The 72,089-nt window shown below is 37.3% G+C and overlaps 1 long non-coding RNA gene and 1 pseudogene across 7 annotated transcripts; one reads left to right on the top strand and one right to left on the bottom strand.

The window, feature by feature from the left end:
* Window positions 1-8,315: 8,315 nt before the first annotated feature.
* Window positions 8,316-45,278, top strand: LOC148869666 (uncharacterized). 6 transcript variants are annotated; one of them, XR_016107647.1, is made up of 7 exons: window positions 8,816-9,508; window positions 9,602-9,913; window positions 9,996-10,205; window positions 10,374-10,669; window positions 28,192-28,347; window positions 43,094-43,745; window positions 43,969-45,278. It is a non-coding gene; the product is annotated as an uncharacterized LOC148869666 (long non-coding RNA). The 6 variants fall into 6 exon arrangements; XR_016107645.1 differs by lacking the exons at window positions 8,816-9,508; window positions 28,192-28,347 and adding an exon at window positions 8,316-8,655; XR_016107644.1 differs by lacking the exons at window positions 8,816-9,508; window positions 28,192-28,347 and adding an exon at window positions 8,322-8,655 and having other exon boundaries at window positions 9,602-9,677; window positions 9,918-10,205.
* An 18,188-nt stretch (window positions 45,279-63,466) lies between these two features.
* On the bottom strand, window positions 63,467-65,352 carry LOC148869667 (CBL-interacting serine/threonine-protein kinase 6 pseudogene; annotated as a pseudogene). The gene has a single exon (XR_016107071.1). The product of XR_016107071.1 is annotated as a CBL-interacting serine/threonine-protein kinase 6 pseudogene (transcript).
* Between the last annotated feature and the right edge of the window lie 6,737 nt (window positions 65,353-72,089).

Raw genomic sequence — 72,089 nt, forward strand, 5'->3', positions numbered from 1 at the left:
ACTCACTGTTGGGATATCATTCAGATGGATGTGGTTGAAGCGGTTCAATATTTCTTTCAGGGAGGCAACTTCCCTCTTAGCTTCACTTCGGCGCACATCTCTCTCATCTCTAAGGTTCCAACACCTTCCTCCTTTTCAGACTTCAGGCCAATCAGTGTTTGCAAATTTTCATATAAAACAATTGTGAAGATTATGGAGGAGAGACTTGTAACTTTACTGCATAAGGTTGTTTCCCCCAACAGCAGCCTTTGTGAAGAATAGAAATATCCTTGATAATGTTGATTTGGTGCATATGATAAGCTCAATTGGCATTTCCTATTCTTTGGCATATGGGGGTGTCAATTGGACTTGATTTGGTCCAATCCGATCAAATCCAATGTGAGTCCGTTATAAATGGACCAGGTGCAGTTCAACCTAATGAATGTTTTGTACCAATTTAGACTAGTCCAATTTAATGTCCGGACCATCCAATCTGTTCAAATTCATTTTGATTTAGATTGGTTTCAATCCAAACCTGATCCATTGACACATATGTTCTTATTTTATATCAATGGACTAGATATTGACTTAATCCAATCCAATCCAATATAAATTTGTTATGGATGGATGGGGTTCAATCTAATCTAATAAATATTTTAGACCGGATTGGTCCAATCCAATTTGTCTTGTTGGTCTATCCAATCCGTCCAAATTGATTTTGGACTGGACGGGGTCCAATCCAAAACCGGTCCATTGACACCCTTACTGGCATAGATCCCTCCGATTTCTCTCCAGATTGGATCACTCTGATTAAGAAAGTGGTATGTAGCTGTTGGCTTTCCTTGAAGATGTATGACTTTTTCAAATCTAATAGGGGGGTAAGACAAGGGGATCCTCTCTTGCCCTACCTCTTTATTATAGTTGAAGAAGTTTTAAGCAGAGGGTTGTCTCAATTGTTCTTACATATCCGCATATCACTCACTATTTATATGCAAGACGACACCATTATTTTTATAAATGGCATTAAGCGTTCTTTGGTGAAGCTCATGGGTTTCCTCAAAAAATATGAATAATGTTCTGGACAGAAAATTATGAGGAAGACTGGAAGAGTGCTTTTTATATATCCACCAAAGCTTCGACTGTTCGTTGTAATGTGGTAAAGGCTGCGTTGGTTTTGAGAAACATCCTCTCCTTTGTAAGTACCTTAGATTGCCAATTCATAAAGGTAAGGCTAGACATTAAGGCTCCGTTTGGAAATAATGTAAATGGAGTGTAAATTCCGGTTTAGGGTAAATTTGCATTCTGATTCACTTTTGCTTGTGTTTGGCAACATTACATTTATGCGTTAACAAATGACAGGCCAATGCATATTTACATTGATAATAGGATATAAAAGTACATCAATAAAAAAGAAGTAAATTTGCATTCAAGTGAGCTTTTGATAAAAAAAAAAGTATATGTTTTATTGAAATTTATGTTTGCATCCATTGCAGTTAAAAGTCTGTTTGGTAAGAAGGTAAATTTGTCAGTGGAAAATTAACCCAACTTTACAATTTATGTGAATCATTTTGCACTCTACATATTTGCATTCACACTTATTTGCATTGTTTCCAAACGCAACTTATATGTTTAAGGAATGTTTTTTTGTTCTTCTAAATTTTAGAACAAAATTACTTCTTGGAAAGACCGACTTCTCTCTTTAAGGGGTAATCTTATTTTGTTTAAACATGTTCTAGCTTCTATGAATGTTTACATGATGATGGCTCTAGGCTTGTCGAAACATACTATCTCTCTAATTGTTAGACTTCTAAAAAATTTCTTATGGTCAGGTCCGGGTAAGGATAACAAGTATAGTTGGATTTCTTGGAAAGATGTTTGCAGGAATGTTGAGGAGGTGGCCTAGGCTTAAGGTGGCTACATGATGCCAATTAAGTCTTTAGGCTTAAAGCTTTGTGGTGAACCTTGAATATAGAAGGGGTCTGGTCCAGTTTCTTCCAATCCAAGTTGATTACCGCCCTTACCAAGAATCAGCATTACAAAGGTCCTCTACATGGAGGAAAATTTTGTTCTTTACTAGATGAGTTTTATTCTTTATCAACTTGGCACATTAGAGAGGGTAAAATAAATTTTTGGCTTGAGAACTGGTTCTCCAAAACACCATTATTGCAGCATGCCCAAAATCCTGCCGAGGTGGATACCTCACTCAGAGAAGAGATTGCTACCTTTGGCTTATAGTTGAAGCTAGGTCGAGATGTAGTTCGAATTGGGTATTGTAAGCATATTAATGAGCACTTAGAAATTTTTTTGACACCTGTCTCTTAAAGTATCTTCAATTTACCCTTAAAAAAGATTAATACCCACTTTTGATAGTTATCACAATATTTATCAAGTGCTTATTTAACGTGCTTACTATGTTATGCCTATTAGATTTGTCATGTTCAATTGTCATTCGGCTATGAAAGATTTTAGACTAGCGGCCAATCAGGTCTCGTGGAGCAAACTTTTATGAGTTGAATTGCCTAATCCCGAACCAGTCTGCAATAGAGAGAGAAAACATTTTTTAAAGGCGGGCTAAGTCCTCCCCTGTATTATCTTTTATTTTGATTTCTTTTATTAATAAAATTTTAAATGGCCGCCCCTCTACCTATAGTAAAGTTTGGGGTTAAAACAAAAAGATTTTCTGCAAAGTATTTTAGTAAATATAGAGGATGAATGGTTATTTTTTAGTCAAATCTTTGGCCTCCAAGCTCAACAAGACAAATATTACTGGATTTCCAGTAAGCAGGTGTGGAATCCAATCAGCCTTTCCAAGGCAAACTTTCTTGTTTGGGTATTGACTAAATAAGTGCCTATCAAAAGTCAAATTGGATAGAAGATGAGTGCAGATTTCTGATCTGAACAGTGGGATATGTGGGCTTCTACCAAAGACAATTGATCACCTTAGTATTCAATGCACTGTGTTTGCCAAGATTTAGGAGCATTTCCTCAAAGCTGCAGTTCATGCCCACATCTGTCAAAGAGTTATTATGCTGCTGGAAGCTGCCTGGCCTAAAGAAAAGGGGAAACTGATTTGGGAGACCATTCTTGCGGTTGTTTTACTGTCTATATTACTATATGTGGTCTGTGAGAGAAATAGTCGAGTTTTTTGTAACAAAGTGGAAATTAAGCACAAAAGACCTAGTCCATATTAACTGTGAACAAGTTCGTGTGGAATTTGTAACATGTTTATATTGTAATCTTTCCCTTATATCACTAATAAAATGCTTATCTTACCTTTCAAAAAATGAAAGACCTATCTGCAGCCCTAGCCCTTTATAGAAAGACTTGGTCTAAAACTTTCGACTTGTAAACATTTTTTTGAAGATAAATAATTTCCTTTTATTAGCAAGAGAAGGATAATTACATGGCTGCCCACCATAACCTAGGCGGCGAAGGAAATCAACCACAAGACAATACCTCCTAAAAAACCAAAACCCATAAAAACACAACCAAGAAACTATCCTCAAAGAAGGAAGGTAGAGGTGTAAATCGGACTGTGTCACATGTCCAGATCGTGCTGGGCCTAGGGCTTTAGGTCTGTGGGCCAGGCCGGGCCAACACGACATGACCAAGCGGGTCATGCTGCTCGTTGCCCGCGTGCTGGCACGACCTAGTATGGCCCATATATGTTATTTATATATAATCTATTTATATATATATATATATATATATATATATATATATATAATATAATATATAAATTATAATTATATAATAATATATTAATAAAATAAACAATTGTTTTCGATTTTATTATACTAATTTATTTAATTATTGTATACATCAAAATTCATATAAAATTAAAATTTTAAGTTTTTCTTTTAATAAATAGTTTTGGCCCAGTCCACGACTTGGCCCACAAACCAGCCCGGCCCGCGGTATGGCATGAACCCACACAGGCTTGGGCCATGGGCCAAGCTGGGCCTAGGGTTTTAGGTCCATGGACTGGGTCGGCACGACATGACCAAGTAGGCCATGCCGCCCGCTGCCTGTAGCACGGCACGACATGACCCATATATATATAAATCTATTTATATATTTTATATATATATATATATATAATATGATATATAATATATTGTATAATTTATAATTATATAATATATTAACAAAATAAAACAATTGTTTTCAATTTTATTGTACTAATTTATTTAATTGTTGTATATATAAGCAATTGTAACATCAAAATTATATAAAATTAAAATTTTTAAGTTTTTTTTTTCAATTTTTTTAAAATAAATAGCTTTGGCCCGGCCACAGCTTGGCCAACATACCAGCCCTGCCCGTGGCATGGCATGGGCCGTGCCAAGCCGACCCCCAAGTTATCACAGGAGAGGGCGGCACGACTTGCACTTTGCGTGACCCATGGGCAGCCATAACACAAACAACACAATCCGTTTTACACCTCTAAACAAAGGACCAAACAACACACTCCCAGAACCAATAACAAAACTTCCCCACCTGACCAACCAAGAAACAAACTGACACTCGGGCATCTGCATCCTAGGAATTACTTCCCTCTTCCTCTCCCTTTAGTTCACCTTGATTGAGCAATCTACAAAGTATTCAACTAAATTTCTGATCAATTTGCGACTACCAATTATAAACCTCCCAAATTGAAGCCCCCATCTTCTTTTTCAAGTGAGATGTTCCCCTCTTATTCTTCTAGACAAGTACATTGATCTAAATCCTTCCTCCCCTCCCCCTCTTCCACCTCTACGTTCTAAAACACCTAGCTATCTTGCAAAATTTTCTCCATAAAAAAAACAAACCCAACATTTTTTCAACCTTCATGTCGATGGTCACTCTCTTATCAACCTTTCTTTACCTCAATCGAGGGAGAACTTTCACTCAGCCTAGCATGGCTAAGCCCCAAAGCCTCACCGAATCCGTAAGAATGAATTCTTCCCTCCCTCTTCCAAGTTCCAACCCACCATCATCAGAAGAGAAAATTTAAAGAAGAAGAAGGAAGAGGAAACTTTCTAGCTAGCTAGCTAGGCAAACTCTGATTACCTAGCTTCTCGACCTAGAGAAGCCGACCCAACTGCTCTCGTTTCCTCACCAACAGACGAGCCATGCACCAATATATCTACCTGAGACTGAGAGGCCCACCCTCTTCTCCTGAGGCTTCCACCGTACCACTCACAGCAAATACCAACCACGACTCGGGAAAATCGGAAGGTGCTCAACCCCAACCAACTAAACACACGACCTTAATTTACATCTCTTAATTGAAGATTCTCCAATGCACATCAACAAAACCCCCTAGAGCATGATCACCCAACTCCAAGTGTGGAGGGGGAAGCCGAAGCAACATATTCTCCACCTTTGAATGCCATTGAACACCCAATTCCTCTCTAACTCATGACACCAGTTTCAAAGCATTAACTTTACACCCATCACACCAAATTGGACTTGAACCTAATATTCTAAGTGCCTTTGATTTTGAATGCATCACCACTAAGAATCTTGTACCAAAGAGGGCCCAAAGTCCACCTCTTCCTTGCCCCTTGCCAAGAGTCCAGAGAAACCCAACCACCTTTGGAGGGCCCGGACCAGTTAGCATGGCATGAACCCGAACCAAGCGGGGGTGGTCCGATTTAGGATAACAAACCAAGCCACTTGATGGTTAATGGGAGTGTAGAAGAAAATAATATATAAAGGGGATGGGTTGCCAAACAAGGGCCGGGACCCAATATCCGAATACACCACTGGTTTGCATCAAGAAACTTTAGATACATGATCAACTTAGTTAGGGCTTATTATTATTTTTTAATAAATTGGAAAAAATAATCTTATATTGATGTTCCTTACATTATAACATGCAAGAGAGCAAGGGAATCCATATCAAATCAATTGCCTAGATGACTTATTAGTCCTCCTCCTCTCCTCCTCTCTTCGGCAAGAGCCAAGAGGGGGATGATAAGATGCTCGAATCATATCTGATCAGGTGATATATAATTAATTATATATCAGTCTCTCATGAGGTTCACATGTTTAAGTAAAGGCTCGGTGCAAAGCAATACAAGATATATAGAATAGTGTAGGACAGGACAAAAGGGTACGAAATCACTTTAGCTATGCGAAAATTAATTTGATAGAATAAACGCCAAAACCAGATATTTCCAAAGTTGGTTCAGACCTGATTATGTGCCTACCTGTACATTCTCATGTGTCCCGCCTTACGCAAGTTGGAGCCCATTGGAATAACAAAGATGAGTACTGATTGTTCTTGTGCAGATTACTTGATTTCTTTTCAGACTCCTGTGGCGTACACTATTCTTTTTATACAAGAGCATTGGTAAGAAAAACAAAACAAACAACATCGAAAAGATTTGATTCTAAACAACAACAATAACTTATTCCAGTTGTATCACATTGACTTGATTTTCTTGTCTACTCCCTTTTCATTCTTTTCTCATATCTTTAATGTCTGAATATTTTTGATTAATTTTATCACATACCTTGAATGAAAATCAAAGGCAGAGAGAGAATGCTATACATACTAAACAGTTACTGTTTCTGCTGCTATTACTAATAACGACATAGCTTTTATAATAATAATAAATGTTTATGATGTTTTGTATGGTTGGTTAATTAAAAATGGTGTGCCTATATCATTTTTCTTTAGTTTAAATACATTTGTAATTGACTTGATTCGTTTATGCACATCTCTTTTTTGATTTCTTTATGTTATGAATTTTTAGGGGGCATTTGAACATGAATTCTTGAGAATATCTCCATATTTGTATCGTTTTTTTTTTATAGGGAGATATTTCTAATGCAAGGTTACAAGGGGTTGTGCGAATTGCATAAACACGGTCATGTGAGCACTAAAGTCAATTTCTAATTGGACGTTTGCTATAGATTAATAACTTTTCTATTGATATCAATCGATCATCAATTGAAAAGGAAGAAAGAAACAGCAGAAGTTTGGTTTTCCATCTACAAAATAGCTCTGATAGGTAAGCTTTAGCAAAAGAAAGAATTTATGATAAACTTATGTGTAAAATTAATTTTTGATAAATATATTACCATAAACTTACTAACAAACCAAACGCCACCTTAATATTTATAATATTTCAACCTCACCACTTTCACTACCTCATAGGCTATTCAGGCTAATGAAATCAATGTGTGTACCGTTACACTCGTTATACTTATCTATGATTCCACTGTGAGAACCTACCAAGTGGTTCATGTAGTCTTGATTAATTCAAGCTTACTGACACACTTTTGTACTGTCTCCTTGAATTGACCTTGTGTCAAAGTTGAAAGAGTAATATTGTCAAAATAATAGAAGAGGCAAAAGAATAACAGTTCATTTAATTACTAGCTTCTCCCATTACACCCTAGGTTAAAGTTCTCTCTCTTTCTCTCTCTTAGAGAAGAAGAGCTAGAAGATTGCATAAGGGAAAGGTTCAGTTAACCGTGGCCTTACTTTTCAAACTGAACAGGTATTATTGTTTTTTAAAAAATCATGAATTGAAACTGAATTAGAACCAATTGATTAATCAGGTGATCCATTTGGTTTTTGACTGGTCCGATTCTTCCGATTTTTAGTTTTTGATATTTATAATATGTATTAAAATTAAATATATGAATATATAATATTAATACTATAAATACACATAATATATTATATTATAAATAATGAATAATATATAATATTATAAATACAAATATACAAGTCCGTTCAATTCAATTATTTGATTTTTTTATTATTGATGAACACCCCAGAACACAAATCATGAACATTCTTCACCTCTATCTCTTTCACATCAGAAAAACAAAAACAAAAAAAAAGAAAAATAAAGTGAATCTGCTGTGATAATGGAGAAAGTGGGATAATGTGAGGGTAATTAATGAATTTGTTGGAACGTACAGTCTATTTTATTTACTTCAGTCGTTCTCTCTCCATCTCCTCTCTTCTCTCACTCTCACTCTAGGGAGAGAGAAAGATGGAGAGGTGTGTAGTCGGGCCCCTCCAGCCAGGCTCCCTCCAGTCCAGGAGTCCACGAGTCCACCAGACCACCACCACCACCACCACTGCAAATTTAACAAAGGAGTAATAAATACACGCACCACAAGAATTTAAAAGAGCCCCGTCTTTATCTTGTCTCCCTGTGTGACGCAGTCCAATTCGCACAAACCCAGGAGGGGGCCATCACCACCACCGACAGTGGGCCCCACTCTCCTCTCAATCAATGGCTTAAATCCTCCGTACCAGTCAAATCAAGGGCTCTAAAATAATGAAAAGTCAATCGCCATTATATCAAACACGTAGCCAGACCATCCCAGCCAGCAAGTCGCCGGTCGCCGCTCGACAAACTCGCTTCCTTCTCCGAAGGCCCTCCGCACCTCCATTTATCTTTCGGCTCTCCGCTCCGCAGAATCAAGCCATGACCATGACCATGAAGAGAGACCAAAGCACAGAGCTTGAGCCTCATTAGTCGTCTCGTCTCGTCTCGTCTCGTCACCTGCTCGCTCGCTCGCTCAAGGCTCAACAGCCACCAGTCACCACTCCGCCAGTACCCCCGCCTCTCTCTCTCTCTTTTGTAAACCTGTGTTGACCCTTTCTCTCTCCTCACCACCGGTGCGGCAGTTCTGCCTTCTGCGCTGTTGAAGTACTTGAAGGTACGTGCGACCGACACGTGTGTGATTGCATGGAGAGAAATTGTAACTTCTAACTACTAACTAGAGTTGTAGAAAGTAGAAACAGAGGGGAGGGGGAAAGAGAGAAAAGAAAAAGAAAAAAAAAAACAATATATAAGAATAATAATAAAGAAAAGCAGACAGGAGAGGGAACTCACAAGTCACAAAAGGGTTTCGTGGGTTCGTCTACATAAACCCTAATATCGTCCTCGCTTCTTAAAAGGAGGGAGTGTTTGATTGAGTTCGTGAGTTTCATGGCTTCTGATACCTTTCCGTAAATGGGTGTCTCTTTGGTTTCAGATCTGACTCTTTTGGTGGTTATTTATTTCCATTTTGGGAAAGCCTTACCGGGTTTGTTTTTCTGGGACGTGAGAGACTGACAGAAGAGAGTGAGCACACACAGGCAATTGTATATGGGTATGCCGTCGCCGGTGCGTGCTCACTTCTCTTTCTGTCAGCTTCCGGTGCCGGAATCTGACCTTTCGGGTCGTTTCCTGGCCTGCTGATGCAGTCCCACATGAATTATTTTTGCTGCTCTTTCTCTCTCCTCTCTGTCTTCGTTTCCTTTCTCCATCTGTCGTCTGCCTAGAAAAAAGGGAAATTAGTAAGGCCAAAATAAATGGAAGAAAAGGAAAAGATAATAGTTGGAAACGACACATCAAGCAGCAGTCTTATCTTCCGCTCGCCACTGATCTTATCCTCTCTGTCTCTCCTTCTCTTTCCAATTCTATCCTTATCAAGTTTCTTCGAGTTCCGATGCTGAAGAACGAAGGATGATCTCTTTTTTTATGTATTTATTATTTTTCTGGTAGAGAAATCGAGATCAATTCGACAGGCAGTTTTTTTTTTTTTTGTTTGTTCGTCTTGCTATTAGTTTTATATATATTTGATCAACAGTAAATTTGCTTGTTTTTTAATCATTTTTTAGCTGAGATGAAGGCTTGAAAGCGTGACTTTTAATGACGCTCCAGGAGAGGACGATTGAAGTGGGTGACCGTGGGAAGGTACGCCTGTTCACTGTGCGGATTTAACGAAAAACTGTATGGACCAGTTCATCGATTTCGCTCTGTAACCTCTCTTAGTTCCCATTCTTTATTGATCATTCTTCATTTTTTATTTCATGCGCATGCGACCGATGATTCGCCGGCCATTTGAGCCGTTTTCGATCGGAATATCGCCGGAATCTGGATGCTCGTATTCCAAATTCAAACGGGTCTTCGTCGATCGGCTTATTGTGCCGGTAGTTTCCAAGAAACAGCGGTCTGTTTTGATCAATTTCTTTTTTGTGATGCGGATCCGTTTACTTATTGTGGACTGTTCAGCAAGGTCTAGCAGATAATTTTGGAAGTTGGGTTTCTTTGGATGGTCGTAAGTATGGATAGTTTCCGTGCGTTTTGGTTCATTCTTTCTTTCCTCTCTCGCTCCTTCCTTCTGTATTTTCCGCTCATGGGAAGATGGGTAGGATATTCTGAAGGAGGTCCCAACTCCGAATTCATGAACAAGCAGCCATGGAAGCATAATCTATTCAACAGGTTAGATCTCGTGTTGCACTTTCTTGAGCATCTGTTTCATATTATATCGTCGTTCATCCGTTATGATCTTGATACTGTCAAAGCATAGCGGCCTTATATTTCATGTTTCCTTTCATCGAAAACGCTTTCTCCTTACACTTGCCTTTCTCTCGGTATCTCAATTGGTAGGCAGGTTGTTAATTCAGAGATGCAGATTCGAAGGTGGTCTGAGATATGCCTCACTTCATGAATCACAACTCGTAACACTGATGACGAACTTCGTCTGTCAGTAAAGCAACTAGGTCTACTATGTTCTTTGGATGAAGTTGAAGAAATGGGATTTGCCGGTGGCAAATTGAAGGCAACAACTTGTACCGGAATTAGATGGACATTTTCTTCGATGGCTGGCTGTGGATGGGCTGTGAGGTGATACTTGGTTTTCAACACTCAACTGCAAAAGAGATCTAGCCTTTCTTCTGGATGCGGTACCGATTCCTCACCTTAGTTGAACTATTATCTGAATTGAATCCTGAGCTTGTTTTTGAATCCTTTTGGGTAGTGAATATACAATACAATGGGTTTCGTTCATTTGCTTGACTTGGATTTTTGGTAGTCTATCTAAAACAGTGTAGAGTCTAGACTATGAGGAATTTCGCTTAGTTTTACTTTACCCATTACATAGGGTTTGCTTTATTGTACACTACTGAGCAAGACGAAAAGCTTAGTTTGAAAATCGAGAACAGCTTAATTCCCCAGAATATATAATTAGAACAATTTAAGCTCTACTTATCTGAACTAACCACCACAAGCAGTTGGTGGTTTGAAAGGTGCAACCGAAAAGGGTTGTCCATTACATGCAAAGAGGTTCTGTGCAAGATGAATTGTAACCTGAATGATGGAGAATATGTGGGTTACTATTCAAATGGTTCAGTTTTAGTTATCGTCAAGTAGAGTAGAAGATGAGAACGAATGACATTGGGTAGGATTAATGTCTATCTGCTTATGGTTAATGGCTCAGTTGATCCTTTCTTCTTGAGGGAAAAGTTGGAGGAGGGAATAGAGAATCTTCAGCCGCCTCAAGATGGATGCAGACAGATACCTTTAATGGAAGAAAGACAGGACCAGTTAAAGACCCCAAGGAGTTGTACTTTACTTAGGCTACCCAGATTAGAGCCTGCTCTCTATGAGTGAGACCCACGATTAATAAGAGTGGGGAAGACAGAAGAAAGTTAAGTTGCTTTTTTCCTTGCCGTTTTCTTTTTCACTTACTTTACTATTATAACTAACTTAATGAAAACTACGAGCCCATTTATAGAAGAAGCCTTGACCTGTGGTCTGGCTCATAGATCAAATGGATAGGCCACCCGACTGACCTAGCATGTCTCCTCTTGCACGAAGTAAATGTTTTAGCTAATCCTACAGGCCAGAAAGCAGGTAGACATATGGACCGTATGGTAGTTGTACAAAGGCTGTGCAAATCATTCTGACATTGCTGGATTCTTGATCAAGTTAAGGAGACCTGGAATGGTTGATTGTAGGCTAATATCTTGCTCATGCACGCGGTGTCTTGCTCTTTAATTAATGTCCATATCATCTCATCATTCAGCAACTTATCCAGAGGATTGAATGGTTTAGGTGGTGATTTTTCATAATAATAACCCCCATTCACAACTGAACAAGCTTGGCTTTTGTGCATTAATTAACCCAACTAGGTGACTATGTTCCAAGTGGATTAACAACCATAGAAGGAACACTGCAAAACTTGGAAGGTTCTTAGAGATCCTTTTGACAAGTACATGATACTGTGCTTGCTTTACAATGTCATCAAAGCATTTTTTAATTATGTGGTTGCAGCCGTCTTCTGTACTTGGTTGAATTGTGTTCTATGATGACATCTCCATCTATTTGTGTTCTTAGGGATATTGTAAATTTATGGAGTGTTATGATTACTACAAGAAACTATTGGACCTACAATGAGAGCATGAAAACAACCAACTAGGTTGTCCACCACTACCTACATGCCTACTCCAATGGTCCTGTTCAAAATTATCTTTGTGAAATTGCAAGAGAGGTAGGTAACCAACCACCTATGTCCATTTACAAAAAGGTATCTGTATAGGAACATGTAGGCAGTCCTATGACCAGTAGGTAGTAGCTAAAGCTAAAAGCATGTTGTAATTAAAGATCCATCTTACATCAATCTCAACTACAGTCTTTAGAACTTTGGTCCATGAAAAACCTTTGCTTCATGAAGAATTGATACAGCTAATTATATGGAACTTCAGCAAGCACCAATTAGTCTATTGGCTCCCAATCCTGATGAGAAAAATTGATCAACTACTAGCCAAGGGGACATTTTAGCCCTACATTTCAACAAAAAGCAACATAACAATTTACTCCTCTTTCTTGGTTTTCTCTTTTTCTTTCACAGAACATGTTCATTTTTGTGAACCCACTAACTCAGCCCTTTTACAATTCATGAATTCAATTCTAAAATGGTAGTCGGAAATATTCTAAGGGCAACTTAATATAATCTAAAGAAAAGTAAAAAAAAAGTTATTATGTAAAGAAACCACTAAAAAATGATTTATAATATTAGATTAGAAAGCCTATTGATTCTAATGAATTTCAAGCACAACCATGCAGACTATCTAACAAATAATCATAACTTTTTTCTGGCAGAAATAAATAATCATAACTAATTGTTATAAGGAAGCTACTAGAAATTGTCTTAACATAGGAAGGAAATTAATTGCACCTATCCTGATTGATTAACAACACAATCACGGAGATCATTTAATTCTAAATACTTACTAATAGTTGATCCTTATTGTCTAATTTGTTTTTTTATTTTTTCTTTCTTTTGGACCTGATATAGTGCATCATTATCATGTTTTGGCGGTGAGATATATGGTGAAGTTTACAAATTTTCAATACAATCAATAGGACCATATAGGCACTGTCATAGAAGAAAGTGGGATAAAAAAGTAGAAGAAAGATGAAAGAAAAAGACAATATTGAAAATTAGTAGATATTTGAAGTAAAATTTTTATTTTTAGTAACATTCAAAGTATTTGTGGTAAACTTTGGATGTAATGTATAGTTGATTTTATTTTATGTTACTGATTGGTTACAAAGTTGCTTCTCTTTACTTTTGGAGTATCTCTGATATTGTTTATTCTAATGTTAAGTTTTTTGGCCTTAATTTGTTTGGGATTCCGAATGAATAATGTGTTTTCTATAGATTGAATCACACGTGATTTCAGTAACAATATTCTTACCCTTTTTGTATAAAGAGATTTTTCGTATTTCAATTGCATTATATGATGCACAAGATTAAAACCATTGCATGAAAAGGAGATAAAACACTGGCAAGACCTTTTTTTGAAGCCCAAAGTCCACTTAAAACCACTGCATGAAAAGGAAGGTACAACAAATTCTGAGACCTACTCCCTCTTAGAAGAAGATAGAGTGAGCAAAGAAGGGAAACAATTTTAGAAGAAAATTCCCCTACCCACAAAGCCTCTTAGAAATAAATATTATTAGTAGAACAAACATCATTGTTGATATAAATAAACTAGAAAAATAGGAAAACATTTTGCCGAAGGTAAAACTAAAAGTATTTAAAAGAAAAAAGAACAATACATGAAAGGTGACCAAAAATTTCCTAAGAGGAGAAAAAGAAACAAAACTTCATACCCAGCCATAAGACTCATCCAACCAAACTAACCAAAAAAATGACACACAGAAATCTCCCCTTGAGCCTGAAAACAAAAATAGAAAACACAACTTCTTGCCACACCTTTACAATAAATCCCTAAACTCCAACAGAAAAACAACATAGGCCGAACACCTAGAGAAGACTAACCTTCACATCAAAACTGGGAGAATCTTCTACCCAATTACTTGGCAACACCCAGTGATGATTTCTTGGGAAGCTCTTTGCTTCATTTATATGCTCTCTTTGTTTTCTTGACCCTTTTATTAGGCCAACCCCGAAGACACGTTTCAATCTAGCAAATACTTTTGAAATTTTAATTTTTGCATTTTACATTAGGAAACTTCTTGAGATCCAAAGGATCCTTATGACCAGCATTAATCCTTTCTAACTCAGATTGCATTCTTCTCAAAGCTTTAAACTGCTCCCACCTCTTGATCTTGTCTACTATTAACTCTTGTAACTCTAGATGATCTCCAATTTGGAACAATTTCTGTTTGTTCTTTGAAAATAACCATTTTCCTTACTTTCTTTTTTCTCTTGACTCTTTTCTTCCAATTCTTTAAATGCCTCCACCACAAACTCTTCCTCCCAGGTAAAACAATCCTATTGTTTTTATACACCTCCACATCTGCCTTCACAACTTCTTCAATATCAAACACTCTTTCTACTTCATGAGTTTCATCTAAAATCACATCTTTTGTACCATCTTCCCAACTCTCAGATAAATCCTCCTCGTCTCCATCCTCAATTAATGGTTTATTGCTGTAGTTTTTCTTTCTTTCATAAATTGAAACATTCCAATCATCATTCTGCACCATTGACCACTAGAGTTCACCTAATTCTGTATCTTTCTCACTCATCTCTTCAACATTCTCCACATTGACTATCCCTCCTACTTTCAGATTCAACGTGAGCCCCCTGCTTATTTGTTCCTTGTTGTTCTCACTACACATTTCACTTCATACCTCCACACCTTCTTGAGTTATAACTCCTCTCCTTGAAATTTCACCTCCAACTGCAATAATTGAATCCCCATCATTTCTTTCATTAAAAGCTCTTTCAAAAACCACTATCCCTTCATTGTTTGATCTTGCTGTCTAAAACTCTTCACTTGAACCCCTACAAGATCCACCATCACAATTAACAATGCATATCACCCAATGACTTAAAAGGCATGCCTAGGCGCATAGGCAAGGTGCATTTTAGGGTAGGTACCTCGCCCAGGTCCTACACATAGCACCTTCAAAAGGCACACGCTTGGTGTGCCTAATGCGCCTTGCCACCTTAGCCTAGGCATTCCCCTTTTGAAAATTTTACGCTTTTTTGCATTTTTTGAACCTAGTGGATGGGTCAGGGGCTCTACCCCCGGACCTCTGACCACACCCCTCGAGGCAAGCCCAAACGAATCCATGTTAGGGTCTTAAATTCTTAATTTTTACTTAAAAAACAATGATTTTACAATTTTATTTGCCTTTTAAGAAAATATTTTTTTAAGATGAATAAATGAACAACATTAGCAAATAGGGGGTTCTCTAGACTTGTTTGTGCTTGCCTCGAGGGGCGTGGCACAAAGGTGGCTCGTAGAATCAGGAATGTAATATGTTTTACATCACATTAGCTAATTGAAGTAATGCAATTGAGGAAAAAAAGAGATTGTCGGTTTTACATGCTTGAAAATGTTTTATATGTTTGATTTTATTTTTAAATTTTCATTTGAATATGCTTTACATGTTATGTTTATGTATTTTAATTTTAGATAATAGGTTTTTTATAACATTTATTTTAAAACTTAAGTTATATATTTTATTAATATTATGTGTTGAGTTGGTCCGAGTTGTTTTTATTTAGTTAGGAAGTTGTTGGGCTTTAGGCCCATTAGTTTATGTTTTTTTAAGTTGTGACTGTTCAGCTAGGGTTAATTTTACAATCCTGGTTGACTTCCTACTCTTTTCTTCTTCTCCTTTCTTCTCTACTACTGAAATATTCATCTTCCCCCCTCTTTCCTTTCACAAGAAACTCGACTAAATATGCAATTAGTGATTTCTACTTGGTATCAGAGCGGGCCAAAGGTTCCTTGAAGTTGTTCTCTCCTGCAACCCTAAATCGGCCGACTGCATGATGATTTAAGAGGCTGATCGAAACTCTCAGGTAAGCCTAGTTTTTGGATTTTTTGGTGGATCTGTGTGCCCTGTAGTTGGTCTAGGGTTTCTCATCAAAATCAAGAAAAACTGGAGAAAGGGGAAGAGTTCTATTTCTGTTGGACTCTTCAATTTTGACCTAGGAAATGGCGTCCTAATTTTTTAGGGTTCCTTGGAGTTTTTTGTAAGGGGCAATTCAAGTCTTGCCTGATTTGGAGGCTTCTAGAGAGAGTGGTTGGCTCTTCTCTGTCTTCCTCCGTTCCACAGAAAAGGAATCTTTTGTGGGAAGAAAGTCTAGGACACCAAAAAGGTGTTGTTGGTTCCAAAAAGTGTTTTGTTTGATCTTGTTGCAAATTTCAGTTATTTTCTTTACATTTTTTGAGAAGCAAAGAGGGCCACGAAGTTGAAAATAAGCTCGGGAGTGAAACAGGACTAGTGGAAGGAGGTGCTGGAGGCCCTTTCGGGGCTGGGACCATTACTACAATTAGGTTGGATGGTGCAAATTACTTAGAATGGTCACAACCTGCAAAGATGGCCATTGGTGCTCGTGGGAAATTAAGGTATATCACTGGCGAAGAGGTGAAACCCGAAACTAGCAACTCTTGGTGGGTACAGGAGAATTATATGGTGATGACTTGGTTGTGTAATTCCATGTTGCCCCATATAAGTAAATTTTTTTTTTGGCAAATATAACTAAGGAAATATGGGATGGGGTTGTAGAAACCTATTCATAGAGGAAGAATGTTGCTAGGGGTTATCAGTTGAGAAATCAGATTATTTCTACAAGGTAGGGAGATAGACCTGTTGCAGCCTATTTTTCAGCCCTTAAAACCCTGTGGCAGGAGATTGACCATTTAGAGACATTTGCTTGGTAAACCACTAAGGATACAACTACCTATCAGAAACATTTAGAGAAGTATAGGGTGTTTGAATTCCTTGTTGGCTTTAATCCTGAGTATGATATTGCACGACAACACCTTCTTTCTAGGGACAATGTTACTCTCTCCCAGGCATATGCGTTTGTATCAGGGGAGGAGTGCAGGAGAGATGTGATGATGAAAAACCTTATTTCTGATCAGTCTGCCATGGTAAGTGTTATGAAACCTAAACAAAGTGGAGATCGGGGTGGTAGTGAAATCAAGGAAAATAAAAGAGATTTGATCTGTGGCTACTGTAAGAAGCCTAAACACACAAGAGATACTTGCTGGAAGCTTCACCCACATGTTGTGCTGATTAGATTGAAAAATAAGAAGGGAAATGCACACATGGCTATTACTGGTGACATTCCGACCCCTTCTACTACAACTGCTCTGGAGTCTGTTGTAGCTGTTGTAGTAAGGGCCGAACTTGAGAGGTATGGGCTACTTCTGAACCAGCGGGATACAACCAGTTCTAGTTCAGCCGTAAGCGGACAACAAGGTACAAGTGGCACTGGTGTAGTCCACTCTACTTCCTTTGCTCACACAGGTAGTTCACACATCACTGCAAATTATGTTTCTGCTTCAAGTAAGGAGGGACCTCCTTGGATTATAGATTCTGGAGCCTCAGAGCACATGACCCAGAGCTCTACTATTTTTTCAACTTACCAGCTCTGTTCTGGCAGAGATAAGGTCTCCACAGCTGATGGATCCCATGTTTCTATTACTGGGAAGGGATCTGTCAAGATTATGGTTCTATTTCTCTACCCTCTGTTTTCATGTTCCCAGATTGAGCACTGATTTGTTATCTGTTAGTAGTTTGACTAAGAACCTGAACCTGAACTGCTCAATAACATTTTCTCTTGGTCATTGAATTTTGTTGGATCTGGATTCAAGGAGGACGATTAGGAGTGGTCGTGAAGTGAATGGAATTCACCTCCTGGATGTACTTCCTCCTCATCAGAGTCATCATGTCAGTAGGGATAGTGAGTCAGGATCTGTGGGTCAAATTATGCTTTGGCATAACTGTTTGGGCCATTTACGTTTTTCTTCTTTGAGTTTTTTTGTTTCCAAAACTTTTTGAGTCTGTTAGTTTGTCAAGTCTGGAGTGTGAAGGTTGTCAACTTGGAAAGCATTGTAGACATTCATTTAAACCTAGTAATAAAAGATGTTTTTCTTCTTTTGATGTTATTCATTCGGATGTGTGGGGTCCTTACCATGTTTCTTCTATGGGAGGCTATCGATATTTTCTCTTATTTGTGGATGATTTCTCACGATACTCTTGGATTTACCTGGTGAGATCCTGCGATGAAGTACCATCCTTGGTGAGGTAATTTCATCAGATGGTACTAACGCAGTTTGGAACAAGAATAAAGGTGTTCATATCCGACAATTCTAAGGAATATTTTGAAAGACACCTTACCTCATATCTATTAGAATATGGTGTTGTCCATCATAGCAGTTGCCCCTACAGTCCACACCATAATGGTGTTGCAGAAAGGAAGAATAGACACATTGTTGAGATTGCAAGAAGCATGATGATCACTTTTACAATTCTAGTTCGGTTTTGGGGTGATGCAATTCTCATAGCAGTATATCTGATTAACAGGGTGCCCTCTCATATACTTGGATTCAACTCCCCATTCAGTCTCTTTTTTCCTCAGGGGGAGATGTTTCATATTCCTCTCAAGGTGTTTGGGTGTGTATTCTTTGCACATCTCCTTGGTCCTCACCAATCGAAGCTTGATCCCAAGGCAAAGAAGTGTGTCCTCCTTGGATATGCTGAGAATCAAAAAGGGTACTACTGCTATGATCTAGTCTCTGGGAGCCGATATGTCACCATGGATGTCACATTTTTTGAATCCACATACTTCTTCTTAAAGAATCATTTTCAGGGGGAGTGTTTTGGGGAAGTGAGTCAGCAATCGATTCCTCTCCCAATTCCAGTCCCTGTGTCTACTTCTGTGCTTGACCACCACCCTGTGTCACTTACCTTGCCACCTCGACTGGAGACTCCAGATTCGGCTGACATAGATTCAACTATTCCTTTTGGTCCCGCTACTGTTTTAGTTCCCATTGATTCTACTAACACTGTTATATATAACCTTGATCTTCCTATTGCTCTCAAAAAAGGGAAGAGAAAGTGTACTGCACATTGTATTTCATAGTACTTATCCTACAATGAACTTTCTCCTTCCTACCGTGCTTTTCTTTCCTCTCTTGATTCAGTGTCTATACCCAAGGGTGTTAGTGAGGCTCTCTCCAAACTTGAGTAGAAGACAACTATACAGGAAGAGATGGCAGCTTTGATTAAGAATCAAACATGGGACATTGTGGATCTACCAGAAGGCAAGGAGACAGTTGGTTGCATATGGGTTTATACAGTAAAATATAAGAAAAATTGAAGTATAGAAAGGTATAAGGAAAGACTTGTTGCAAAAGGGTACACACAGACCTATGGCATTGATTACTTAGAGATCTTTGCACCAGTTGTAAAGGTGACCTCTGTCCGGATACTTCTTTCTCTTGTTGCCTCATATTCTTGGCCCTTGTTTCAACTTGATGTAAAGAATGCTTTCCTAAATGGGGATCTGCAAGAAGAAGTGTATATGGATCTTCTTACTTGCTTTTACAATGATACTTAAAAGGGAAAGGTATGCAATCTTAAGAAGTCACTTTATGGCTTGAAACAATCTCCTAGAGCATGGTTTGATAGATTTTGAAAGACATTGGTTGCTTTTGGCTACACTTAGACTCAGTTTGACCACACATTGTTTGTGAAGCGAAGGGGATCTTTGGTGTCATTCCTAATTGTTTATGTGGATGATATTATTGTCAACGGGAATGATATGAGTGAGATTGATGGTCTGAAAAGGAACTTATATAAAGAATTTGAAATTCAGGATCTTGGAGAACTTAGATACTTTTTAGGCATTGAAGTTGCAAGATCAAACATGAAATTTTTATCTCTCAAAGGAAGTATGTCTTGGATCTTCTTCAAGAGACAGAGAAGCTTGGAACAAAGGCAATCGACACCCCTATTGATCGGAACCATAAAATCAATGCATCAGTAAGTGAACCAATAAAGGACATTGGGAGATATTAGAGACTTGTGGGTCGGCTGCTATACTTGTGTATGACAAGACCAGACATTTTCTATGCAGTAAGTGTAGTAAGTCAATACATGCATGCTCCACGAGTCTAGCGTTGGGAGGCAGTTGACAAGATTCTTGCTTATCTGAAAGGACATCCATGTAGAGGCATATTATTTATTGATCATGGACAATTGAAAGTAGATGCTTATACAGATGTAGATTGGGCAGGATGCCTTGATGACAGGAGATCAACTTTAGGAGTGTGCACCCTTGTTGGGGGTAACCTTGTCTCATGGAAGAGTAAGAAACAAACGGTGGTAGCAAGATCAAGTGCTAAAGCCGAATACAGGGCCATGGCACATGGAATTTCAGAACTTCTCTGGATCCATTCCCTGTTAGAAGAAATTGGTGTACAGGTAGAAGAACCTATGATGCTATACTGTGATAACCAGGCAGCAATTAACATTGCCCATAACCTAGTCCAGCATGACCGAACTAAGCACATTGAAGTAGATAGACAGTAACTTCTAGAGATGTTTGTCTTCCATACATTGCTTCTAATTTGTAGCTCGTTGATGTTCTCACAAAAGGTGTTGCAAAGAACAAGTTGGAGCATGATCTACGCAAGTTGGGAATGTGTGACATTTACTCCCAACTTGAGGGGGAGTGTTGAGTTGGTCCGAGTTGTTTTTATTTAGTTAGGAAGGTGTTGGGCTTTAGGCCCATTAGTTTATGTTTTTTTAAGTTGTGACTGTTCAGCTATATTAGTAGCCGCCCTACTAAGGGCATCCTTGTAATATCTCATGCTTTAAGTTAAGTATAAATATAATGAGAGGTAGGCATCTAAGGTTAATTTTACAATCCTAGTTGACTTCCTACTCTTTTCTTCTTCTCCTTTCTTCTCTACTGCTAAAATCTTCATCTTCCCTCTCTTTCCTTTCACAAGAAACTTGACTAAATTTGCAATTAGTGATTTCTACTTTGTGTTTAATATATTTTTATTTTTTTAATTTTTTGATATTTTTTAATTTGTAGTTTTTTTTACTATTTTTTGTGCTTTACTCCAAAAAGGTGTGCACCTCGCCTTGGGCACAAAATGGCCACTATGCCATTTTTTGCTTTGTGCTTTTAAAAACACTGCCATCACCCATGGTGTTACAACACTTGTCCCTACCATCTTATGCCCCAAACTTGGAGTCAATGGGGGAAACAGTCATCCCTAAGCACCTTTTTTTGTTAATGCTCACATGAGCCCTTAAGTTGTCACATGAATTATCCCCATCTCCTTCAAGAATGCTCAACATCTTTTTTAAGATATCCACTTCTTGACCATCCAATTTACCTCATGGCTTTGAAATAGGATGTGAAAATCTTTGTGGTCGCCAGGGCCTTCTTTAACAGCTTTGCATTAAATTTTAAATTAGAATCCACATTAGGAATCTCTGTTCAAGTAACACATTTTCCTTCTCAATCACGACTTTTTCTCTTTCTAACAAATCATCTCCACATGGTGCTCATTCTATCACTTCATCATCTTTAAGCTTTTGCCCTAAGCACCATGCTTCAACTTCTTATGCAACCCAGGTCTTAATCCACATCCTTTCCATAAGAAACTCCATCAAACATGTAATAGTTTTTATCCTTCACTCGCACCACCTTTAACCTTGCTGCATGAAGATTGTTTGTGCTCAATACTACAAGTACTCCACATGCAACAACAATCTTGTCAAAGACCTATTTGTTCAACAAATGAAATGTAAGACTGAAACTGTTTAAAGTAGTGTTTCCTTCCTTATAGGAAGATTATCATGGATTGTCTTCTAAGGAGAGGCCAAGGTAGCACTAGAAGATAAGCCACGATTCCAACCATTGTCCTCACATATTGCAACTTTATGCCACAATTTTTTTTTCAATAGGAAATCTTTGCAACCATTTCCATAATAGATAAAGCAATGCTTTTCCTCCCCACATTCCATATTCTTAACCCTCCTTGATTTTTTTTCTACACACCACTTTCCACTTTACCAAATGGTTTTTTTACCCTCATACAATTTCCACAAAGAATTTTCATTACTTTTTCAATCTTCTTAGCTGTTATTTGTGGGATTTTAGCCATTGACAATAGTATGCAAGGAGGTTAGGCAAAGTGGAATACTATCAACCACCCAAAAAGATATAACTCTTCTTCCAAGTCATGAGCTTCATAGCGAATCTTTTTAGGATTGAATTCTAGAATCAAATTTCCTTGGGGTTAGCACTTAGAGGAAAACCTAAGTAGCTCATTGTTACCGAAGTTAATCTATTCTAAGCAACTTTATCAAGGATTATTTTAAGATTTAGATTTGCTCAAATAACTCTACTACCAACCTTAACTTCTTAATCATCTAAGCTTTACTCCCATCATAGAACAATATTATATACCACCAACAAATTGATGATGGGTGATCATATAGGTCTTCAAATGAATAGAATATTGATCCAATAAGATTCAAATATAATCCATTTATATTGGACTTAGACATCCAATAAACAATAACAAATTGAATTTGAATCTAAAGATGAGATTTGTTTTCTAATCAAACCATATTTGGATAGACCCTGATTTGATCCATTATAATCTAAATTAAATATTCAATTATCAGTCTGCTATATGTTATATATATTTTAATATATATTAAAAAAACCATCACTCTATCTAATACTTACCAATGCCTATCTATAATTTTTTCATAATCTTTTTTATTTTGGCTAGTTTGCTTAAAAAGAAAGTTTGCTCAACTTCTTTTCTTTAAAAAGAGAGAGATGAATCATGATTCTATCTATATATACTACCAAAACCTATGAACTGACTTGTGGGCAAGACTTTTCATATGGCTGGGTTAAGGGAAGAAGAAGCATTACTTGCAACAACTAGCAAGTTGACACAATAGATAGAAAACCGTGACTTCACCATTGTCAATTGAGGTACTCTCTCTCTCTCTAGCTAGATTGGGATGCTTCTTTTTAATCTTATTATCAATACTTAGTTGGATGTTTCCTTTATTCCAATTTGCTTACTCCCTCTCCCTTCTCTCTCTCTCTCTTCGATTTTCTGTCCGATTTTTTTTTTTTGATTAGTAACAAGAAAGATAGAATAATATATCTTATGGTACAAAACTAAGAGTAATGCTATCCCTCTCCAACATGAAATTAATTATAAACATTACAATTTTGCCCAAAATAAAAGATTTTCTATTCACCCCTTTCTTGGCCTAGCTATCTGCCCAAGTGTTAGCCAATATTGGAGTCCACTGAGCCACCACATACATATTCCTTATCCACCATTTGTATTTCTTCTTCTCATTTCCATAATACTACAAAGCTCTAATTTTTCACCCAACTTATAACCACCTTAGAATCACCCACTATTACCAATTTCTCCACTCAGCCCTTATGGAATCACCTTCCCCTATTGGTCCTAAATAGATTGGTTTTACTCTTCCCTATTCATCCCTTATCACTCCTCCGACCCCCAAAAGTCCCCGGTTTCCCATACTCCTATCAAAATTAAGATCAAGATAATCTTTCTTTGAAGGCTCTCATTCCTAATATCTTTGCAAGCCTATAATGATAAGGATAAACTTAGACTCTTGAAAGCAAGAAGGAAGATGCCACTAAGGGGGATGAACAGGACTTAGCTCAAAGATAGAATGACATTGGATCCCCCTTACAAAGGATGGTCTCCTCTCTATTTATAGAAAGTAAGGTTATAAGTTATGTTGCATGAAGTCCTAGGATATTCACCAGCTCAGGTGCTGTCTAAGAACAAATCCCATCTACCTCTCCTCTCGAGACTTGTGTCCTTTAGGACCACAAGGTTGTTAGAGCACAATCTTAAGCCTTTTTAGAGAGATGCATGTCAATACGACATAGGTGTAGCTGGTTGTGGTTTTCGTGGGGCACTAAACACATGTCTGAAACTCTAGTGTGACTCCATGAGGCAGAATTAATATATATAACCTCACAAGGTAAGAAGTAGTTGAGCCTCATGTGGCAAACTTGGTTCATAAGGTTGAATTAGTATGACTTTACAAGGCAACTTGCGAGGCCGCATTAAAATGGCCTTGTGAAGCAAACTCAGCTCATTTTCATGGGACTCATCCACGACACGTCTTTGCTCACTCTTGCAAGTAAACTTTCCTTTTGCCTCACAATGTTATGTTTCTTGAAATGCTACGAGGCATCTGTTCCATCATTTATTGTAAGTCTCCTCATACACATTGGCGAGGCTTTATTTCTTTACCCTTGAATGCATATTCACCATCTTATGATCTTATCCAAGAAAGAGCTATAATCTATATATTTTCAAGTGTGGTGGCTTTGGTCCTTTATGTTTGATATTTATTACCCATTTTTCTATTTTATAAGGGATTTTAGACCAAATCATTGAACATTTGATGTTGAACACTAGTCACCATCCTAGACATAGGTCAGTCAAGTAACATTTGGTGTAATTTGTGGCATGCCATTTATTTGTTTTTAGATTTTTGGAAAGTTTTTGTTGTTGTGATTTTCAATATAATTGAATTTGAATAAGATATTTAATAAAGATATCAAATTGAATTTGAACCTAATGGTTTAGTTGACACATTGGCTAAACAAGGGACTGTTAAGGAGATAATGTTCTGGGCAATTTTGTAAGAAAGATTACTGGAGGCTCAACACCTGTTTAGGGGTTGACAATTGTACTTAACTCTGGAAAGTTATACTTAAGTTGTATTAATGAAGTTACCATTTCTAGTAAAAAAATAATTTGAACCTTCATTTACAAATCTATCTAATTCTTATCAAATTCGAATCTAGTAGATGTTAATCATGGTTAGAAGTATAGATACATATTGATTTCTAGGGTCACTAAACATTAAATATTGTGAGTTAGAGTATTTTATAACTTTTCAAATGTTAATACTCATCCTAACATAACTAACTATGAAATATCAATATGAAAAAATAAAAATGTGGAATACCAATTATTGAAATCTCATGATATACAATCGATACTTTGAACCATGACCATAGTTACCAAATTGTTTCTACACATCCAGTTAAGAGAAAAACAATACCCTCTAATTGGTCCCATGACTTAATGACTTCCAAATTGTAAACCAACCCTAACAATGACCTAAGTAACAACTTATGACCAAGTTCCACATTAAATATATAAAATGATAAAATATCTTCAACTCATTTCAACTAGCATTTATCACAACTATTTGGGATTGCATACATGAATCCTGTCTTACAATTGTGCTTTATCAAGACACTTTTTTCTGTCAATTTGTAAGTCCTTAAATCATTTTTTATGACTTAAGACCATGTTCTCTTTTTTCTTTCCTTGCTCTTTTAGATTTTTTCTATGACTCAAATTTTAGGAAAAATTATGAGGAGAAAAATCCTTGACTGAAATTAGGACCATTTTGATTCCCACATCATTTTTCCCCTAGTTTGAAAAAACTTCACCTTAACTTTGAACATTCAAGCATGTGTCTTTCACTTACCCTTCAATTGTAGACTTAACCTTAGGATAGGTTTCCAAATAAGATAATGTTTTTTCCATCCAATCAAAAAGTAAAGAACAAAGATTTGTTGAATACCGATGAGGACATTTTGTCCTTCCTTTGCATAAATAATCTTGAGAAAATAAGAAAACATCATGTAAGTACATCTTGTTCACCACGACTGCGATTGCAACGAAGGTATTAAACTGGAACCATAGAAACACCCATGGTGACACACAAGCCGATGCAGATCTGCAAGGAGTCCATAACCTGTCACGACCATGCAATGAGCTCAAAGCCATCACGGACTTGCGATGGACGAAAACACTATCAACCAAGTCGCTCATAGTAGGACATTTAGAAGGATTAAGCAGAACACGTCAGACTAGTCCTAACGTCACCCACACCACGTCAATACAGGAGACCCTTGAAGGGAAGTAGCACACATGTACTATGAGAATCCTCTGACGAAAGGAAACTACATCTTGGAAAGATCTCATGAGACACATGGCAAACCCCAAGTAGTGTCCCCCTGACAATTGACATTGAGTTGAAGATCCCCTTTCCAAATAGGAGTCAAATCCTTTTTGGCTCCTTCCCTTCAGGGCCTCAGAATCTCCCCTTATAAAAGAGGTGTGGATCATAACAAACACACAATTCCATCAACAAAAGATTATAATCTACCTTTGTTATCCAAGACTCTTAGCCTTTCTTTGCCCTTCAAGGAAACCATCACACTTAGACTTATCACACCACCTACACATCATACATTTATTCATGTTCCTAACCCCTTCCTCTTGGACAAAATAAAAACGTGGAGAAGATTTTTTATAATGTTATGTGTAGTTTTTAGCAGAAATCTTGGCAAATAGAAATTATTTTACACTTGTATATGTGTGCATAGTTTTCTGTTATAATTCTTTTTGTAGCAAATTGTCAGCAGATCAAGAGTCATATGTTTTGTGTGCACATTTAATTTTACCTTTCCATGTGTTATGTTAAAAAATGTTGAATTAACAACTCATCTTCTTGAAGTTGAATCAATATAGTCAGATAGGTATAGAAATTATTATATTCAAATGCATGGATGAGGTAGAATATTTGGAGTCTGGAATTTTAGAACACCTTGAAGGTTGTAGTGCAACTTAATAAAATCCCGTCCATGAAAAAAGGGATAATGAATATGTTCAATTTGACATAGTTAATCATCAACTGTTATATAGTAATATTTTGACCAAATATTTGATTTGTCAGATATATAATAGCAATTATGGTATCATTTGTGTTCTAAATATGGCATGCATGATACTCAATGTGTATCTTTCTCCACCAAAGAACTGCCACATTCATTTTTTCTTTCAATTTCCAACCTCGGATATTAATCCACTTCCTTTTCTTCTTTATGAGTGTCCCTTAAATGCCGCTACATTTTCTTTGGTATTATTTTCCTCTTCATTATATTGGAAGGGGGTTGAATAGAAGAATAAGCAGCGAGGTTGGATGAGTTGATTGTTGGAATTCACTTCTTGAACAGGCTTAATGGAATACTTTTAAGGACATTAAAGGGAGAAATTCTATTTTTGTTCTTGTTGGATTCAAAATATTCTTAGATGAAAAAAATATGAAAGCTATAATTGATATTAAAGCCATTTTATGAACATTTCTAGTAATTAGATTGACTGACTCTATGGTTAGAGATGTTAATAATTCCATTTCTCTCAGTATAATTATGGAATCCCCCTTATACCCATTGTAGACCTTTATTTCCATTCTAATTTATCAGTAGGAAGTGTTATTGGTAAGTTTGAGAGATAAATCATCATTATCACCACTATCATCATCTAAGCCTTGTGCCAAATATATGGGGTTGGTTAAATCCTGTGTGGTTATTTTGTTCTATTCAATGCCATATCCATCATCAAATTATGGGCACTTAAATCATTTCTTTATGCTTCCACCCAAGTCCTTTTCAATATGCCCTAGCTCTTCTAGCCCCTTCAATTTGTAACGAATTACTTCTTCTAATGGGTACTGTAGATGGTCTTCTATGCACATGACCAATCCACCTCAGTCTACTCTTTATCATTTAGCCACCTATTGGAGCTACTACTGGCCAGGCTCCATTGTATGACATCATTTCTGACCCTATCCTTTCTATCTTTATCAGCCTATAAATTTTTGACACACATATTTTTTGGAAGTTTGAGAGGTAAATGCTATCCCTATATATAGCAATTTGTTGTACATGGGCGCACCATTATTTTAAAACATTGTTTCAATGTTATCCATATCTCCCCAGAAAAAGTAAGGAAATGTCTATTTATTTTAGTGTGTTGAGTTCTAATTTTTACCAGAGACTAGTGAGTTTCTTTAGATGTAATTTAAATTAAATTAAAAACAGGAAACTTTATTAGGACTTTTAGAGATTCCCATGCTGAATTAGGACTTGATTAGGAACAAGGGTAAATTTTCTCTTTCTATTGCTTCTGGTGCTAAATTCTCTCTCTGAAAATTTGCCTTGCCTAGATTTTCATTGCATAGTGCCTATGAATGATGTTTTTCAATGAGACTAATTCATTGATTATATTTTGGTTCGTAGATACTGTCCAAATTTCCAGCAGTCTAGTTCTTATACTCCATAGGCATCATACGTACATTAGTTTGGAAATAAGGCACAAGCATGTGCATACAATGGTTAAAGCATTCAAAATCATCGTGGAAAGAATGCTTTACGGAATCTCATCCAATTGGAGAGGTACAATTATAATAAACCCTGTCTTAATTCATCTTTTTCACTTTGACTACTCGATCTCCACTAGTGTGAACTTTTCTTACACCGTCAGCCCTAAGCCCAGATGGATGAGGAGGATTGTGTCAGGTTGGTAGACGACACAAACTTTTGCCAAACTCTCATGTTCATGGATCCTAATGATGATGATTTTTCTCACTTGATCTCCAAAAAATTTTCTTTTCCTTACAGGTATTTGATCTCCAAAACTTGTCCAAAGCAACCTCTCCAAACCCAACCTAGTTATATTAACTGTACTTCTCCCTTGAAATGCAACAGATCCCCCTCTCAATGATTTTCAAAACTAAGTTTTCCTTTGAGATTAACATATCTAGACTACAAATACCCAAAATTACAATTTCATTTAATTGATGCAGTTTCAGCCTCTCTAATCCTTTCTATTTTGTTTCTTTTTTCAATTCCAAAAATATTTTCTTGGAAAATCATTCACATCTTAAAAGAAACAGATCCATCTTCTTTTCAATTTCAATCTCAATTTTAAAGTACAATCAGATTGCCTTGGAGCCATGCTTCGGTGGTCCAAGAGCTAATGCAAGATGTAAAATAAGTTGTTATCAGCATTGATAAATAAGTTGTTATAAGCTAGGGAAACCACTACTTCTTGTAACAACCCACTGATCCATATTATAACTATTTGGAGCTAGGCTGTTTGACATGATATCTGTTGTTAAATATAGGTTCTGAAGTCTCTTCTTACCATTTTAAACAATATCTTCTTTTCCCTTCTCTGCTTCTTATCCTTTAGAACTTTTAATTAGTGCCAACCAAATTTGTCTTTTGTTTTCCATCTGTAACCATCTCAATTGACTTTTGTTTCATTTTATCCAGCATTTTCCTTTAAATAACTTGTGTGGCCTTATAGCTGTTCCGGGTTAAGAGGACTGCCAACTTCTTGACAGATGTATTAGCTAAGCAAGGGACAAGAAGACAATTGATGTTCTGGGAACAATTATAAAAAGAACATGTGGGGAGAGATAAGATAGTTTATCTCTCAATCTTTGTATAGTTATATGTACACCTTTTAATTCTATAATTTAATGAAAGCCGCGGTTATTGATAAAAATTAGCTGTTATGGAAATAAATGTTGAAAAGGGAAGAATATATAACAAAAATAAAAGAGAAGATGGTAAAAGTTATTTCATATGTAGAAAGAGAACTTTTCATAAAACATGCAAATGACATGTAGGGTATATAAGAAACAACAAAATCATCCAAATGAAATGGTTTATATCCACCATAGGTTTTCCAATTAGGTATTTTTTTGTCCTAAATAGCCCATGAGTTTTATATATGGCAAGTTATTTTGGGGTTTAAAATGATTCTCCAAAATATAGTCATTCTAGACGGTTCTCTATCTAGAAAATGGTATGGACTAACCCCAAGAACCCTCCATGTGGCTAAAATAGATTTGATAGTGTAATAAAGCTCCATATGACTCAATTAGTAATCCTTTTTTCCTTGCATTCTTCAATTTATTAAGTAAACACATGCTATTATGTAGTGAGATGTTGTTTTGGCCCTTTACTCAGGCCCAATTGGGGTGGGAGATTCATTAAGGGCAGAAGTAATGGCCTTACTTCATTAAGGGCAGAAGTGGAAGGAGACTTCAAGCTGGTAATAGGGTGGATGAAAACTGGAAACCTAGGAGTGTGGTCTCTTAGACAGGCTCTAAGAGAGATTATTAGCTTAGAAAGGGAGATTGGGGTGAACTTTAATTGGGTAAGAAGGTCAGCAAATGGAATGGCTGACACTTTAGCTAAGCAAGGAGTTACTAGGGAGGCTTTGTTTTGGGCCTGTTTGTAAGTTTTTTATTTTCTTTTTTCATCCATTTTGTGGGTGGTAAGCCTGTAATCTTCTCAATTATCTAATGATAAGTTTCATTTTATTGCTTGTATAAATTGCATTTTACTATTTCCAATACATGCCATTTATAATGTTAGTATTTCTACCAAATTGGTCAAAAGTCTTGGTGTAGCTTAAAATTTACTTCGTTTTTGTATTGATGTCATATAGTTATAAGCTTTTTAGGTGTAATGTTCTCCATTTCTGAAATTTGGATTAAATTAGAAGCATGGAGATTCATTAAAAGTTCCTTCCGATCTATAATTAAAAGAGTTGTGGCATGAAAAAGAAGGAACTCCCACCTTAAAAACAAAGGCACTAGGTATAGAAGAGAGGGGACTTGATGAATCAAGTTCCTCTTTACAGTCTTGGGTTTTCTTAACAAGAATTCTATCAAATATGTTTTCATTGTAGAATTATAGTTTGTCCATACTCATAAAAAAGAATAATAGTATAGTGGTCTTGATTAGAAAAATGACTAGGGGTGAGCAAATGTGTAGGTTCCAAGGATTAAGGTATCGATACGATACTCCTGATACGGAGCGTATCATATCCATATCCATGATTACGGATACAGGATATGCTACGACTGGATATGTATCCTACGAGTCATGCGTATCAGTACGATACGCCTTTGTATCAAGCCGTTTCGCACCGTATCGGTGGATATGGTCCGATACACAGCAATATAGGCTAGCACTAGCAAAAGATGGTCCTGGCTCAAAACCAATATAGGTTAGAGCCATTCGACTCATTTAACTAGGAAGCAACACTATCTAAGCATCTAGGTGCTCCACCACTTATTACCTATAAGGCTATAACAACCTATATAAGTGGGAACCTATGCAAGAGTATGTTGTCAATATAGTTAAACCAGCATTCAATTTCAGGATTGGAGAAATTTGGAGGAAATGAATCTTCTAATAACTCATTAACCTCATCAGTGGTTGAGGCATTGCTACATACTAATCCTTTTGTTTCAGTTATTTCGTACTCATTAACCTCATCAGTGGTTGAAGCATCGCTACATACTAATCCTTTTGTTTCAGTTATTTCGTACTCATTAACCTCATCAGTGGTTGAAGCATTGCTACATACTAATCCTTTTGTTTCAGTTATTTCGTAATGGACATTCCTAGAATGAAATTACCTTCTTTTCCATTTAGCAACTGTAAAATGTTGATTTGAGAATTGCTACTTAACTAAGTTTGTTATGACTTATGGTTGGATTCATAATTGTTCTGCTTTGTTAAAAGCCATGTGTCATTAAATTCATTATCATCATCATTTCCAAGCCTTGTCCCAATTATATGGGATCGGCTAGGCCAATCATGTTTCGACACTCCATTTCCAAGCCTTCACATTATTGTGAGCCCTTAAATATTTTCTCTTATTACCCCTACCTTGCATCGGATTACTAGGTGGCAGTTGTTTTAATTCTTTGCCAGATTCTTTACTTTAGCTCTAGGGCTAGGGGTGTCAGTTGGATTGGATTTGGTCCAATCCAATCCAGTCCAATGTAGTCCATTATAAATGGACCAGGTCCAATCCAATCCAATGAATGTTTTGGACCAATTTGGACCAGTCCAATTCAATATCTGGACCGTCCAATCTGTTCAAATTTATTTAGATTTAGATTGGTTTCAACCCAAACCCACTCCATTGACAAATATTCTTTATCTTATATCAATGGACCAGATATTGGCTTAATCCAACCCAATCCAGTATAAATTTGTTATGGATGGACGAGGTCCAATTCAATCTAATAAATATTTTGGACCAGATTGGTCCAATCCAATATGTCTTGTTGGTCCATCCAATCCGTCCAAATTGGTTTTGGACTGGACGGAGTCCAATCCAAAACCGGTCAATTGACACCCTTATCTAGGGCAGGGGTGGCAAGGGGACAGTTAGAATGGGGATGCCCAGGGCTGAGGTGCATCCTGTAATTGCTTTTTCTTTTTCCTTGTGCTATTTGGCATACTGCCCACCTCGGTGAGCAACAAGGTGTTTAAGTTTTAATGAAATGCTTAATTAATAATTTAATATATAGGTGCCAGTTCCTCTGTGTACATGCCCAAGCCATCTTAGTTCATGTTCACAATGTTCTAACCATTCTATCCTTAAGTCTCTCCACTTGTTATCTCAATATCCTCATATGTGATACACTCATTTTCTAGATTTATTGCTTCTTAATTGTCCAGCATTTTACTCCACACATCATTACTGGACTTGCATTAGTTTTATGCTTCTAATGAATTCAGATGGGCTCCCCACAGAGTGCATCCCACACATTCTCCATAGCCCATCTCTCTGTGCATTGGGAACATCTTCCCATGACGAGTATGGGAGATGTTCCCAATGCACAGGGGGATGGGCTGTGGGGTGTATGTGGGGCGCACTCTGTGGGGAGCCCACCTGAACTTGCTTCTTATCTGATTGTATTCATCAATCAAGGAATCCCAATTACACACGTTTGTAGTGCTTCTATTATTGTTAAATTAACACCACATATGTTGTATAGCCTCTATATATGTGCAGGGGTAAGGCTGTGTACTTCTGTTCCTCCCCAGACCCTGTGGGAGCCTCGTGCACTGAGTTGCCCTTTTTTTTATTGCCCCATGATTCATTGCATTTAATCTTACTCCAATCTTTGTGATGGATAAACAAACACCATGGAATCTCCTCATGTCTGATGATAAAAAGCATAAGCTAAGAACCGACTCTTAGCATAGTTGTCAAGGAACAATATAACTGGAAGCATAGTTTTCAAGGCACCAAGGCTAGGCATCAGGAGGGCACCTTGTCACCTAGTTTTCTAGCTGATAGATTATTTATTTTGAAGTCTTTGAGGGTTCAAGACAACATACACCAAGTTTTTGCTTGCAGGAGATCCAAGTTCCTATTTGGATGGACTGATGGAGGACTTTTTATCTCATCAGTCTATTAATAATTTTTGTGGGCTAGGCAAAATTGAGAATGAATTGGGAAGAAACGAGGAAGCCCATGAGTAGCTGCATTGATTTCAGTCGTCAGCTGGAAAATTCTTAGTTTGTCCTAAACTGTTTGCAAGATTGAATCCTAATAAACAAGAGAATAATAAAAAATAAACTAGGATTTTAACTCTCAAACTGAATATGGAAGTGTTTAATAACACCATGTACAAAATAGCTAGGCAGCCCTCCATGGGAGCCTTGTTGCCTAGAAACCTGCTTCAGTGTCTTGTGTCACCTTTGACAACTATGGCTGGAATCTCTCAACTCTGTCTCAAATGTTTTGTTATTAGTCACTATTTTGTAACTATCTAAAGTGAGAAGCTGAGAACTAAATGGAGATGATGTAGGACTATAAGAACACCAAATGTGAAAAACTTCTAATTTTTAGTATCTCAGAAGTTTCTGCATATGAGGATGAAACAGGTACTTCAATAAATTAGTAATGTGTAGGTGCATATATTGTTGGGGGGGGGGAGAGAGAGAGAGAGAGGGCCTATAGACGAACAGCCTGGGCTACTGGGGAGCTTCTTCCACATGACACGCCAATTCATTTAGTACCCTGTTTGCTTTTTTGGTCGAAGTTAAGGTTATTGAGGGCAATTTCTCTTTTACCCCATACCCATGGTACATTCATGCTCAAGAACGTTTCCAACTGATGAAGTTTTCCTGTTTAAATGAAATTAACTTGGTAAGAGAGGGTGATTGGATAGGTTATAGGTGTTTTTTATTATGAAGAAAGGGTGCTTGGTAAGAGAGGGTGCATGAGACCTTGGGTAAGGCCTCATGAACTCGCAACAAAACACAATAAAAAAATACTTCACATAATAGGAGCATGTCCCAAAATTCAGGATTCAGCTCCCTTTTCTCTGGGGTGCTTTTTAGTTCCAGTTTTAACATCTTGATCTGTGGTTTAAGTGTAGACTACCTACTTCCAAGTTTATGGTTATCAAGGTCATTCCACTATCTTAGCTATCCCTATGCCCAAATAAAGGAGGGTTGTGTCAGGTTGGGGCTAGCTTTAAAACCTTTTTTTCCCAAAACTTACGAACATGGATGCTGAATTTGGAATCACAGTGCACAAAAAAGGCATTACATTCTTCCCCTCAATTAAATTGACATGTTGATCTAAGTAATGAATAAAAGAATATGAGTTTGAAGACCATATTGATTGTTTGTGAATTTGAAGACCATATTGATTGTTTGATATGTGCATAATTTTTTTTGAAGATAAAACAAAAATTATTAAAAAGAAAAATGAAATTACAAGAAAAGTCACCCAAGAGAAGAAAGACAGCAAAACATCCTCCAACACACCCAACACCTCCACCACATTCTTCAACAACCACTGTAACTCTCTCCACTACAAAAAACTTAAGACAACCACCCAGCCCCCTACAAACTTTGAAAATATATAAAAAATAACCTGCAAACAAATAACTCAGCTAAACACCACATTATCAAATATCAACCCAAAGCCAAAACACCAACCCCCACAAACTCCAAACATGAAGACAAAGACACCAAGACACTACACTCCTCTTCTCACATTACCCACCACTTTACACTAACTTACAGCCTCTCCAGTGATTTGAACAATGACCCCTTTGTTTCTCTTCAGAACATTCTTTGCTTTCTTCACCCTCTTGATTGGTCCCACTCCAAATAAACCTTCTTTCAGTCTTGAAAAAACTTTTGAGACTGGAACAGTCTGAACATATCTTTGATTTTTGAAGCATCTTACTACATTAGAAAGATTTTATCCTTAGATGGCATTTTTCTACAAGTCTGGACTGTTCAGGTGCAACCATGAATTAAAATATTGAAACAGATTGAAAGCGGGGAGTTTTGGATGTGGATGAGATTGTGGAATTAAAGCTTCACTCAACCATATGGTCATTTAGCTTTTATTATCATGCTTCATTGGAAGGTTAATTATATCAGTAATCTACATTTCCACAGTAAGTTGAGGAGATGGTTACCAAGATAATTAATCCCTGGTATAGTGGATGATTTAGCACATAGTTGCTGCTATGGCAGTTGTCTTGTTTCGAAAGACAAAATCATGCATATTGGCAATCACCCCCCTAATTAATGACCATGATCTCTACATCTATTAAAAAAGTGACTTTGTTAGACCATTATCAAATGTTAACTGTGAAACTAGTAAGAAGCTGTGTCAACTGTGGTTGCATGATAATATATATGAACTATACTATTAGAAAAAGTAACAATTGTTAACTATGTTCTATGGATATTGGTCGTCTTCTATATGTGCATGGATATTAGTGGTTGTAGGCCATTTCTTTTCATGTTGTCATTCTAACATAATTGGCTGGTGATTGCTATGTGGAGTGTTGATGTAAGATGGAAAAAGGAAAATTCTTCTAGGATGAATGTTGTGAGTAAGTGAGTAATGAAGAGAAAGTTATTGATCTAAGTTATAAAGGAAAAATATTCAGATATGAGTAAAGAAGAGAAAGAGAGAAAACAGAAGAAATGGTTCAACTTTAGAGATAGAAATAAAGAAGGTAAGACTTTTACCTGTAGGTTGCTTCAAAATAAACTTTTATTAATTCCATTTTGTTAACGATTAAAGTTAAATAACAATAACCTTGTAGACTAAAACATAAGGTCTCAAATATCCTTCATAGGCTCCAATTAGACCTCAAAATCTGAGCTAAGATAAACACCAACTACTTCAAAATTATGACAACCCAATAGGCAACACAGAGGAACACTCAAATAAGGAATCTAACTCCTAACAACTCAATCCTATAATACTACTGCAGCTAATAAAAAAATTGCAAGCATGACCAAAGAAATAGAAAGATCTTAATCTTATCAATGTCTGACACTATGACCATCAGTGTTTTAAAATGCATGGGAGGTGTACGCCTGGAGTATGCCAGAGGCGTTTATGCCTCTGAGGTGTACACCTCAGGTGCAAGAGGCATATGCTTGAATAAAGGGAAGAAAAAAGTTAATAAAGGGAAGGGAAAGAAAAAGAAAGAAAGAGAAGAAAAAAGAAAAAGAAAGAAAAGGAAATTGAAGGGAAGGAAAGAGAAGGCGAAAGAAAGTTTGAGGCTTCATCCCCCAGATCCCCCCCCCTTCAACACCTTTTCAATAAGACCCCCTCTTTCAGCTAGTCTTAATGCAGCTTCATTATTCATAATATAAGACATCTTTCATTAAAAAAAAAAGGATGAGATCCTCCTTCCTCTTCTTCCTCTCCCTCCTTCTAACTCCTCCTCCCCTCCCTTCTTCCTCATCACCCTCCTCTTAAGGAGTGTTGTACTTCCTTGTGTTTGGGAGGCTTATGCCTCTTATGATCTGAACTTTGCCTAATGCCTCCGGGTTGTGGAACACCTCATGCAATGCCTCTTCATTTTAAAACATTGATGACCATATCTCCCTCAAAGCTTGTTAGGTTTGCAATGTTTTGGCCTCACTTTATAGATAACTTGTTACTTATCTGATAACACCAAAACATTACAAAATGAAGAAGTTTTTACCCTCGAGAGACAGTCTGAAAGTTGATCTGATTAGATCTTCAACATTTTAAAATTGTAAAACCTTTATAATAAGGCTCTATAAACTAATTTGATCATCTAAAATAACTGATCCTACTCCTAAGACTCTAATGATATAGAAAGTAAATCTAAAATACTAAAAAATATTAAAATTACCTAGAAATATGAAGTTGTCACTGGTTCAAGAATATGAAGACAGTTGATTTAGTTCTCTACAGTTTCTTTCCTTGACTCCATGCCTTCATCAACCTTGCAAATTGATTTGGATCCTAGTTGATAGAATAAATATTAATTTTCATTTGAATTAATCACATGGCAAAGGGGGTCAATTAAGAAGTGAGAAATATTAAGTTTCCATGACCACAGAGACGGACAATATTTGCCTTTGTAGATTGATGAATGATGTGGTCATTTTTTTATAATAAAATAAAAACAATTATTAAAACAGGAAAACAAAGGTACAAAAGAAAGAAGCCCAGAAGCCCCAGTCAAAAAGAAGGCCAGCAACCTCAGACTATACAACATATACAATTTGCACAAAACAACTTGGGCCACCCACAAGGCTCTGAAAACTCAACAAAAAACTAATCAGCCCTCCTAGAACAAATGCCCAAGACCTTTTCAATCAGCAACACACATTGGTGACCCCTCTGTCCCTAACTGCCTGACTCACCAAAAAAAATCACTAAATTGAGTTCTCTCCTCTTCCACCTCTTTCTCTTCAAACACTTTTTGGAACTCCAGTCATGTAGAGTCTGTTAGCGTAGGGGTATTTCTGTCTTTATACCTTGATTGACTCTTTCAGTTCGAACCAGAATTCTCTCTTCTCTCTTTCTCTCTTTCTCTTTCTTTATCACTTTTTCTTCTTCTACATAACTGAACTCAGTCAAGCCGAACTCTAAGGCATACCTGAGTTATAACATGGTATCAGAGCTAGGTTAAATCTGCCTAGATTTCTGCTTGCCTAGGGTTCATTCTCTGCGCACCCTATCTAGGGTTTTCCTCTTTTTTTTTCTGGTTTGATTGGAGATAAGGGAAAGGGCTGAAAAGGAGTGATCGCCCTCTTCCTTTGGGGGTTTCTATGCCTCCAGTCAGGTCATATGTGGTTGGTTGCTGTGATTTCTGAGATCGCCCTCTCCTAGTAGAGGAAGAATAGAGGGCCGAACTGTGTGGGCAGTGGCTGTTGTGTGTGAAGCGGTTGTTGTGTGTGGACTGCTCTCCTGCTCGCATGGGTGTTACTTCAGCGATAAGGTAAGAGATTTCAGTGCATGATATCTGTTATGGATTAAATAGGAGGTGTGTTTCAGACCATTTGCTAGGGTTTCGGCCAGTAAGTGCTAGGGTTTATGCTGGTTTCTTTGTGCATTTTGAAGGAAGAGATATGATCATATAGTGGTGAGATTTCAGGTAGTTGTAGGAGTAGGGTTTGTGGTGTGAGCACACTTTCCAACAACAATTAGTGCTACAATCAATGTGACAGGTGTGACCTAGTGGTGTGTAGTGTGCAGATCTCAGTGATAATAGAATTCAGCAAGTGTGCAGAATTGGTGATAGCATAATGGGAGACAATAATGATTATAAACCTAGTGTGATGGTGCCTACAGACTACCTGAATGTTCAGATGATCTCCATTAAGTTAAATGGAGAGAATTATGTGCCTTGGGCTAAATCCGTTGAAGTCTTTCTAAAGGCAAAGAAGGTAAAACACATTAGAGAGGAGAAACCCTCCTCTGACTCTCACGAGTATGAAGACTAGGAGCAAAAGGACGCTCAGATCATCACATGGTTGTGGAATAGTATGGAACCCAGGATTAGTGTGAACTTCATGTTCCTTGATACTGCCAAAGATATGTGGGACCATGCGAAGAAATTGTATTCGGGGCAGGACAATACAACCAGAGTTTATCAGCTTTATCAAGAGTACTTTAATCTGCAACAGGGCAATCAGAGTCCTGAGGAGAACTATGCCAACATGAGGAACATACGTAATGAGTTGAATGTCTATCATCCTCTCACTTCTGATGTCAAGATTCAGCAACAACAGAGAGAGCAGCTTGATGTGACTAGATTTTTGGTGGGACTAAAGTCTGAATATGAACCAGTACGGGCTCAGATATTAGGGGGATCATCTCTTCCGTCCCTAGAAGAGGTATTTGCTCGACTTCGGAGGATTTCTATTGGATCTACTGAGAACTCTAATATCTCAGATAGATCTGCCTTTGCTGCATCGAGAGGCCGTGGTGGTAGAGGTGGAGGTCGGGGAGCTCAGTCTGGCCGTAGTGGTGGTAGTGGTTCTGCATATGGCCGAAGTGGCAATGGTGGGTCTACTCATAATCGTGGTGGTGGTCATACTGGGAGCAGAGATTCAAGGGGAGCTCGTGGTAGAGGACGTAGCTCAGGCCCGAGGAAGTGCACTCATTGTGGTATGGATGGACATACCATCAACTATTGTTATGATCTACATGGTCCTCCCTCAACCTGGGCCAATCATGCCGCATTCGGTGACTCAATTTCCGGCTTTAGACAGGAGAATCATTCATCTGACCAGTTACCTCCTACATCCACAGATGGTCCCATGAAGGAGATGGTGAGTGTTCCCCGTGATGAATATGAGAGGTTTATCTAATCACAGCAGAACACGACAACTTTTGCTCACTCAGGTATGGCTTGTCTGGCATCTACACCCAATCCCTGGATCATTGACTCTGGAGCCTCCGATCACATGACTGGAACTCCAAGTGTGTTTTCCTCCTTATCTCATTGCTCAACATCACAATCTGTCAACCTTGCTAATGGTTCCACATCCTCAATTTGTGGTGTTGGTAATGTTGACCTAGATCCTGTATCCCTCTCATCAGTTCTGTATGTTCCTAAATTGCCTTTTAACCTTATGTCTGTTAGTAAGCTGACCAAATCACTTAACTGCTCCATTACCTTTTATCCTTCTATGTGTGTCTTTCAGGATCTCAAGACGGGGATGAAGATTGGTGGAGGGCATGAAGCAGGTAGACTGTATTATCTTGACGGTGGTGGTGGTAGAACTTCAACAGCTCTCTAGTCATCTCTTTCTCCTCTCCAGTGGCACTGCCGATTTGGTCATCCGTCGCTCAAAGTCTTGAAGTCCTTGGTTTCGTCCTTGAGTCAGCTTTCTGTTTTGGATTGTGAGTCGTGTCAGTTTGGGAAACACCATTGTGTTCCCTTTAGTTCTAGGGTTGATAACCGTGTGTCGAGTCCTTTTTCTTTAGTTCATTCAGATGTTTGGGGTTCTTATAAAGTAATGTCATATAATGGATACAGATATTTTGTCATTTTTGTGGATGACTTTTCAAGGATGACGTGGCTCTATTTAATGAAAGAAAGAAGTGAATTTTTTACCATTTTTCAAAAATTTTATGCTGAAATTCGTAACCAATTTGGTACCCACATCAAAGTTTTTCATTCTGATAATGGTTGCGAATATTTATCCTCATCATTTCAGGAATACCTGGACCAACATGACATTATACATCAGACCTTGTGTACCTACACCCCACAACAAAACGGGGTGGCTGAGAGAGAATCGCCATCTCCTTGAAACAACAAGATCCCTCATGCATCACATGCTTGTTCCCAAACCTTTTTGGAGTGATGCAGTGCTTACCTCTTGTTTTCTGATTAATCGGATGCCCACATTCATCCTTGATGGTCAGTCTCTGTTTCAGGTCTTGTTTCCCACTTTGTCTCCATTCCCTCTTACGCCGAGAGTTTTTGGGTGTCTGTTTTGTCCATAATCTGGGTCCCGGGAACGACAAGTTTGATGCCCGTTCTCTCAAGTGCATCTTCCTTGGCTATTCTCGAACCCAGAAAGGGTATAGGTATTACCATCCTGGTTCTCGACGGTCCTTTGTGTGTGCTGATGTCAGTTTCTTTGAGTCTACTCCGTTCTTTTTGGGGTCTGGTGATGCTTCTTCCTTCTCATCACCTCCTCCTCTTCCACTTCCCGTTGTCGATCCTCATCCCTTTGTTCCAGTCGTGACCAAATCCTTGCCTCTAGTGCCATCACCTGTTGAACACCCACCTATCCGTCATGTGTATACACATCGCCCACGTGCACCAGCGACTACTCCTCCGGCTACATCTCCGTCGATGGATCCGACACCAGACCCCCACTTAGCATCTAAGATTGATCTACCCATTGCTTTGCGGAAAGGTAAACATACTTGCACCCTTCATCTCATTTGTAATTATGTTTCTCTTACTCACCTTTCTGCTTCCCATTGCCAGTTTGTTACCTTGTTATCCTCAATTATTGTTCCTAAAGATGTCCAGGAAGCCCTTGCCTCTCCAGGGTGGTGCCGTGTCATAGAAGAAGAACTCTCAGCCCTTCATCATAATCATACTTGGGATCTCACTGCTCTTCCTCTTGGGAAGCAAGATGTTGGTTGTAAGTGGGTTTATACGATTAAGTATCTGCCTGATGGTAGTGTTGAACGCCTGAAAGCGCGATTAGTTGCAAAAGGGTACTCCCAAACCTATGGCATTGACTACATAGAGACCTTCTCACCGGTTGCTAAGATAGGGTCAGTTCGTGTTGTGATCTCTCTTGTAGCCATGTATGAGTGGCCACTATATCAGCTTGATATCAAGAATGCCTTTTTGCATGGTGACTTACTCGAGGAGGTCTACATGGAGCAACCTCCAAGGTTTGTTGCTCAGGGGGAGGATGGTAAGGTGTGCAGACTAAGGAAGGCTATATATGGTTTTAAACAGTCTCCTCAAGCATGGTTTGGTAGGTTCAGTGAGGCGGTAAAGAAGTTTGGCACGAAACAGTGCAAAGTTGACCATTTTGTATTTAGTCATGACTCTCCGGGGGAAAAATACTGTTGGTGGTGTATGTAGATGATATTGTTATTACTGGGAATGATAACATTGGTATTGATAGGCTTAAGACTTATCTGCAGGACCACTTTCAGACAAAGGGTCTGGGTAAACTGAAATACTTCTTGGGGATAGAGGTAGCGAGATCCAAGTATGGGATTAACCTGTGCCAGAGGAAGTATGTGCTTGATTTGTTGGAAGAAACAGGCTTGTTGGGTGCCAAACCAGCTGAAACACCCATGGACACAAATACCAAGCTAAGCAGTGATATGGGTGAAGTGTTTGAAGACCCTGGCATTTACCGACGACTTGTGGACAAATTGAACTACCTAACTATTACCAGACCAGACATCTCATTTGCAGTTAGTGTGGTAAGCCAGTTCATGCAAAAACCTTTGATTCCTCATTGGAATGCGGTTCTGAGAATTGTGAAGTATCTAAAAGGGGCCCTAGGTCGCAGTCTGATATACAAGAGTGGGGGAAAACTTGAAATAGAAGGGTATTCTGATGCTGATTGGGCCGGTTCTATGTCTGATAGGCGGCCTACTACAGGCTATTGCACGTTTCTGGGAGGTAACCTGGTGACATGGAAAAGTAATCAGGCACAGTTAATACAGGAAATCGGTGGGCTGACTTATTTACAAAATGCTTGAGTCGGGGAAGAGTGGACAACATATGTAACAAGCTGGGAGTATATGATATATACTCAACAGCTTGAGGGGGAGTGTTAGCGTAGGGGTATTTCTGTCTTTATACCTTGATTGATGTTGCTGATTTGCAATGTTGTGTTGAAACATGTGCTCTTAACTTAAGTAAGGGCACATGGGTCTTTTCAGTCATGTTTTAATAATAATATAAATATTTACTGGCCGACTGGGAGAAGTCATGTTGACTCTTTCAGTTCGAACCAGAATTCTCTCTTCTCTCTTTCTCTCTTTCTCTTTCTTTTTCACTTTTTCTCCTTCTACATAACTGAACTCAGTCAGGCCAAACTCTAAGGCAGACCTGAATTATAACAGAGTTCTTTTCAAAGATCTATCTGATAGAAGTCCAGTATTCATGCCATTGGAAAACTGAATAGGTTTTTTGAAGCCTGGGCACTGTTGTGTTAATCAAGAATTTCAATGACATTCTTAGGGTCAACAAGACCTGCTCGAGATTTTGTATTGTGGACTTTTGGATCTACAATTGTTGAAGTATGTAAATAGGAAATTTACTCATGAAAAAGTTCCTTAAAACAGTTTTAACTTCTGAGAGGTTTTATTTAGTTATTTTTGGGCATTATTTAGTTGCAGTACTGTTGGGTGAGTTATGGAAAGGAGGTTCAAAATTTTTGAAGAGTATTCATTTCACTTCATGGATATTTACAGTCGATTGGTTGATACTTTTGTTTGTGTTATTCTTTGTTTTGTTTTCTTTTCACTATTATAGACTTGTAACAGTTTTGTGTTTTCTTATTGCCACAGTTTTCAAGGATGTGACATCATCATAATATCAAGAGTACAGTTGCAATGCTTGTTTACTTGCATGGTGAGTCTATATTGCTGTATGCATGGGGGATGCATTCCACTGCACACAATTGACTGATTACGAAGATGTAGTTCCCAATTTATTCTGCTAAAGTAGGGAGGATCCGAAAATGCCAACATGGTCTCTTATTACTAGGGCTTCACTTTTTCACCTGAATTAGATGTATGTGAGGAAAGCGCCAAAGTTTATGAAGCTACCACAGAAAGATTGTAAGACAGTGGAGACCATATGCCAAAGTTCTTGAATATGTATAGGCCCATCGCTTCCCCAAATGTTGCATTCTGTACTCCACTGTTTATGCTCAATTTGCCTTTCACGGGACTATCTTATCATGCACTAAAAAGCATGCTATATTGTATGGATTACTCCTGGAATTTATTTGGTCTCTAATATATCCCAGGACCCATGTTCAATGATTACTACTCTCATGTCTCACACATCTGTAGTTATACAATTATACTAGCTGCAAGCCTGCAACCTTTTCTTTCTTGCATGGGATGTTTGTCAAAGTTCACATACTAGGAACCTTCAATGGTGATGCCATTACAAGGAAAACTGAATACTGTGGAAGCTTGTGGCAACATATTGGTAATTTTCCTTTCTTCCTTTTATCCATTTGTATTTGAGAACAGAATGGGGCCTTTCCTACTTGCAAGGCATTAGAACATGTAAGTGATTGTGATGCATTACAGATCGATCACTATAAGATAGGAAAATGTAGAATAGAGAAGTTGAAGAATTCAAATACACCAAGCAACAAGTTCAGAGAAGAAGCTAACGTAAGATCTTATTACACTCTGGTTGTTTTCAGCATATGTAGAGGAGTTCTGGTACAGAGAACCTGTTATAAGAAAACGAGTATTTTCATGAGGAGAATACAAAATGCAGAGAACACGATAGGCACTGACATTCAGTTGGAAAAATTTCCTTACGTTTTTCGAGCCCCAGCCTCTGCATACTTTCCATCTTTCCCGCCAACAAGTCTTTGTCCAGCTCTAAATTGAATGCTGAGAGGTCCTATTCAGAACGTACGTTGTTTAAACCAGAGTTCAAACTGTGTTCCAGGTGCAACTGGTCCGTCTGTTTTTATGGGTTCTGAATCTTCTGATTAAGAGCTTGAATCTGACACTTGTTTCTGTTTCAACAATTCAAGAGACCCGTTGCCCAGAAATTCAATGAACCTGCTCACATATTGCACTGAAGAAATAATGATGGTTCAACCCTCAAGATATCTTTACGATGAAAGCTCACAAATAGAAATCAAAATCTTCAGATTGCTCTCTTTCTATGCAGCTAAAATCTATCTTCTCATCTCTCGGCACATTCTTCTAGCACATTGGCCCAACAGAAGCCCTCGTTTACTGCTCGGTGGTGGTTAGCCACTCAAAATCTTCAAATTTCTCACTGACGACGACACTTCCAAGAAGAGAACTCAGAATGCATTAACAAAGAAACCCTGTCAGCCCAAGTTGCATTGTTCAAATTCATCAAAAAAAAGGAGAAAAAGGAAAAGTTGTATGCTGTTACTATCAACACAAATGCACAATAATTCTATGTTCTGTCTGGTCGGTTGACTGTGCCAGTACTACAAGCTTCAGCAGTTATTGGTCCGTCCTTGATTTTCAGCCAGGTACTACCACAAACAGGTCCATCTGGATCGGTTGGAGAGGGCTAACTGTGAATGACTGACAGCTACCTTCCAGTATCGTATGTCTAATGCAGCTTGCACGAAAGTCTGTACAATGAGATGAGCTCACATGGCCAATCTGAACAGTTCAGAGGTACACCTGGGGACCATGGCCAAATAGCCAGTCTGAAATTGACTGGACCCTGTGCTCCCTTCATGGGGCCTGAAGATATTTTCAGACCATACACCATGAATGCAACTGTGCAACTGAGCTTTGTTTATGTCTTTTTTAACTCTGTATTGCCACTCATCCACGATATCATATTCGGGTTTAGTCTTGATTCTCTCAGAGTTTCAGGGTTGGTTCTTTTTTGTATTGATAACCAAATACTCTGGCAAAAGGACAGTGAAGAGATTATTAGAAGTCTCTGTTATTTGTTTAGATTCCTCATGCCTCGCAAAGATCTAATATGAAATCTACAGGGATTTCCAAATGACTCTCCATTTCATGTTTGAGTTCTGTAAGATGATCTTACACTGAACAGACTGATGGATTAATTTGCTCTCCACACAATACAATCCCTTTCGATTCTTTGGTCTTTTGGTTGACAACACTTTTTCCAGCTCTCCGCACAAGTTTGTTTAATTTAAATAGATAAGAACAGTGATTTTCTTCAGCCCTAATGGTACCCAAAACAATTGCAACCATGTCATGAACTTAAATGGGTTAGACAATTGAGAGCAAGATTCAAAATGTTGATACCCTAGGTATATGTGATTATCGTGAATGAGAGTTTTGAACCACTGAAACTCTTGATTTTTTTTTTTATGCTTGGGGTCATTTTACTAAGTCATGCCTCCTTTAGTTTCTCCTCTGTAATTTTCTTGTTTGTTTGTTGTTTATCCTTTGTGGTTTCTCCCTATTGTATAAAAAGAAAAAAGAAAAAATAAAAAGAAACTCTTTGATTCTATTTATTTATTTTGCTTTGATAAGCTAACAGTAGATAGTATACGGCAGCTGAAACTTTTTAAAAATTATTGAAACTCTTTGAGAAAACATGTATGGTAACTGTGAAAATCTAATAAGAATCCCAATCTCCTACCCACAAGACACTACAGCTGTCATTAGGTACATCCAGAACAGGATCTGCTCCTCACAAATGGATGCCTCACAGGCACATCCACTGTGCATTGAGAACATCTCCCATGAATAATAAGTATGGGAGATGCTCCCAATGCATGGTAGGATGTGCATGTGAGATTGGTGTGAGGCATGAGGAGTAGATCTGGTCTCGGAACATCCTCTCATGTGAGGCGTGAGGAGCAGATCCGGTCTCGGAACATCCTTCCATGAATGTTAACATGTAAACAAAGAAGATGTTCTCAATGTACAGCTGTAGTGTCCTATGGGTAGTTGTGAGTAGGAGATCTGAGCTCGGAAGTTTATGGACCCATACGTTGTGATATTTTGATCCTTGTTTGAGAGCTTTTTCTCAAGTGATATTTTGATCTTTTTTTCATGCTAAAAGGGTGCCTTCCTATCAGTGGTTTAAAGTATTGATACGTTACGCCCTGTATCGGCTGTATCGTATCGTATCTTTTGAAAACAATACGATCTGAAATGCCTGTTTTCAGGTGTTTCGGAACCCCAAATTTTTTTAATTAAAAAAAACATGTTTTTAACTTCCCAAAAAATAAAAAAACTAAAAAAAAAGAATCTCGGGCGCTTCTAAGTACCGATATGATACTGCCGACACGTGTATCGTATCGATATTTTTAACCTTGCCTTCTGTCACCATGTCTCCCATGTATAGAGGATTTGGATCCACTGTCAAATGGTTACTTCCATAGATTATTTTGCCTAAAAAAATCAATAAGTTTAGACAAATTCTAAACTGTATGATATATAAGCTGTTTTTTGTATTCTATCAATGGCTTTTTCACCATTGAATGGAGTCTCAAGTCTGACAGTGACAGGTTTAATGCCTCTACTTACTACCAAAAAATTAAAAGAAAAAAAATGAGAAAGAGGTGTTTAGCAATTGGAGAAGGAATTAGGGGTTTATATCTAAAGAAATTTGGGGGAAGATGTGGAAAGAGTGACCTAAGCAATCGTATCATGTGATATTTCATAAAATAGTCAAATTTCAAATATGATAATCTAATTTATATTTGGAGGAAAAATTTGTGAATTGGCAGAAAGTTGGATGATTTTGTGTTGATCTCTGCCTAAAACAAACTATATTATTTTCAACTGTAAACTTTTAAGTATTATTTTCTTGATTCTTCTAACTAATTGATTTGCTATTTTTTATCTCTAAATGATCAAATTAAATTAAATAATTATTAATAAAGAGCTCAAAACCTAGTTAACATTTTGATTTAAGGTTTGCTCTACACACTTTGCCCAAGGTGGACATAGGCCACCTTCCGTCTATTGCTTTGGGCTTAGGACTGGCGAAGGTCCAAGTTCTTTCCAAGAGTATGGCCACCTTCCGTCTATTGCTTTGGGCTTAGGACTGGCGAAGGTCCAAGTTCTTTCCAAGAGCTGAGAGCAAATGCAATCCAACTAAGTAACCTGGGCCTCAAGTTGGCCCATGCTGAACGCAATGGCTGTGTAGTGGGGACTTATCAATTGGTTCCACAGCCCACTAAACAGTCAGTGTGTTCAGCTAATCCGATCTTACTTGCAGGAATGGTTTTGTTGATCAGGTAATGGTATGTTTAAGTTTTCTCCAGGGACTTAAGGTTGACATGGATACATTGCAGCTTAGCAAGGCAGATAATGGGCCAGCTATATCAGACTGAAATTTGGGCTGATCCAATACCTAGTTGAGCATCCATTGAGGATAAAAAAAAAAAAAAAAAATTGGTTGGAAGAGGTGCAACTTAGGTTAGGTTAACTTGTAAAATTGTTAAATTGTTAATGGGCTAGCCAGACATGGGCTGGTCTCGAATTCGCACTGAAGTCGACTCATTTCTACCCTCAATCACTGTAATTTCTGGAACACAATTCCGACCAAAACCGGAGCAGAATTGGCCATGTTATACGAAAAGAAAAGGGTGTCTCCCCCACAGTCAGCTTGATAATGCAGGAAGTCGTTTTTGGCTTGGTTGTTTGCAATGCGAATTTTATTTGCACTGGTGTAAATGAATGAGAGTGCAAATAGATTGAGTGTAAATTCGGGTTCTGGTATACTTCTGTTTCAGATTTCACCGCCTTATTTATTTGTAAAATGGTATGATCCCCACCTAAATTATATCGGTCTCATTCCTTTTCTGGTAAAAATGAGGATAAGTGGGTGGGTCTCACGGAATTGCAATAATCCAGCATCTGATACTCTCCTCCTGGAGGGTGGGCAAAATGAACAGACCATAAGAGCAGCCCAGTACACGAGGTTCCCACCAATGCAGAGTCTAGAGACAGACAGATGTATCCAGCCTTACCCCTTCGTTAACAAAGAGGCTATTTCCAAGATTTGAATCCTAGTCACCCAAGTCGCAATAGAGAAATAATCAACCATTGCGTCAAAACCCATCTTGTGATGCTCACATTGCATGAAAAAAAGTTGAATTATTAGGACGAGGGTTTTTTCTTTTTTGTTTGGGAGTGAGGTTTCAAGCAAAATGATGCAGTGGTGCCAAATACAACCTAACCGTAGTCCCACTTTATATGAGGTATTGAGGCTCAGTTTGATAGGAGTACAAATACAAATATGTGCAGTACAAATGCATACAAAATAATATAAAATACAAGGTTTTGTACTCTGCATATTTGTATTTATACTCCTCCCAAATGGAGCTCAAATAAAAACAAATTAAACGGATGCAAAATTTGCACTGTTAGGGTGCAAGTGAGGAAAACTGTACAGAGTTTGTATTATTTAGGAGTGTGAGTGAGTCATACATTAAAACAAATGGATGCAAAGGTGGCAAATCCAAAATGTGTATCAGGTTCAGATTTACAAACAAACAGAGTCAAAGGTGACAAATCCAAAATGTAAAAAGGGAAAAATTTTCAGATGAAATATTAATCGAGCTATATTTTTGTCTCTTATACAATGAAGATTTTGATTCCATCCATTTGAACCGAAACAAAGGCTTTCCTATAAAAGGGATGAAAATAATAACTGAAATATTTCAATCTCAACATCAATTAATGGAGAAATAAATGCGATGAGCTAATAATGATGCAAGGACCGTCCAAACAAGATGACGAGATGCCTAATGGTTGGTACAACTCACCATCAATACATTCTGCATATGATGGCATTTGGGCATGTAGTAGCCCCACAAGGTCACAACTGTATTATATAGAGATTGGAAGACAAATAGATTGAAGACAACAGCAAAACAAACCAACACAAATTAAGCGTGATATTCTCAATAGATGGCAGGGATGTGCTGTGAGGGCGGCTCCTTATTGGACGGAAATGTGAACTCATTACAATCAACGCCCTATATGTATATCTCAACGCATTTGTTATTGGGAGATATTTTCAATAGATGGTTCGGATGTACTATGGGCCGGACGCACATGAGGTGCAGATGTGATGTAAATTCTTAATTGAAGTCATGAGAGAGCCTTTGTCATGACGTTATTATGTTCTCTTGTTCACAGACAAAAGCACCTGCCATGCCCATGGGGATGGGTTGGGAGCTTGGGAATTATTGGGGCTGAGATAAAACTTCACAAGCTTACATCAATTAATTAAAGATATTGGCCGGGATGGCAGTGGTGTTTTGTGACATATTATTGGTTAATGCACAACCCTAGCCCGACCCAATGGATTCTAGTTCCTTTTCTTTTTGACCCAACTATTGGGATCTACCAATTAAGAACCCATCCATGGTTCAAAGTATTGATACTTACAATACCTAAAAATAGAATATCATATTGATTAAAAAATAATAAGTTTTAGGTTCTAAAATGGCCTTTTTTTGTCGTAAATCCTGATATTTGGCATTTTGATGGATTAAAAATCGGATATATATTGTATGATGATACATACCAAAACATTATAGCATTTTAAACCAACCCTGTACCCATTAGGAATAAGTTCTTCTGAGGTCTACCAAGTATTGGTAATCCATAAGGAGTTCACTTTTGCTATGACACTATTGGTTAAAACAGAATAAATCTAAGACTTTGATTTAATTGTTTTAGCACAGGGCTATTGGGTTATTCGATAAAGAGCCAACTGGCTCAGTTGGTAAGGTTTTTGGCTTGTTGTGCCTTGTGGTGGAGACTTGAATCGGTTTCCACCTTCACTCAGATTGAGAGGTGACAGGTATTGGGGCTCAACAGAAAAAAAAAATGGTATTCGACATTGACAATGTGCATTTCGGTAGCTCCCGGATGGCAGGTGCCTCAGATGTTTGGCTGAATAATCCTTACCTGGAATGTGGCTTTGATGCTTAGCTGAATGGTTCTTACCTGGAAGATGGCTTGGACGCCTAGCTAAATGGTGACGAGCTGGAGAGGTGGCTCTGACGTCTAACTGAATGGTGACGAGTTAGAGAGGTGGCTCTAATGTCTAGCTGACTGGTGATGAGCTGGAGAGGTGGCTCTGATGTCTAGCTGACTGGTGACGAGCTGGAGAGGTGGCTCTGATGCGACCTGCAAGAACACAGTGTCAGAGTGCCCGGGTTGCTTTACCCGGGGTGGGCACTGCGATGCTTAAGTTAGCGAATCAGAGATTTTAAGATAGCTAAATGTGAGAGAGCTGGAGAGCTGCGAGAACTAAATTGTGCATCTCCCCCCTAGAGTTGGAGGTAAGGCCTTTATATAGGCATTGTTTGGCGTGAGCATCACGCAACAAGTCCGGGATCTCCGAGAGGACGTGCTTAACTGCTCTGAAGTCCTCGAAGGTAGTCGTGCACATAGGCTAATCTTTGCGCCTTACTCGGTTTCTCCCAAAACATTTGGTGTGAGAGCTGACTTCCGAGAGACCCGGGAGTGATGGGATGCATGTAGAAATCGACGGCGAGCACGTATCGTACGTCACCACCTGAACCTCAATCAGGTCGGCTAGCCCTCGAGGGAGGTCGCTTCCCACGTCGAGGTCGTTTCAGCCAATATTGACGAGGTACCACATGTCGGCCGTGGACGAGGTGCTGCTAGCCACCTTGAGTCATGGACGAGGTCGCTGGCTAGGTTTCTACTAGGTTGGGGGTGGAAGCAGGTCGCCAAGTCAGCGCTAGAGGCAGGTCGCCAAGTCGGCAGTGGAGGCAGGTTGTCAGGTCGGCAACAAGGGCAGGTTGCCAGGTCAACACCAGAGGCAAGTTGCCAGGTCGGTGCTAAAGGTAGGTCGCCAGGTCGGCACCAGAGGCAGGTCGCCAGGTCAACGACAGTGCCAGACCACTAGCTGGGACTCCATCATTTTGGCTAAGGCAAGTTGTCGCCTAGGTGGTTCTGGGTGTCACCCAGTTGTTCCGAGATGCCATGTGTCATGGTGTTATTGGAGGGCCAAATTAGCGAAGGGAGTAGATTTGTGCTTCGTTGTAGGTCCTTAGGCCTGTTACCAACATGTTTTGAGGTCGGCTTATGGGTCCTTGATGCTGAAGGCAGTTTGACTTCCCCTTGTGATATGTGCATCGATGTTGGAATTTTAATAGCGGGTCAGTGCCACGGCTGCGTTGTATCAGTCCTTTAAGGTGTTGGTCGTCTATTCCTACGATAAGCCACAAGGAGCTCAACTTACAGGGGCAGCTTTACAAACTACAAGTTGCCAATTCGCATGGGAACCTTGAAAGGCTCAACCCGCAAGGGCGGTTGTAGTCTATTGGCCATCGACTCCCACAGAAGCCACAAAGGGCTCAACCTATAGGGGCGACCTTGCGAGTAGGACTGACAAGGCTCGTCCAGGCTGATTACGTGTCGCCAGGTCGGCGGAAGCAGGTCGCCAATTCGGAGGCATGTCTCTAGGTCGCCAAGTTGTCAGAATTTTGACAGTCTAGTTTTGCTCTCAGCACCTCAGCCTACAGATACCTTGTCACCTCGGCAGGACTGACGTGCGAGGGTGGCTCCACCACCTGCTAGCCATCAACTCCCACATAAAGCATGGAGGGCTCGATATGCGGCACAACCTCACAATTTGTTGGCTATCAACTCCCACGGAAATCACGGAGGGCTCAACTTGTGGGGTGGCCTCACATTCTATTGGTCGTCACCTCTCGCAGAGAGCACATAGAGCTCGACATATGGGGGTGGCCTCACAATTAGGGAGATTCTGTCAGGGCAAGACTGCGAGAACTCGTCTGGGCTAATCATTTTGCTTTTGCCCCCCTAGGGGGTTCTTTCAATCAAGTGACGTTGTTGTTGCTTGAAAATGTTATTACTTGAGGCTTAGAGAATTGGGTGAGAAAATAGTCTTTTGTAGTGTTTCCCACAGACGACGCCAATTGATGATGCGCATTTCGACAGCTCTCGGATGGCAGGTGACTCGAATGCCTGGTTGAATAATCCCTACCTGGAATGTGGCTTGGATGCCTAGCTGAATAGTTCCTACCTGGAAGGTGGCTTGGACGCCTAGCTGAATGGTGATGAGATGGAGAGGTGACTCTGACGCTTAATTGAATGGTGACGAGCTGGAGAGGTGACTCTGATGTCTAGCTGACTGGTGACGAGCTGGAGAGGTGGCTTTGATGCGACCTACAAGGACACAGTGTCAGAGTGCTCGGGTTGCTTTACCTGGGGTGGGCACTTTGATGCTTAAGTTAGCGAATCAAAGATTTTAAGATAGCTAAATGTGAGAGAGCTGGAGAACTGCAAGAACTAAATTGTGCATCTCCCCCCTGGAGTTGGAGGTAAGGCCTTTATATAGGCCTTGTTTGGCGTGAGCATCACGCAACATGTCTGGGATCTCCGGGAAGACATGCCTAATTGCTTTGAAGTCCTCGTGCACGTAGGCCAATCTTTGCGCCTTACTCGATTTTCCCAAAACTTTCGATGTGAGAGCTGACTTCCGAGAGAACCGGGAGTGATGGGATGCATGCAAAATTTGATGGCAAGCACATCTCGTAGGTTGCCACCTGGACCTCAATCAGGTCGGCAAGCCCTCGAGGGAGGTTGCTCCCCACGTCGAGGTCGCTTCAGCCGATACTTACGAGGTACCACAGGTTGGCCCTGGACGAGATGCTACTAGCCGCCTTGAGTCGTGGATGAGGTCACTAGCTAGGTTTCTACTAGGTTGTGGGTGGAGGCAAGTCACTAGGTCGGTGCTAGAGGCAGGTTGTTAGGTCGACACCAGAGGCAGGTTGCCAGGTCGGCGCCAAAGGCAGGTCGCCAGGTCGGCGGCAGTGCTAGGTCGCTAACTGGGGCTCCATCATTTTGGCTAAGACAACTTGTCGCCTAAGTTGTTCTGATTGTCACCAAATTGTTCCAAGATACCATGTGTCATAGTGTTAGTGGAGGGCCAAATCTTCCCTCATCAGACATATTTTGAGTAATATAAACTTGCTATCTTTTCATAGATGGATTATGGCAATATTTATTTATTTATTTTGAATTTCAGATCTGGCCACGAATTGGTTACATGAATTTTAGTTTTGGTGTCATATCCGTTGCTAAATTATGACCCTCAAATCATTTCTCGCTTTACCCTATTTTCTTTTTGTTATGCCCTTCAGCTTGTAACAGATCGATTTGTCTCGCTATTGTTTTCATTCAAAAACTTTTTTAAATTGGCCAAATTCAAATTGACATACAACTGTTGTTTGAGGCTATTTATAGTCAAAACAACCCTACCTTAAAAAATGTTATTTGATAAATCCTAAACATTTCAGGTAAAAACAGCACCAAATACAACCTAAAATATATTTGCTGTAATAGAAACTATGGATTGGTGAAGGGGTCAGTAGTTATCACCCATAGTTTTTGCACTACCGACAAGAGTTTTTATTTTATGTTTATTTATTTTGCCCATAAAGATAATATCATCTCGATCTAATGAAGTATTTAAGCTGATCAAATTTTCTATTAACGTGTCTTAATCTTGGCCCTAGTTTAGTGACAAGAGATTTTAATTAATATTGGAGTATTATGACATTTTCTTATAATTTCTCAACAAAAGGATGACCCCTTCTCGACTTACTCCATTAATTGAGGCCCCATTGGTGTCAAGTTGCCACAACCTTTTATTTTCTAAAGGAGATGAGAACTCCATGGTCGTACACATTCTTTTCATTAAAAATAAACAGTCTACGATGATGAGCTCAGTTTATGTGACTAGTCTGATAAACTGTCTAATTAATTATGTTAATGGCAATTTTAAACAATGATTACGAGGATGATGATATGTTTCTAAAGTTTTTAACATTCTTTTTTTATATTTCTTTGTATAAAATTAATTTTTATTTGTCACATTTATTCTTGTTTAATATGATGAATAGTTGATATTAGAGATGTGCAAAAATGTTTAATGATTTTTATAAAATTTATTCATTTTTTAAATTTGTTTGTATTTTTTTTTAATTTTTATTATGTAATTATAACATCATGGACTAACATATTTGACCTAAAAGGTTGAATTATTGATTATTTACCATCAAATATGAAAACAACTTTACTTTTGGGTTAGTTTTGATTTTTGCATTTTGTTATCATCATTAGTAAAAGCAATTCTTTTTTAAGCACACTTTTCTTTAATTGATTAATAAAATATTAGAAATGTGTCCAAATGTTTTCTACAAAATTTATGCAATTTTCATATTTTTTTTGTTTTTATCATTGTTTTATATTTTTATTATTTAATATGATATCGAGTGCCGACACATTTAACCTAAAAGGTTAAATTGTTGCCCTCTACCAAACAGGAAAATAATTTAATTTTTGGGTCAGCTTTATATTTTGTATTTCATTCCTATCACCAGTAAAATCAATTTTTGTTTATCATACTTATTTTTATTTATTATGATTAATATAAAGTATTAATAAATTTATGTATTCTTTTCATTTTTTGTGTTCTCGATCTTTTTTTAATTTTTATTATTTAATTCTGACATTAAGGGTTCACAAATTTGACCCAAATGCTTGAACTCTTGATCCACCACCAAATAAGAAAACAATTTCGTTTTTGGGTCTGTTTTAAATTAAATATTTCATTTCCAAATCAATAAAAACAATTATTCTTAATCATACATATTTTTCTTTAATATGATTACTACAAAGTATTAGAGATGTGCCCAAATTTTTTTATTTTTATAATTTTTTGTATTTATTTTCATTTTAAAAGTTTCATTATTTAACTATAACATCATGGGTTTATCCATTTGATTTGGATGGTTGAATTTCTTACCCACTACTAGGATGGAAGAATGGTGTCAACTTTGGGTTGTTTTAAACATGGTTTTTTTTTTATTGCTAAAAGCATTGGATAGAGATCTAATTAACAAAATTTGTTTAAAACAAATTCAAAAAAAATAACTTAATGTAAGATTTAATGAGAGAGAATGCAAATTAAAAGTTTAAATATAAGACTTAATGGGAGGGAAATGGATGAGGTTAAAAGAAATAGTTTTAATAACATTTACTACCATCACAATTAAAGAGGGACCAAATTCAAAAAATAGGGGTATTCTAGTCAAAAATAGGATTCAACGAATGTTAATAGAAGTTAATACCTTAAATATAAGACATGATGAGAGAGACTTAAATGAGGAGAAAAGTTCAACTTACATTTATGTCCTTACAATTAGAGAGGGATAAATTAAAAAAATTGGGATATTTTAGTTAAGCAAAAGTTCCACACTCTTATTCACACTTTTAATAGTAGCATATATTTTCTATTAATTCATCAAGCAAATTGATTTATTTATCCATTTTTTTCATTTTTCTTAACTCTAATGGTTCAGTGGTTATGATCAAGGTTCTAAATATCAATACAAATCAATACATGAGATGGGGCGCATCAATCTGTATCAATAGGTGCTTTATAGGCTTTTTTTCAAACTTGTCCAAGGGGATCAGTATAATGTGTGTCTAGCCCCTGAAACAAATCAAACCTCAAAACCATCCCTATAGTAGCATACATATCAACCAATCAGGAATAGGTTTGTTTATCTATCTATCTATTTATTTATTTATTTATTTTGAATATCAAATATGCATATGAGTTGGTTACATGAATCCTATTTTTCCATTCCACTTAGTCTTACATGTCACTAAATTATGACCCTCAAATCATTTCTCACTTTAGCCTATGTCTTCTACTAGACCTAGTTTCAACTTGTAACAAATCATCACTTTTTCTAAATAATGTTGTGTTCGATATCATTGTTGTTTCCATAAAAAACGTTTTGAATTGGTTTAGTACAAATTGGCATACAACTACTATTTGAGGCTTTTTATGATCAAAATAAGCATACCTAAAACATTTTAGGTAGAAACTACAATAGTACCAAACACAACCTAAAATACCCAAGTTGCTACAACAATTAGGGGTGCTCATGGTATAGCTAACCCAACCATGGGCTAGTTTTGAAACCAAACCAGTACCGTTTGCTTTTGAAAAACAATGAACTGAAACCAAACCGAAACCAATTAAATAACTAGTCCACCGGTTCTATTTTTGATTTGTTCAGTTCCTCGACTTTTTTATATTTACAATATATATTATAAATAAATTATAAATATATAATATAAATACTATAAATATATTATATATTATAAATAGGTGTATCTATTTATGCATAATACATACATACATACATGCATGTGTGTATATATATATATATATATATAAATTACTTTAAAAAGTACAAATGGCATCAATAATATTTCTAGAATATTCTAAGGACAAAATTCACCCTTCTATATTTAAATTTATTGATAAAAATGAGGACAAATAGGATAATCGGTTCTTGATATTAAATGAGTTGAAAAGAGGTAATTTAAAGACATCCAATGCATTCAATTCTTTCTCATTAAATCTAACATTTAAGTAATTAACTTGCATTCATGTTCATTCAATCATATATTTAAGTCATTTTTGTTTCTTCTCATCATTAAGTTCTATTAATTAAATTTAAATCAATAATTCTAATAACATAAAAGCTTATACTTTTAAAATCTACCTAGCAAAAATAGTGTTTTCATCTAGGTACATGGTGGTAAGAAATTAAATCATTTTGGGTCAAATGCGTTAATCAATGTTGCCATGAATAAATAATAAAATGAACATTTTTAACATACATATTAAACAATAATAAGTATGATAAATAAGAAATGATTTTTATTGATGGAAATGGAATGTAAATTTTAAAACCAATTAGAAATAAAAATATTTTCCTATTCTTTCTCATTATATCCTATATTTAAAATATATTTTTCTCATCATTAAATTATTGTAATTAAATCCACAATATTAATTTTAAAAGTATAAAATAAATATTTTGAAAAGTAATTTGAAAACAAAACCATTTTCTTCCCTCCCGATGGTGCGCAAGCAATTCAACCATTTGGGGTCAAATGAATTAATAAAAAATTAAAATAAATAACTATGAAGTGTAAGAAGTATTTTTATTAATGGTGAAAATGGAATGCTAAATTCAAAATCTACCTAGAAATGAAATGATGTCATGGTCAAATAATACAATTTTTAATAATAGAAAATACAAAGAATCGTAAAAATAATAAAAAAAAAGATAGAGAAAATTTTGGGCACATATCTAATGTTATAAATTTATAAAAAAAATAAAATATTGGGTACATCTCTAATATTGTGCATTCATTATATTGAACAAAAATAACTTTTATACATAAGAAATAATTATATCAATGATGGAAATGTAATACAAAATTTAATGCCAACCTAGAAATCAAACAATTTTTATTTTTAGATGGTAGGTTAGTGGTTTGAGACAAATGATACTATAGACAAACAAAAATTAAGTGTGATAAGTAAAAAAATATTTTATATAATGTAAATGAAATATATAATTTAAAGGGAAAATTATAATCAAAGTCCGTTGTACATTTAAAATTAGGTTTCAAGTTGGTCCAAAAACCAACAAAACTTTGACAACCGGCTCTACATTTCAAATTATAAAACCCTCCCGCGTCATCGAAGGCTTATGTGGTTGTTGCCAACATAGGACTCTTAGTCCATGTTGGACGCAACAAAAAACTTATACTGAAAATAGGTTTTTCAGTTTCTCTCCCACTCCCTCTGTCTCTCGATCTCCCTCCCTTCTCTCTCACTCTCACAGTCATCTATCGATCTCCCACTCCCTCTGTCTCTCGATCTCCCTCCCTTCTCTCTCACTCTCACAGTCATCTATCGATCTCCCACTCCCTCTATCTCTCCCACTCTCTCAACTTCGGTCTATAGCCAAATCAAAACTTCTCTCTCTCTCTCTCTCTCCTGTTCTCCCTCAAATTTTTTCATTCTTCTCCCTTATTCTCCCTTTCGGTCAATATGTCCTTTTCCCTCAATTTCTATCGTTCTCTAGTTGGTGTAAGTTTTACAGCCAAGAGCTTCTTATGAAATTTTATCAAATTGGTGTAATAATTTTTGAACCATACCAAGTTGGCCTTATATTCTTTTATACGATCTGATTAATACCATATAAGTGTGTAAGAAAATAAAAAAATGAGAGAGAGAGAGAGAGTAGGAGAGAAACTAAGGGAGAACGATAGAAATTAAGGGAGAATGAGAGATTGATCGAGAAAGAGAATGAGAGAGATTGAGGGAGAATGATAGGTAGAGAGAGAATGAGAGAAATTGATATAGAGAACGTAATACAGAAACCAAAAAATATTTTTATTTATTTTCAAATCACAGTTGTTGAGTAGATAAAGATGACTGTGAGGGGGAGAGAGAGAGAGACTAGAAACTCTTTTTTTATTTTCCAATCACCCAACATTAAAGGGCAATTTCAGTATAAGCATTTTGTTGCACCCAACATGGATTAAGAGTCCCATGTTGGCAACTGCCACTTAAGCCTCTAATGACATGGTGAGGGTTTTTATAATTTGAAATGTAGAGCTAATTGTCAGAGTTTTGTTGGTTTATGGACCAACTTGTAGTCTTCTTTTTTAAACCCCCAATATTTACTCCAAGTGGAGGGGAGACCACCTTAAATTTTATTAACCATTTTCAAAAGGAAAAGTTGTAATAACAAGGGGGTGACTTAGACCGCCTTGCCCCATTACCCAAACATACATAGCTCTCCATCACCATCTCAGGCCCACCAAAAAAAGAAAAAGGCCTAGCAAAACCTAATTAATTCTAAGGATAGGAAAACCCAAATTATCTTCGTGAATAAGACGAGCTAGATCTCTAGGAATTTGGGAATTGCCATTGATTTAAAACTAATCCGATTATAATTTTAAATGTACAGCCAGCTTTGATTATAATTTTTCCTAATTTAAAACTAATCCAAAAGCAAAACTATTTTCTTATCTAGATGGTCGGTCAATGATCCAACTTTTCACTCATTATGTCATAATTGAATAAGAAATATTTAAGTTTATTTTTAATCATATTGTTACTTTTGTTAATTTTTAATTTCTATCTTAACTATGATATATCTAAAATTCAAGTAATTGATATGAAGAAAATTCTCTCTCTCTCTCTCTCTCTCTCTCTCTCTCTCTCTCTCTCTCTCCAAAGCAATATCACTAGTTTTTTGTTAAACACCAGACAAAAACCAAAATTAGTTCGATTAACTGAACTTTTTTTTATTTTTTTATTTCTACAATATATATTATAAAAGTATATGAATATATAATAAAAATGATAAATATATATACAATATTATATTTTAAATAATATATCATATATTATAAATATATATAATGCATATTTATTAATTTATAATATATAAAAAATATTAAATATAATATAATATATAATATGCATAAATATATATAATATATAGAAATATATGTATATCAGTCGATTCAGTTAACCTCCAGTTTTCTATATTGATTAACTGAAACTGAACTGGTACCTTCGGTTTTTGGTTAACCAATTTTTTTTATTTTGTTTCGATCAGTTTTTTTTATCGATTCGATTTTTTGGTTTTTTTTTTTTTTTTGCTTATCCCTAACTACAAGTAATGTATAAACTATGGATTGATGAAGGGATCAGGAGTTATCACCCATAGTTTTTTGTAATACAGACAAATTTCATTTTTTTTTTTGGCCCACAAAGAAAATATCATCTCGATCTAATAAAGCATCTAAGCTGATCGCAATTTCTGCGGATGTGTCTTAATCTTGGCCCCGCTAGTTTAGTGTCAATAGATTTTGGTATTGGAATATTATGACATTTTCAACTGAAAGAGGACCCTTCTCGGCTTCCCCCATTAATTAACCATGTCTCATTTGGTGTCAAGCTTCCCCAACCTTGTATTTTCTAAAGAAGAGAGATGACTGATGAGTAGCCCATGATCGTACACATTCTTATTATTATTATTAAAAAAAGAAAAGTTAAACCATGTTTGTAAAACCATGTTTGAGAAGGGAAAAAGAGTTGATTTCAAAAAATAAAAGAAGAAAGAAAGAAAGACAAAAACAATTCATGTTTGTAAAACCATCATTTTTTTTATAGTTTTTAAAACAAAAACAAATTGTGATGTTCATCAGATATTGTATAAATTATAAAATGTGGTGAGAGATTATGAAGCATATGTTTTTCAAATCAGAAATTCAAAAACATGTTTTTTTTTTAGTTGTGGAAAAAAAAATACACATATCATGTTTTCCATGTTTTTGTTTGAATAAAACCGATTTATTTTCAAACCAGATGGCTTTGATTTGTTTTGAAAATCACAAGAAAAAAAAATCACATTAGATAACCCCCCACCAATCAACTCGACCCGATTTTGATGTATTATATTAACATACCCTTATTAATATCTTCAAAGTACTCTTAAATACTTATGAAAATTTATGGACTCATTGAGTTGAGGGTTTATTTATTTATTTATTTATTTTTGAGAAGGTAAGTAGTATTTTATATAGAATCAATTCATTGTTCAAAGTATTGACACATATAAAACTCAAAAATTGCATATGCATGATTCAAAGAGGTGATACTCAGTTTTAATAAGTTTTAGGTTTTAAAATGGCCTTTGTCCTACATTCTATTATTTAGTGTTTTGATAGATTCAAAAACCTATCTATCTATGTATATATATATAATGTGAGTATATAAATTTGGCTATCTTTCCATAGATGAATTATGGAAATATTTATTTAATCATTTTGAATTTCAAATCTCCACAGGAGTTGGTCACATGAATCATATTTTTCCATCCAACTAGTTAGTATCATATCTGTCGCTAAATTATGACCCCTCAAATCATTTCTCACTACTTCAGTTAATGTCTTTTTTGGCTCAATTCTCTTTACTCAACCCCTTCAACTTGTAACAGATCATTTTGTCTCACTATGGGTTTTTTTTTTTTTTTTTTTGATATTATTGTTTTTCTTCTTCCACCAAAACGTTTTGAATTGATTAAGAGTACAAATTGATATAAAATTGTCATTTGAGGTTGATCATAATCAAAACAAGCATACCTTAAAACTGCTATAAATTAATCCAAAACTATGTCTGATAGAAAGAGAAACAGTACCAAACACAACCTAAGCTGCTTCTACAATTGCTGTCCTTAGAAACTATGAATTGGTGAAGGGATCCGGAGTTGTCACCCATGGTTTTTATAATACAGACAAGTTTTTTTCATGTAAAAAAATATTATGTCGATCTAATGAAGTATTTAAGCTGATTACCTTTTCTATTATATGTGTCTTAATCTTGGCCCTAATTTGTTTCAGTGCCAAGAGACTTTAGTATTGGAATCTTATGACATTTTATTATAATTTCTCAAGTGAAATGACCCTTCCTGCTTCCCCCATTAATTAACCAGGCCCCATTTGGTGTCAAGCTCCTCCAATCTTGTATTTTCTAGTCAGAAGTCAGTCAATGGTCGTACAACTTCTTTTCATTATAAAAAATAATAACAATAATAATTGTCTATCATGAACTCAACCTACGAGATTAGTATTATAAACTGTCATTTAATTGCATTTTCTAAATCATCAAGCAATTGATTGATTTCTCCATTTTTGTGTTCTTTTCTGGGTCTAATTTCGATGGTTATGACAAGCATTTCTTTAATTAATGCTTTTAATATTAACCACGGCATGGTATGATTTGAAATCCATCCATTTTTAAAGGGTATACTGGAAAATTTACCACCAATCAACGGGTATTATAAAATATGTCAGCAATCAAGTGGTAATAATTAAACTCATGGGATGCTTTGATTAGTCAATCTTTTTCCCATATCACATCTTTCCCGTATTATAGACTTTTAATTTTAAATTGTACATTCTCCCTTGTGAGTTTTGAAATAAACAAAAAAAAAAAAAAAGTATTGAAGTCTTGATGAAAAGCACCAGCTTTTTGTCTAAGTTTGGTTTTGTTTTTCTAAACTAAAGACAATTGCCACATCAGCGATTTTTTTCTGATGTGGCAATTATTTTTATTTTAAAAAACAAAATTATTCGTATTGGTGAACACCGAGCCAAGCATTTGAGGATGGAGATCAAAAAAATATTAATTTTTTTTTGTCAGAATAAACCAGCCATTTAGGTCGAATGGTCGAATGACTAGACCGTTTTGAACCGATAACCAAACAAACCCCTGACCGGTTCGTTTTTAAAAACCATGATATTTCCAACACAAAGGTGTAAAAGTTGTTGGAATGGGCGTTGCACTGATTGAAGCCGAGTTGGTCTGGGGAGTGAAGTGAATCATATGGGTTGATACTGTCACTGGATACTCAAAAAGGACAAGAGATGGGAGAAAGGCGTTTTGAGAGAAAAAGGTAAATCAAATCAGAGAAAAGAAATACTCACTTTCCATATACAAAAAATTTGGCAGCCAAATAGCACAGCTTTCCCCATGAACCAATGAAGTTGGCCTTCGTCAAATTCTTTCCCTTTCTTTATCTTTTTTTTTTTTTTTTTTTTATTTCAAAGGTAGAGATCGGTAGAGTGAAATCAATCCAACAACCCAATAAGGTTTTAACTTTCAATTTTGGTATATTAATTAATGTCCATTACCGCCATGAATATCTTCAAAATATTATTATTAAAATTTCATAGGCTCATCAGGTTGAAGGTTACATTAGGGTTATTTTGGATACTGAGATCTGAGACGTATACATTTATTTGAATGCAAAAAAAAGCAACATCTGATTTGATATTTGTTTTGGTTTTTATTTTATTCCAATCAAATAAAATAAAATGGGACGGAGATTCACATTTACCCAACCCAAGAATAGAGTAGAATTTGCTACCCAAATCATTTGCAATATGATGAATTCTGACCGTAGATTGATGCCAAATCCACGGGAGGAACTACTACAGTATTGGGGCTGTAATTTCAGAATTTGTGTATTTGTATTTTGCAGCTAATACAAAAGTTATTTAATTTAAATTTAAACAAATTTTACATTATCATAAATTGTATGATGCCTTTAGATCTGCATTCTTACCAAACACAGCGGAAGGCATGATCCGGATAACTATGGCATTGGACACGGAGGTGTGGGTAGGTAGGATATGATGCGGTCATGTGATTCGGGTTAAAACTAAGAAAAATGAAAGAGCCCATATCCGACCCGTAATTCTGTATACCCAGATACGCGGGTTTGGATCCGAATAAAAAACAACAGAGCCAGAGAGAATGTAATTTCTGCAACCAAACAAAAGAGCTACACACACCATAAACGAATCACGAAAGCAGATCTCATACACAATGACACAAACAACTGAAGAGAAAGATTCCATTTCACCTAGTCATGATTATTGACAATAATCACATAAATACTAATTAATTAAAAATCTTAATTCCTAAATTCCACTCTCCCCCGCTCTGCTCCTTCAAGCAGGCGTCGGATTCTCCGCCGGAGATGTCCAGACAATGTCCTTCAAAGCCGGCCGGAGCTCCTTCCTGCAGAACTGGTTGTACTCCAGAGTATCTCCTCCGTCCTTTTTCACTTCCACCACCAAGAACGACGGAGCCACCGCGAAGATTTCCGCTGCGATCGCTAACTTTCCTTTCCTTCCCCTCTCTTGCCCCTGCAACTTCACCACCGACTCGCTCTTCTTCACGCTGAACTTCATCGCCCTCGCCACCTCCTCCAGCCTCGATATCACGCTGCTCGCCGGCCTCGTCGTCGCAAACCTCAACTCCTCCTTTTCTTCCCTCTTCTTCTCCTCGAACAACGGCGACAGATCGAACCCTTCCGACAACGATATTATGTGGAAGGCGTTAAGTGTCTCAGGTTGCTTCCACTTGGCGCCATTCTCCTCTCCGTCGAAGCTCTCGAATTCCATTTCTTCCTTCGTTCTTATCGTCCTTGGCAACGATTTCTTGAACCAGGACGTCTCCATGATCTTAGCTATAGTGATCCGAGTGTTGGGATTTGGGTCCAATAGCTTCGTGACTAGTCGGCGAGCCTCGGATGAGAACCAAGGCGGACACTTAAAATCTCCCCTGTAAATCTTCTTATACATGGCTACGATGTTGTCGTCCTGGAATGGTAAGAAACCTGCAAGAAGCACGTACAGAATGACGCCGCATGACCAGAGATCCGCCTTTGCCCCATCGTACCCTTTCTTCCCGATAACCTCCGGCGCGACGTACGCCGGAGTCCCGCACGTCGTATGCAATAGGCCATCCGGTTTCAGATGCTCGGTGAACGCGCTGAGCCCAAAATCTGTAACCTTCAGATTTCCTTCCTCGTCGAGTAGGAGATTCTCAGGCTTCAGATCCCGGTGATATACGCCACGGCTGTGACAGAAATCGACGGCGGAGATAAGTTGCTGGAAGTAAGCGCGTGCAACGTCTTCCTTCAGCCGACCCTTCGCGACCTTGCAGAAAAGCTCACCGCCTCGGACGAGCTCCATGGCGAAGTAGATCTTGGACTTGCTGGCGAGGACTTCATGGAGTTCGACGATGTTGGGATGCTTCACCATCTTCATTACCGAAATCTCCCTCTTTACCTGTTCCGTCATTCCAACCTTGATCACCTTTTCCTTCCCAACAACCTTCATCGCCACGCTCTTGCCGGTCTGTAGGTTCCTGGCATGGTAGACTTTAGCGAAGGTTCCATGACCCAGTAGACGGCCTAGATCGTACTTCCCGTGAAGAACCGAGCTCTGGTCGCCTCTATTCTTATCCGCCATTGAAGTGAAGTAGGATTCTTTACAGAAAAGAATGAAAACAAAAAAGAAAAAAAAAATGTTTTTGGGGATTTTAACTAGGAAGTGTAAGAGGAGGAGTAGAAGAAGGCGGAGGAGGGGGTGGCCGGAGAAAGGAATCTACCCGTCTTCGACGTGTTTACGGTGGCAATTCCTCCCACCATTGATCTTCCTGGAGGCCGGCCCTCCCAAATCAGGGTTGGAAATCGGAGTTCCTCCCATCTTTCTGCATTCCCTGTGAGACTCACAGGAACTGAGAACAGAAGGAAAAATGCTGCGAGAGAGTAGTGTAGGTTGGTCTGGGCTTTCGGAGAGCTCTCTGTTTCTGAGTTCACGGATCGGTTCGGTGCCTCATGCTCTCATTTTATACTGATTTAGAGCATCTGAATTACCATATTACCCTTGTAAGTTCCTCTTGGTAACGATGACAGTACCGTAATTAACGGGAAGAAGTTGGGGCATTTTTGGATAGTGAGAAGAAAGATTAACACTGAAGTAGTCAAGTGTCAACCGCACGTACGAATCGGAGACGGCGACGTCGCCGTTGGACACGAAGTATTTTATTTATATACATGCATGCACATTGCACAACCACCGTCTACCGTCCTAAGATACCACGCATCGAACGGTCCAAGATGGTCGAGGCTGGAATGTAGGGTCCATGGCATGAATAGACGGTAAGACTAGAGCCTCCACTCCACTTTCTTTGTACGTTCATATGTCGTATCCGACTCGCCAAAGACGACCGAAGCGGTTGGTGACTCGTGATTAGTGAGGTCGTTTGCCTGTTTACGCCTCTGAGAGGAATCCGCGAGACGCGAGCCCAGTGAGCAGTGACCGCCTTTTTACAGGCCCAGGCCCAGGCCCTAGAGTCTCTACCGCCTCTCTCTCTCTCTCTCTCCTCATAATACATGCTCACAGGAGACAGACAGACAATCCCTGTGGACTTCAATCGATTTGCTGTTCTCAGCTAGTCAGCCTAGCTCTCTAGTCTCTCCAGATTCCGGGTCCCACAGGTCGGTGGTCCCATCTCCCACACGTCACACGCGCGGAACCACGACATCGGAGCCATCAATTGGGTATTCCATGAATATCCACCCTTCCTCCAAGCTGGTTTGCCAAGTGGCATAACGGCAGGAGGTTGGGTCCCACTCCTTCAACGGCGAAGATGGTTAGTAGCAGGAGCCTACGTAGTAGGTACCTCAAGAAAGGAACATGGTTTTGTTCACGTCTCTTGGGTAGAGCGTGATGTCAGCTTTCTAGTCGCCTCGTTGCACACTTGCATGAAACCAGCTATGGCCCACGGCCCAACAACAAGTTGCAGCTGGAAACCTAATTAAAGAATTAATTGTCTTTAAATGTTGGTAATTATTTCCTGGAATTAAAAGAACCGTAGGTTACCGGTGACCCGTAGTTTTAAAATATTTTCTTTTCTGCAAGAATTCTCCTTTCTTTTTTCGAAAATTTGGCTTGGAATTTTGGATGAATTTGTTTGGTTGTGAGTAATCCCAACATTTTTCCTAAATTACTTGATTTTTCCTTCCCAACCCTTCTTCTATTCCTTCTCACCTTTCGCCTTTCGTTACCTAAAAGTAGCTTTGGCTATAGTTAGTTCCTTGGAAGAAATAGATTGACTGTAGTTGTTTGGCAAGAAACAAACAGGGAGTGCCGGGGATTTCCAATTCCTTGATATATGGGGTTTAATTCTTCTAATTCTAAGTATTTCATATGCAAATCCCACCCAAGACCCAATCACCCAAGAGAACTCAAACCCATGAACCAATTATTTTGTATTCTTGTACTCTTCCTATATTCAATTTAGATCTAACATCTGAGTCATGATCTGACCCATCTCTTCTACCCTTTGCATGTGCATGGGTGCAACAGCAACAGAGTTCAGTGAATTCACAATTTCACATATAATATAATGCATCAAGAATCTTGATTGATCATGTTGCCATTCTTTAACCAATCATTCTCTCTTAATGGGCCCCTCCTCACATGGCCCTAAATTCCAAGACAACAAAGCCCACGGGATCATTTACTTGCCATACCAACAAACTGTCACTATTTGCAATTGTTTTGGCCGGTGGTGGATAAAAATTCAGTAGGCCTAGCTGACACTAGCAACATTATATTAGGTATAGAGTCTTAGTGAGGAGAGATAGTGGCCGTATAAGAAAATCATAACCATGGAAGTGTGAGTGTCAGTGTGAGTGCCCCTATCAGTTTGTCTCACTGTCATAGAAAATGTTTACGGAAGGTGACCCTAATTAGCTTTTAATATTTCCACTAAGGAAAAAAATGTGGGAACTACATGGTTTGGTTTGTGATATTTTCTTGTCCAATTAGACATTAATTTTATATATTTCTTTTTGTCTTTTTCATTTATTTATTTATTTCTGTCTACTGAAACAAACTCCATGTTAGCTTGAAAAAAAAGAATGGTGGTCAATGGTTCTCCTTATTGTGAGTCTCTAGTTTACATGAATATTAAGTTTAGTGCTTGGTTTTTTTATATATATTTAGGTCTTCCTCCTTTGTCACCATAGCCACCAATATTCCAATGTTTGCTCTGCATAAATCATAATACAAAGGCAACCGCCCTTCAAAATAAAGTGTTAGAGAGTAGAAATTTATTGAGGGATCTTACCCAATAACTTTAAAGTTTAGATTGAATGGTTTCATATTATCAGAATTTATACGATCAAAAGATTCAGTGTTTAATTTTTATCTGCCCCATTATAATTAATAAAATTTCAGCATAGAAATATGGATGAATTTGTGCTTGTCCAAGCTTCAAGCCAATAGGCTTTCAGGAATCACACCAAACAGCTTAAGCCTAAATTTAAAATAAATTATAATTGTAATCGTAACAATTGGAATTGAGAATAAAGGTATTTAAATTAACTGTGGTTCTGCATATAAGAAGGAAATTGGAAGTATTCGGGAGAGAATCTTGTAGCCTGTTGGTAGTTAATTTAGACAATAATATAATAAGTATTTCTTCAAAAGATTCTATAAACCTCCATTTTTTATAAAAAAAATATCAAGATAATTAATACCAAATTCAGGCTTCGTGCTTAGGGCTTAAAAGTGTTTTAGCTTTTAGATGGTTATGTTTTTCAACTTTAATAAATATTTCAGTGGGCGGATTCAGGGAAAAAATGTGAAAAAGTGGGCCTACCCTGAGGACAAGCATTTCTTCTCTAGACTTAAAATACTTGGGACCAACATTAGGTAAGTGCAGTGAAAAAATGCAACCGATCCAGAGTCCCTAAATCCAGTTCATTGATGAATAATAGATGGTAAAGATTAGGGGTGACAATGGGTTTGGTTCGGTTCGTTTGAAGACAAAACCTAAGTAGGGTTGATTACAAAAACGAAACGTATTTTATCAAGATTCTGGCTTTGACCTAGGGTATATTTGTGAAATTTGTTCTTTTTTTACTCTTTTTTCTTAAAATAAATGTAATCTGTTCTTTAGAAACTTGACTTTTCAATAATAATAAGATAGATCAAAATAAATTTATCATTGTATTTTAAATTTTCTAAATATTACCTTTTATAATACTTATTGTACACAACTAAGTGGTGGCTCAATTGTTACGTAAATTGGATAACTGGCCCTAAACGAGATATGGTTTTGAGCCCCACCATCGGCTCTCACCACCTTTGTGAAGAATTATTAATATTGCTAGAAAAAGTATTATAATATGCCAAAGAGATTTGAATTACACAGCCCCTATGGGGGCAAAGGCAAGTAATCAATATATATATATATAATTATTGTACACAAATATCAAATTGAAGAAAAATGATCAAACCATTCAAGTTACTCAATGGTCATGTGAGACCATGATCTTTTCACACACAAGTGCTTGGGTTCAAGCCTTCACATCCTCAAAGTATTTTGGATTTTTTTTCAAGAGAAGTTCCACTCACATACTGGTTATACCAAGGTCAACCAAGGTTGGTTCTCTATGGCCAGTTCAAGGCTGGTTCGAGATTGATTACATTCAATTCTGAGTGGTCAGATTTGGAATTGATTCCATTTGATCCAATTATAAAATATTTTAATATATATATTGATTTGACACAATTATAATATTTATTGATAATTTGAATATGATTATATTATAATGTTTATTGATTTTAATATATAATGTATAAATTATATTTAAAATTATAAAAATTATTTTTATATATATTATATTTTATCTGAATTTTTATATAGAATAAATTCAATATGTTATATTTATATTAAATTATTATATATAAAAGTTGAAAAGTAATTATCTTTTTTATATTTTAAAAAATTAAAGTGGAGTCAGATTAAATCTAAATCTGATGAGTTCATTAGGATTCAAATTTGAATATGAAGTCTTCAAATTTGACCGAATTTTGCATTAGATTCAGATACAAGTTTTCAATAATTGGATCAGATTTGGGTTTTCCTGAATTTGATCCAAATCTGATTTGTTTATAGCCCTAATCTAGAGCTGTAAAGTGGGTGGTACTACCTATGGCCTGGCACTACTTGTGGTTCACACACACACACACACACACACACACATATATATATATATATATATATATATTGTGTACATCAAAATTCATATATAACAAAATGTTAATTTTTTTTCCTTTTCTTGTATTATTTTTTCAATTTTTCTAAAACATTCATGCCACCCATGACTTAGCCTGGCCCCAACATGGCACAAGTCCACCAAGACCCATGTATTGGCTCAACATAGCCTACTATAATATAACTGGCTTGCAAGAGTAGGTTGGCACTACCCACATTACACCTCCACCCTAATCCCTTTTTGCCATTTCTTTTTGGTGAAAACATTGTCAAAGGTGTGATTTATCTATGTTCCCATGCGAAACTAATTGCTCAAATTGGCTAACCCTGGTGATCAAAGCCAATAGACATGAGTTCAAATGTCTACAATTAGAGTTTAGATATTCTCCTCACAAAGCACCCTTCACACTGACATCACATATTCACACTCACAACATGTTTAATTGTGTATCTAGAACATCTCCCCATGAATAAAAAATTTACAATTATGGAGATGCTCCAAATGCATAATTGAAACGTGATGTGAGGTGCACCCTATGAGCAAGGTTCAAAGTATTGACACGTATCGGCCAATACGTATCGTTTTAAGACCCCTCCAATATGCCCTTACAGTGGGTGTATCGGGGGTTTGATCTGTTCAGGGGGTGGAGGAGCCCTAAACCGCCCTCCTTGACTAGTTGCAAAAAAAAAAAAAAGAAAGAAAAAGAAAAGCAATAAAATGAGTATCGATTCACCCGATATGTCCCTACTAGCATATCGGGCGTATCGATATTTTAAACCTTGCCTTTGAGGATCAGATACAAACTCCTACAATTACTATGTATTTTTCTACACATGTCAAATGGGAGAGCAGGGATTAAAAAATACTCCTAGGTTTAATTTTAATTTTTACCTCAAACCATGACAGGATTTTCATATAATTCTCCAAACCCAACTTGAACATGGTAATAAATTAATAAAATAACTCTAGGTTTAATTTTAATTTCTAAAATATTTATGAGTTCCCTCTAAATTTTTAAAGCACCAGAATCTTATAATCCTATTTCTAAAATACCCTCAAATTCCTCTAATCTTATTTCTAAAATAATTCCAAAATTTAACATATTTTTAAATAATTGCCTCAAAACAAAAAAAAAATGGAAATTCCTATTTTTAAGAGAGAGGGCCGGGTGCCCCCGCCCCGCCCCGTTGCAATTCCAAAACCCGAGTACCCGACACAAAACGATTAAAAACCATTAGAGGTTAGAACTTATTCATCATTAATGTTTAACATGACATGACACAAAGCTTTCAGCCTTTCACGTATTAAAGGCTGTATTGGGTCCGTCCGTTAAATTAAGGGATAGGTAGACTGCAGTTCATCAAAAAATCTAAAATAATAGCCCCTCCTTGTCTATTAATAGTCCTATAAATAAATTCTGGGTCAGGATTCATCTCACCTGTACGGTGAGATTAAGATGTCTGAGGTGGACAGTAAAGGTCATGACGATGACGTATCTGCTTACCGTGTTCTCCGCTCCGTAGTACATGATGAATCATGTGGTACTCCCACTAGAAAATAAACATGTCTCCAGTTTTCCACGTCTTGCCAATTGGCAATTCCCATAGACGGACAGGTCATTCAGATTACGCTTTCTGTTGTTATGCGTAATAAATAATCAAAGAGGTGATGTTACATAGCGCTCCATACACATGATGGCGTGTGTGAGGACCAGGATGTCAGGATCAGTCTTGGAAACGTGGAACAGTATCAGCCGTTGGTGGCGCTGAAGCTGCTGGGTTAAATGCTGTCATGATTGGAAACCTTCAGCTTCATGTAGATAGATCTACATTGGCGTCCTAATGTGTCAAACAAGATGAGGTCAGCGGTACCATTCTGACATTTTTGTTTTGCACCCACTATCTATCTATCTATCATCATCATGTAAACCTAATTTCAACTAGATGAGGTCAGCGGTTTGAATCCTATTTGATCACTTCATTCTACTTAATTTCATATTTATTGTTAAATTATTAATACTTAAATCATTTTGTATTATTTTTATCTATATTTTTAATTTGATCTATGCTTAGGTAGTGTTTGAAAACACTTAAAAGAAGTACTTTTAAAAATTGGGACCCGTGGTTATTAAGTAGTTTTCTGTATTTGATAAAAAAGTGGGAAAGAAGTATTTTTTTAAAGAAGTACTTCTTTAAAAAAACTACTTCAAATTGGCTTTTTTAAGTACTTCTTGAAAAAGTATTTCTCCAAAAAAATGGGACGAACCAATTCGTAATAATTTTTTGTAATGCCTAAAATACCCCCGTGAGGGTTATGTCTCCTCCATTCATTCAAACATCTCTATTACCAAGTAACAATGCACCAGTTGCATGTCCATCGATGACCATTATCGTTCCTGTTCAACGCCGCCACTCACCACCGTCACTGAGTCCTTGTTGTCTGAAAGCCCAAGGTACAACTCGGCTTCTCCTCAAGATTTCATCCTCGTTAAC

This window comes from Nelumbo lutea, chromosome 2, assembly GCF_056320005.1.
Source record: "Nelumbo lutea isolate HS-2025 chromosome 2, American lotus-T2T, whole genome shotgun sequence".
Taxonomy (NCBI): domain Eukaryota; kingdom Viridiplantae; phylum Streptophyta; class Magnoliopsida; order Proteales; family Nelumbonaceae; genus Nelumbo; species Nelumbo lutea.